The sequence below is a fragment of the Peromyscus maniculatus genome, chromosome 21 (genome assembly GCF_049852395.1).
Source record: "Peromyscus maniculatus bairdii isolate BWxNUB_F1_BW_parent chromosome 21, HU_Pman_BW_mat_3.1, whole genome shotgun sequence".
NCBI classification, from domain to species: Eukaryota; Metazoa; Chordata; class Mammalia; order Rodentia; family Cricetidae; genus Peromyscus; species Peromyscus maniculatus.
In genome coordinates, this window is record NC_134872.1 from 55,249,405 (window position 1) to 55,321,493 (window position 72,089).

At 36.8% G+C, this 72,089-nt stretch overlaps 1 protein-coding gene and 1 pseudogene across 2 annotated transcripts; both read left to right on the plus strand.

Annotated features, from left to right (window-relative positions):
- The first annotated feature begins 17,825 nt into the window (after positions 1 to 17,825).
- On the plus strand, positions 17,826 to 44,530 carry LOC121824657 (cysteine-rich secretory protein 1-like). Of its 2 annotated transcripts, none has more exons than XM_076557884.1 (8): positions 17,826 to 18,035; positions 29,517 to 29,590; positions 31,992 to 32,108; positions 33,189 to 33,276; positions 35,495 to 35,640; positions 37,180 to 37,274; positions 40,043 to 40,131; positions 40,975 to 43,324. In XM_076557884.1, the coding sequence occupies exons 2-8, from the start codon at positions 29,519 to 29,521 to the stop codon at positions 40,986 to 40,988; spliced, it is 621 nt and encodes a 206-aa protein (XP_076413999.1). In that variant the 5' UTR covers positions 17,826 to 18,035; positions 29,517 to 29,518; the 3' UTR covers positions 40,989 to 43,324. The 2 variants fall into 2 exon arrangements, with proteins under 2 accessions (XP_076413999.1, XP_076413998.1); XM_076557883.1 differs by lacking the exon at positions 40,975 to 43,324 and adding an exon at positions 43,757 to 44,530 and having other exon boundaries at positions 17,828 to 18,035.
- Positions 44,531 to 52,804: 8,274 nt separating this feature from the next.
- On the plus strand, positions 52,805 to 54,427 carry LOC102925298 (phosphoglycerate kinase 2-like; annotated as a pseudogene).
- Positions 54,428 to 72,089: the final 17,662 nt, after the last annotated feature.

The following is a 72,089-nucleotide window of genomic DNA, read 5'->3' on the forward strand; positions in this document are numbered from 1 at the left end:
GCCAAATGTATGGAAACACATGAACTATGAAACAATGGCTGAGGGGCCCCCAACTGGATCAGGTCCTCTGAATGGGTGAGAGAGTTGATTAGCTTGATCTGTTTGGGAGGCATCTAGGCAGTGGGACTGGGTCCTGCGCTCACTGCATGAGTTGGCTATTTGAAACCTGGGGCTTATGCAGGGTTGCTTGCCTAGGCCTGAGAGGAGGGGACTGGACCTGCCTGGACTGAGTCTACCAGGTTGATCTCAGTCCTCGGGGGAGGCTTTGCCCTGGAGGAGGTGAGAATGGAGGTGTGTTGGAGGGGGAGGGGTGCGGGAGGCTGGAGAACATGGGAATCTGTGGCTGATATGTAGATCTGAATTGTATTGTAAAATAATAAAATAAAATAAAATAAAAAATCATTTTCATCACTATAGAACTCTCAAGCAGCAGTATAGTAGAGAGAATAAACAGCTTTCTGAAGGCAAAGATTTAGGTACTAGGAGGCAAAAACTCATTTCCCATCTGGAATAAAGTCTAGGGAGTAGTTTCAATTAAATTTAAAGACCTGTGAATCTTACATGCCTTCCTCCTCATGAAAAAAGACAACTTTTGGTTCATACCCAAAGAAAAACTGAGCCAGGGTGTGCATCCAGATATTACATTGCCTGTGAATAGTTAATTCTTCTTCTTTGAATTTATTTAGTTATTTGTTAGTGTATGTTTTTGTACATAGTTATGGGTTTTGTAGAGACATTTTCCTGCAAAAATATCATCTTGCATTGATCACATTGATTCCCAATATCCTTGTCCTTTTCCCTATGTTATAATCAAGTTCATTCTTCCAGAATGTCTCATAACTTCTATTTTCATTCTCCAATATCTACATGATTTTATGAATATATAAGAATTTAGAGTCTACAAAAGAGAAACCATGTAGGATTTCTTTGAGTTTTAGTCATTTAATTTAACATGAATGATCTCCAGTTATATCTACTTTTCTATAAATAGCATAATTTCATTTATCTTTATGGCTGAATGAAATACCACTGAGCATACATGACATGTTTGTTTTTTTTTTAATTCCACTCATCTGTTGATGAACATCTAGGCTGTTTCTACAGCTTTTCTATTATTAATAATGTGTAAGTATTTCTGTGGTATGTTGATATGGAGTTCTTCAGGCAAGTATCCTGACACATATAATAGTTCATTTTACATTTTAATTTTTCAGAACTTCTGAACTGATTTTTCTAGTGACTGGATCAATTTATATCCTTCCAAGTAGTATACATTTACAGATATATTTATGTTGTATCTATGGTGTATCCTATATTTTCCCCTATGGATTTATTCTGTTTTCCAACACATGTGCTGTACTCTGCTGTATCAACTCCACTCCAGCCCATAAGACTCGATAACAACTGTGTCATCATGCCAAATAGTATAGCTCTAATGTACAATTTTCAAATAAATGTATATTTGTCAGAGAGTTATAATTTATTTTTCTCCTGTTTTTACTGATGTCTGCTTTTAGCAGGATAATTATTTGGTTGTTCACAGGTAACATATTGAAGACACAGATCAATGCTAACTCTATGCTATATCACCACTGACAGACACTTGGTAGCTGGGTTGTTTCTGGAGATCCTAAAAATGTATGTTCTCATCTGCATAACTATTATCTTATCTTTTCCTATATGCATCTCTGCTGCTACTGTGGATTATGATTGCAAGATGCAGGGTTAGGCCCAAGGATTAATGTCCAAGTAACTATTAACTTCCACAGGGTCAGCACATATGAAAGGTAAAGGCTCATGTGAAATTTTAAGAAGATAGAATAAATGGTAGAAGTAATGGATTTAGCTTGGCATTATGAAAGTCAGCCTCAGGCTCTATTGCCTTCTTGGTTCCTGTGGCTGCCTTCCACAGTCTCCCAGAAAAGTGTAGTGAACACAACTAAAATGTCACAAAAAGATTCATCAGTGAGGCCAGTGGCAGGAATGCATATTTAAGATAACCTATCCTTCTAGTTCCAGTGAAGCCACTTTCATTTCATGATTGAGAATTGACCCTTGTGTGAATAGCATGCAGACCTTCACATGATTGCCAAATCTTTTACTCCAAAATGCAGAGAGCTAGGTGGGATAGAAGCTAAACCATGATCACATGTTTTAACCCAATCATATCTATAAGCAGTGAATATATTTACTTCTTTTCATCTGAATGTTTATCAAGTATGGAAGAACATGCATATGTCACTCATATTCCTCTATGAAAAAATACCCCACATTGTCAACCTTTGACTGATATATCTGCTCAATTTGAAGCTGGCATATTTGTTCATGGATTCTAGGTATTTTTATAAAAGAGTCGCTCTGTGCTTATTCTTGAACTTTTTGGCCACAAGAGCATTGACAATGAAGAAGGAAACTTTGAAATTTTTTGTGTGTGAACTCACAAACTTGGAATCTTAATTGATGTTTAGCTTAGATGAAAGAATAAATAGTCCTTTCTGAGAGAATAGTAAATTGAGTGGCAATGCACATTAAAAATAAACCTTCCTCCCCAAATGGAGACTGATTTTTTCCATATCGCTTTTATTAGACTATGTAACAACTGAGCAGTATGAAAGCTAGGAATTCACTAGGCCCTACAGATGGGCTGCAACATCATTTATCACAGTCTTCAGTTTATGTATTGTCCACATTAGAAGCATGTGGGCTCCACTATGGTTACATTGTTCCAACTAAGATTATTCATCATGGAGATCCTACTCTTTTGATCTGTAGGTTTGTCCCTTTACATGTTCCAACAGTGCATAGATTCCATGGTTTTGAGGGTAGGCCAACACATAGCTCTGTTCCTGGCCTGGGTGGTTGCTGGTTTGGTCAGCTTTGTTAGCTCTCCCCTCAACATCACTACCTAGACAAACTCTCTCCAGCACTGCCTGGGCTAGCTCACCAAATGCAGCCTGCAGGGATAGTCCTCCTGCTCTCAGGCCCTCAGATCCAGGTCCCTTTTACTCACATCACCAGGGCCACAAGGATATCTAGGAGGAGCCCCAATGAGAGCCCATTTTTGGTGGTGTAGAAGAAGCCAGAGGCCTCCAGCCAGACTGAGGATTCATTGCAGTGAACAGTTGTAAGTAAACATAACAGACTAAAGAGTAAATTGTGTGTCTTGAAGGACCATACTACAGCTTGCATTACAAGATTCTTCTTCTATTTTTATTTTTGTTTTGTTTCTTTGTGTTTTGGCTATTTTTAAATTTGGATTTGACTTGTGGGCAGAAGGTAGATGTAAGGATATGTGGAGGTATGTGGGATTGGAATACATGATGTGAAATCCACAAAGAATAAATAAAAATGAAAAATGAAAAAAAAAGACTATTCATGACATTAAATGTTTTTAGCAAAGAACAATAATATATCCATAATATTTTAATTGGGGGGAAAGCAATGGAAACACAAGAAAAGGTTGAATCAATAAGATTACAGAGTAGTAGCAAATAAAAATCTTATAGACTTTCCAAACATTTTTAAATCATGAGAACTGTGACTCTCAGGTGATTCTATTATGTTTTCTTTGAAAGCAGACTAAAATTTCAAAATGTAAATTGAAAAACTATGCATTTGGTTAATATTCTGCAAATTAAATTTCAATCCAAACACCTTTCTTTACTTCAAACGTCAAAGTGCCTTTAATACTCACAGAACATGGCACATTGTAGATCACTATGTAGATATATTTTCTATATTCCTTTATTTTAATTTTTCTGACAATACAGTTAGACTGGAGTGGTACTGTGGTGTTTCCAAGCATGCAGAAGGAAAGCATGTCCAGAACTAAGGAATCATGTGTGAACAGCAGTCATTGTCGTCTTCCTTGTTTGAACAGGTGCCCTGTTCTTTGTAACAAGCCAAACAGAAAAAAAAATCCTTATAAAGATTAAAACCATCTATAAATTAACCATGTCCTGGGGGGGGGTTCAAACCTCTCCTTATTGTTCAGGTAGCTCCTCACTCAAACTTCTGAGTAATCTTTCTTAAAAATCCATTCTGTATGAACTTCACATTAGGTTCAGAGGTTACAGTAAGGTATAGGCAATTATCCCAGGATGTCACATGAGTAAGAAACACAGAAAAAGATGAATGGATGACATTTCATTGTGAAAAAATACAGTTACCCTGTGACCTAAAAGGAATTATAATGTACAGCCCATAATTAGATCACAACAGATTTCCTAATGTTCTTGCTATTAGAATCTTTCTGCCCCTCTATGCTATGATGTCCCCTGAGTTGCATAAGTAGAATCTGTGATGTACATATCTTGATCCACAATATCTTGATCCCTGTAGTTAATCCTGCTGTGGTGATATGTGATGATCTCCATTTGCTGTAATAACTTATCCACGGGTCTAAGGATACAATTTAGAATGCCGTAAGGAATGGTGCTAGTCTAACAATGTAGAGGTAGAAGATTCTTTTCTAAGGTCCACAACCACACTAGCCCTAAAAAGTAGTCTGGCTTTCTAGTACCATGCATGATATCCCTCCAGTTGAGAGACCTTAAGTCAAGTTAGAGAACTGTTGGCCACCACAAACTCATGAGTACTACTTTTCGGACCTTTATGGATATTTTGCCATGCTGAGAATTGTTTGTGGTTCATAGATGGTGTTGCAGCAGGGTAGGACTACTGATTACTTAATCTCCCTCAGAAGCTTGTACAGTATTGTCTGGTACTATGGAAGCTACACTGCAGGAAGGAGGCTTTCACATTTACACCAACTCAGATTATCTGAGTCATGTGTGTTCTAATATCTTCAACACTACTGTCTCACATTCAGTCCCTGAGAGACAACCAAAGAACACTCTAACTGTCTATATTTGGGAGTTATCTGGACTAACCTGATGTACAAATCATTGAAAAGACTTTTTATTACTTGTACTAGATCTTTTTAAGTCTATGCTTGTTTGAGGTAGTATTGTTAGACAGAGAAGCATAATTTCATTTAAAACACACACACACACACACACACACACACACACACACACACACACGCACACACACACACACACACACACACAGAGGGGGTGGGGGGGTGGGGGGGTGGGATGTTCTGTATGCAAACGTGTTGCTCTGATTGGTCAATAAATAAAATACTGTTTGGCCAGTGGCTAGGCAGGAAGTATAGGCGGGACTAACAGAGAGAAGAAAAGAAAGACCAGGAATGCAGAAGGAGTCACTGCCAGCTGTCACCAGGACAAGCAGCATGTAAAGATGCCAGTAAGCCATGAGCCACGTGGCAAGGTATAGATTTATAGAAATGGATTAATTTAAGATATTAGAACAGATAGTAAGAAGCCTGCCATGGCCAAACTTTTTATAAGCAATATAAGTCTCTGTGTTTACTTCATTGGGTCTGAGCGGCTGTGGAACTGGCAGGTGACAAAGATTTGTCTGGACTGTGGGAAAGGCTGGAAAACTCTAGCTATGAGAGAGAGAGAGAGAAACTGAGAATATAATATATGCATATAAATACACTTATAAGGACGGCACATAATTCTAGTTAAATTTTTCCTGCCTTGGTGCTGTGTCAGTAAACCTTTGTGTCATTTGTCTGTCATTCTGTCTCCTTCAGTATTGACCTCCCCCAGCACCAGTTAGAGCCAACATTTCTGTTTTTGTTTCCTGTTTCTTATCTCCTGTATCCTGCTGATCCCCTCTCAAACCCACATTTGTCCTGACCTATGTGATTCCAGGTACTTGGAAACTGAGATGCTTGTGGTCTAATTATAAGTTAAAAACATCAGTCATCCTCAAATTGTGAGACTTTCTTCAAAGTACTACTAAAATGTGTGGATAATCCACACAACACTAAAACTCCAGAGAAATACAGAATTCGGAGAAACATATGCAGGCAACAAGAAACTAAGATAGGATTCTAGGATCTACTTCTGGAAGATGTAAAAGATATGTGGAAAAATTGATACTGATGAAATACAAATGAAATGTAAAATCCTTTAAACTCTGATGTTGGATCCTGATTCTTAAAGACATGCCAAGCTAAAATGAGGTCCTCTAACCAATCAAGCTGACAGAGAAAGAGAAGCACGTGGGATTGTGATGTAATGTGTTGGCCAAATTCCTGTAAATCTAAGGATACTCTAGAATGAAAATGATATTAGAAATGAACTTTAAATGAAACTAAGAACAGTTTCCTTAGTTCAATATATTTCATTTTGTCTACCAAATACCATGTAATTCTTTCTCAGATTTTCCCCCATATGTTTCAACTCCTCAGTTGCATTTCTGTTTTATTATGGCATATTTCTCACAGACATTTCATATTATGACCATAAATTTTTATGAGAATTACATGTGTCAAGTATCAAGATTCTTTAATAATGTCAAGGATAATAATTTCAATAAATATTTGTTGGCATTTAGAAGACACTGATGAAGCAAGCAATATTCAAGTAAATACTCACAAATATAGTAAAAAAAAACGAAAAGAAAACATAAAATTCCATGTCATCAAAATGTGAGAAGCACAGAGAGACAAGATAACATTGGAAACAATATGAAAGACATATAAAATGCAGAAATATTGAGTAATAGACCTTTAATGGAGTCAACAACTATGACCTAAAGTGCTAGACAAAAAGAGTGCAAAGAGGCACAAATCTCCTTCCTCATGCCCGGTTTTAATGAAGAAGAAAGGAAAATCTCCAGGAACACTGACAAAATAGATAATTGATTCAACAGGTGGATGCTGGGAAATTGCTGGATTCTACTGCTGGGGACAGCATATAAGATGCCTGATGTGCAGCCAGCAGAGATTGGAGAGAAGGGAACCCGAGATTGTGGACCATCAACCCTCCATGTGTTCCCCTCCACATCCTCTGCTTAGCATGCCTCTAGAGGGCCAAGGCAGAAATGCCTATGTGTCCCAAGGTCATGCTTTATGGCATGCACATGTCATGCCCTCCTCCATATAAATACTTCTTGTAATAGTAGACTTTTTCTTTTATCTGATCTTCATGTTCTATGTTCCTAGATCAATAGTTATTTCTGTGATACAGGAAAGGAGTGAAATAAATTTCACAGGAAATACAGAAGATGATTACCCTGGCTGGGGTTAAGGAAGTTATTCAGTTCATGGGAAAGAGCCTGCAGCCTGGGGAAGCTTTTCAGGCTTGGATAAACTGTACTAAATGTGTGGTCAACTATAGCACATGGTATGATGTGTATCAACACACTGGACTCAAACTTGCCATGATGAATAATTCAGTCTGAGGATATTCCAAGGGCATTGTGTAAAACTTGAGACCCTAAGGGGTATTGGCTAAAACCTGTGGATGGAATAATATATAGGTGGGATTACAAACTAAAAGTGTGGGAATCTAGAATAGGAGGAAAATATTGGCCTCTACCAAGAAAGGGAAATGACAACTTTAATCCAGATATTTTTGATTCCTCCTGAAGGAGTGTGGAGACAATGCGGCAATTGATGGAGTGATTGCTACAAGTTTTTGTTTCTTTTGTTTGTTTGTTTTGTTTGTTTTTTGAGGCAAAGTTTCTCTGTGTAGCTTTGTGCCTTTCCTGGAACTCACTTGGTAACCCAGGCTGGCTTTGAACTCCCAGAGATCCGAGTGGCTCTGCTTCCCAAGTGCTGGGATTAAAGGCATGAGCCACCACTGCCTGGCTGCTACAAGTTTTATTGGGTTCCTAGGTTAATAAGGGCTGTCAGGAAAGGTAATCTTCCTTTCATGGAAGCTGTAAATATTGGATTAGGTCTTTCTTGGAATTGTTGGGATATAAAAGGACAGAACTTGCTGACTTGCAGGGACAGATGTCTTGTCTGTAGTCATTGTGTCCCACCAGTCATGAGGCTTGGTGTTTGCAGAGGGCTGAGGAGGAACTTAGGTGGCTGCAGGGGACTTGATGTCGGAGCAGGCTGGGTGAGAAGGAAATGACTGTCTGATACATTGACTGCTGTTCTTATTTTTACCTCTTTTTGGTGAAATTGAATGTTGCTAGCCTCTGGGTCAAGTGCTCAGAAGATTGTATAATCATTGATAATAAAAACAGATTATGCCTGCTTTGGTGTTAAGTCTGGGATAGTTCCTGTGTTTAGTAAAAGATGATGAAGAATATATTGGTGATTTTCTAAGAATAACCTTTGAAATCATGAGGACATTTTGTATTGGGTGATTCCCCTTTTCTTTTTGTTCTCCCTTGCTTATGATAATAAAAGACTGAGGTTACCATTGCAAAAGTAAAAGCTAGGGAAGCTAAAGAAGTTGTAGCAAGAAGCTACTTAGCAACTGCAAAAGCATGAAGTCACCTGTCAGCTTGCACAAGCACTGTCTGAGTCATTACTGTGCCTTCCAGGTATCCCATTCTTTGGACCCCTGGAACTGCTGAGGCTGGTCCCCAGCATTCTATTAAAGACTATGGAGCATGAAAGCAAGTTCCATGGAAAGATGACATATTTATAAAGTTAAAATTGCAGTGGCTAGTGATACATGAGAGTCTAAGTCTATGAAATATATGGGGAAAAGGAGGGACTTTGAGCAAACTTGAAAAATGAATCTGGTCAGGAAAGAAGTAATATAGAGCAACATACCATATTGAGGACTAGAAACATCATTTCAAATGCATTTCCTCATCTGCCCATGATACAAGAATGAGGCCACATTTTGCCTAAAGTAAGTAAGTAGGGAGCAGAGACCTTAATTACAATTCACACTTTGCTGACCAAGAACAAATAAAAATAAATGCCATCATTCTGGAAAGTATAGGTAATGAGCGTATAAAGATCCTATGTTATCCAGAAAGTTTTCTACATCCGGGGTAGTTATTGGTGTCTATGAAGTAAGAGAAAGGAAAAAAATTTACAGATCTCAGTTACTACATGTTGACTCAAATTTTAGTCACAAATGACAAGGGTAAGGGAGGTTGTTATTTAAAAGACAGCATTAGAAACTCTTTGGAAGTGTTTAAAGAAAGGAAGAAATGGTATAAAAATGTAAAATGTACTAGTTCTTTGCTAATAACAACTCTCCATTGCCATTGAGCCAGATAACAATTTGAAGCAAATTACATACTTAAAAAAAAAAGAAGGCCGGGCGTTGGTGGCGCACGCCTTTAATCCCAGCACTCGGGAGGCAGAGCCAGGCGGATCTCTGTGAGTTCGAGGCCAGCCTGGGCTACCAAGTGAGCTCCAGGAAAGGCGCAAAGCTACACAGAGAAACCCTGTCTCGAAAAACCAAAAAAAAAAAAAAAAAAAAAAAAAGAATATGGAGGTGCTTCCTTTCTTCGCCCAGCTTCATCATTTCCTCTTTCTGTCCAGCTGTATCACTTCCTGTCTGTCTGACCAGACCTCCAGACCTCTATGGTTAACTAGCACTGGGATTAAAGGCATGTACCACCACAACTGGCTATGTTCCCAGTGTGGCCTTCAACTCACAGAGATCCACATGGATCTCTGCCTCCCAAATGCTAGGATTGAAGCTTTGTGCTTCCACTGCCTAGATTCTATGTTCAAGATAGTGGTTGGCTTTTTTCTCTGATCCCCAGATAAGCTTGATTGGGGTGCACAAATAAAATATCACCACACATAACTTCTCTGGGTCTGTGGATTGTAGCATGATTGTCATTGACCTAACAGCTAATATTCACTTATAAGTGCAAATAATCTGTGTTTGATTTCTGGGTCTGGGTTAGCTCACTCAGGATGATTCTATTTCTATCCATTTGACACCAAATTTCATAATTTTTTTAAAGAGCAAATAATCCATTGTGTAAATGTAATGTTTATCCATTCTTCAGTTGAGGGGCATTTGGGTTGTTTCTAATTTCTGGCTATAATGAATAAAGCTACTATGAACATAGTTCACTGAATGTCTCTGTGGAGGGAAGGAGCCTCCTTTGGGCATCTGACCAGGAATATGATAGCTGGATCTTGAGGTAGATTGAGTCCCATTTTTCCAAGGAAACACCATATTGATTTTTATAGTGGTTGTACCAGTTTACACTCCTTGCAGAAATGGAGGAGGAATCTGCTTACTCTTATAAGTGCATATAATCCATGTTTGATTTCTGGGTCTGTGTTAGCTCACTCAGAATGATTCTTTATATTTCTATCCATTTGACACCAAATTTCATGATTTCATTTTTTAACATGGTATAAATGTAATGTTTACTCATTCTTCAGTTGAGGGAAAGTTGGGTTGTTTCTAATTTCTGGCTATAATGAATAAAGCTACTATGAACATAGTTGACTGAACATCTCTGTGGAGGGATGGAGCCTCCTTTTGGCATCTGACTAGGAATATGATAGCTGGATCTTGAGGTAGATTGAGTCCCATTTTTCCAAGGAAACACCATATTGATTTTTATAGTGGTTGTACCAGTTTATATTCCTTCCAGAAGTGGAGGAGGGATCTGCTTACTCCATATCCTCACCAGCATGTATTTCATGTTAACTATTTAACATGTATAAGATGGGATCTCAAAGCAGTTTTGACTTGCATTTCTCTGATGACTAAAGCTATTGAACTTCTCTTTAAGTATTTCTCAGCCATTTTGTTTTCCTCTATTGAGAAAATCTGTTTAGATCTGTACCTCATTTTTAATTGGGTTATTTGGCTATTTGAAAGCAAGTTTATTTAGTTGTTGATATATTTTGGATGTATTTCCTCTCTCAGACTCGGAGTTGCAGTAAATATTTTTCTGTTTTGTAGGCTGACACATTTTCCAAATGATGGTGTCCTTTACAGAAATCTTTCAGTTTTGTGAAGTACCATCTATTAATTATTTATCTTAATGCCTGTACTATAGTTGTTCTGTTCAGGAAGTCTTCTCCTGTGTTTCTCCTGTGAGTCCAAGGGTATTCCCTACTTTCTCTTCTATCAGGTTCAGTGTATCTGATTTTGTGTTGAGGTCTTTGATCCTTTTGGAGTTGAGTTTTCTGCAAGTTGATAGATATGGATCTATTTGCATTCCTCAGCTTGTAGGCATAAAGTTTACTGAAATTTATTGTAATTGCAGTCTTTTTAGTGTGTATTTCTGGTTTCTTATTCAAAACTCAGGTGTCCATAGCTTTATGGATTTATGTCTGTGTCTTCAAAGAAATTCAGTTTATCAGAATGTGAGGACTTCTTCCTTTCTAATTGTATTCCATTGATATCCTCAGTTGCCATAACGCTCCAACTAGGACTTCTAGTATTACATTGAATAGGCATGGAAAGGGTATACAACCTTGTCTCGATCCTGATTTTAGCTGAATTGCTTTGATTTATGTCCATTTAAGTAGATGTTGGCTTTCAGCTCGCTGTAAACTACTTTTACTATATTGAGTTGTGTCCCTTGTATCCCTTATCTCTCCATGACTTTTATCATACACAGGTTTTGGATTTTGTCAGTCTTTTTCTGCATCTCATGAAATGATTGTGTGTTCTTTCCCTTTCAGTTTGTTTATATAGTGGGTTACATTTCTGATTTTTGTATATTGAACCATCCCTGCATTTCTGGGATTATGTCTATTTGAGCATGGTTCAAGTGCCCCATACTTAGTGACTGCCCAAAGTTATGAGATATGGTTCATCAAGGAATTAGAATAGGCTCTGGATGGAGGTGTTACAGCAAGACTGAGGCTATGACAATTTTATCAAGTGAAATCAGACTTTTTATACCTTTCTCAGAAACAGATATAGTGGCAACTGCTAAGATTAATACAGCTGTAGTTGCCAGGATACAATGATGTTTCCATGCTATGCACGGTACACAAGATTAATGTCTAAGATTAATTGATGTCAGCTTTTATGCTTCTATGACTTCTATGAAACATACAGAAAAACACAAAGTGGCCTGAATGCTTCACTGCCTGAGGGAGTGCTCTGATTTCAGGTACTGAAAAACTCGCAATGCCCTTAGGAGCTGCTGACTCTAACTTGGAAATGTTCTCAAGGCAGGTAGGTCATGCCAACTCCATGGTTCAAGGCACATGATGACTGATCTTTTTTATGTGTTCTTGGAATTGGTTTGAAGTATTTTATAGAGCATATTTGCATCTATGTTCATAAAGGAAATTGGTTTGCAATTATCTTTCATTATTTATTCTTTGTGTGGTTTTGGTATGAGGGTCACTGTCAACTTTCTTTTTTAAAATTTATTTAAAAATGTTTCTTTCATTTTACATACCAACCACAGTTTCTCCTCCCTCCTCTTCTCCCACTCTATTCCACCTCCCCTCATTCACTCCTCATAGGGGGTAAGGTAAGGCTTCCTTTGGTGATTCAACACAGGCTGCCATACCAAGTTGGAGCAGAACCAGGTCCCTCCCCACTGCATCAAGGCTGAGGAAAGTATCCTAGCATAGAAAATGGACTCTGAAAAGCTACTTCATGTACCATGGATAAGACCTGGTTCCACTGTCAGGGGCCCTACCATCATATCAAGCCACACAACTGTCACTCACATTCAGAGGGCTTAGTTCTGTACCATGCAGGATCCCCAGCAGTCAGTCCAGAGTCCATGAGCTCCCACTACCTCAGGTCAGCTGTCTGGTTTTCTCCACCATGATTTGGAACCCCCTTGCTCCTACAATCTCCCCTTGTTCTCTTCAACTGAATTCCAGGAGTTTGGCCCAGTGCTTGGCTATGGGTATCTGAATCTGCTTCCATCAGTTACTAGATGGAGGTTTTATTTTGACACTTAAAGAGTAGTCACCAATATGATAACAGGGAAAAACTAGTTCAGGTATCCTCTCCACTGTTTGTTAGGATTCTTAGCTGGAGTCATCATTGTGGGTTCCTGGGCATTTTCCTAGCACCAGGTTTCTCCCTAACCCCATAATGGCTCCCTCTGTCAAGGTATCTCTTACATTGGTCTTCCCTCTCCATCCCTCCTCCAACTCAGCCATTTTGATCCCACATGTTCCAAACCACTCCCTGTATCCTTGTCCCAATTTACCCAAGAGATCTTAACTATTTCCCATCCTGGGGTGATCCATGTATGTCCCTCTTAGGGTGTTCCTTTTTACCTAGCTTCTCTGGGGTTGTGGATTGTAGTCAGGTTACCTGGCTTTGTGTCTAATATCCACTTCTGACTGAATGCATAACATGTTTGCCTTTCTGGGTCTGGGTTACCTCATTCATGATGATTTTTTTTTCTAGCTCCATACATTTGCCTACAAATGTTATGATGTCATTGTTTTTTACTGCTAAGTAATATTCTATTGTGTAAATGTTCCAAATTTTTATTATCCATTCTTTGGTTAGTTGAGGGGTATCTAGGTTGTTTCCAGTTCTAGCTATTATGAAAAATGCTGTAATGAACATAGTTTTCCAAGTGTCCTTGCAGTATGGTTGAAAATCTTTAGTGTATATTCCTAAGAGTTGTATTACTGGTACTTGAGGTAGGTTGATTGCCAACTTTCTAAGTAACCACCATACTGATTTCTAGAGTGGCTGTATAAGATACAATTCCACCAGCAGTGGAGGAGTAGCCTCCTTACTCAACATACTCTACAACTTAGGCATAAGATGGTATCTCAGAATCATTTTGATTTGCATTTCTCTCATTGTAGATTGAAGTTTTACTGCGTCCCACAGCTGTATTGTCCCAAGTAAATACACAGAGACTTATATTAATTACAAATTGTTTGGTCTATGGCTCAGGCTTATCATTAACTAGCTCTTACAACTTAATCCAACTCTTTTCTATTAATCTGTGTTTTGCCACATTGCTTTGTGTTGTTACCTATGTTCCATTACATCTTGTTCCATGGCAGTGCTCAGTGTATCTACAGACCCTGCCTTTTTCTCCTTGTCTGTTTGCTTGGATTCCCTGCATGGCTCTAGTCTGCCTTGCCATAGGCCATAGCAGCTTCTTTTTTAACCAGTGGTAGCAACACATATTGACAGACTACAGAAAGACCATCTCACAGAACTTCTTCTTTTCCATCAAATCAAAAAGGAAAATTTTCACTTTAATATGGTAAAATTACATATAACAAAAGAGTTATCAAGCAGGAATTACAGTTACAATATCTAAAGTCTATTTGAATTTGGCAAAATTAAAGAAAATATTCTGACTATCATATTTTTGTGAGTCTAAAGTTTTATATCTAATTTACCTTTTATCATAACTAAAGAAATCTTTAATTATAACTACCTAGTCTTCAACTCCATCAAAGACCCGAGAATAATATATTACCTAAGTAAACAGGAAGTACATTGTAAGGAACTCCTGAAAAATGAAATAAAGGACAGGCAGCTGTCTGCCTAGACACTCGCCCAATGTTCTTTGGAACATTCGGGCATCCATCATCAGCCTGTAGTTCTAAAGTATCTGGCAGACTTTTCAGTGGAGCAGGAAATTTGAAGGACTGTTCTGCCTAATGGCAAAGTTGATCAGTTGCTTTTCTCTGTGTCCTGCAGAATGTCTGACACTTACTTCTGTGAAGCAGGAACCTGAAAGACCATCTCACCTTGTTTTGTAAAAGTTCATTGATCATCTTCATATGGGTCCTGCATGTCCTGTTTATCAAGCAGTCCAGGCAAGAGCAGTTCCTTGTCCAAATGGCTAGCTTTTTCCACATTGTAAGCAAACTCTATAATGGGTTTCTTCAATGTCCATCATCCTTTCTGAAGTAACTGGTGCTGCCAGAAAAAGACATGTCTCACTGTTTAGAAATGTCTAAGTTCTTAAAACATTTTAAATGCCATATTCTGTGGGTCTTTAAAGAGTTTGAAGATTGGCTACCTAATTAAAATATAGCATTGTAAATCTAGAAAATTTAACTAATAAGACTATAAGTTTGATTATGATGACTAATTATTAATCCAAATTTCTTAATTATAAATTACAATTTTAAATGAATTGCATAAACATAATATCTTAAACAAGAGCAGAAATATACATACAGTAAAACAAAATTGAACTGAAATTTGTATCAATAAACCAAATCCATATCAATGAAATGTATTTTGAGTTTAACAGTTGAGTGGATACAGCTGCACTTCCTTCTTTAGTTTTTTACTTAAAAATAAAATCATTTGTATAGTGGTTTTAGGATTCACTGACTTGTTACCATCTGACTCAAAATATTGATGGTCTGAGATGGTCTGGGAAGGAAATAAGATGAATAAATTTATTGAAAAAGTAATATAATACCTACGCACTTGAAAGTATTAATATTTATGAAATTGCTGAACAGAATGTTCAAACTAGACCATGAAGATGTAGAAGAAGATCAAGTTTGGGAAAGTACAAAAAAACCCACAAATGAGTTTGGGAACATTTTCTGCTAATTTTGTAGTGAATATATTAATGCCTTTACAAATATAAAATGCAAATTTGAAAACTGTGAATCAAGAAAAAGATATGATTTCACATTATGAGTTAATCATTAGATTATAAAAATGAGAATGATAAGAATGTTGCAGAGTATATAAACGTATAAGTTGGATATATAAAAGTTTTAAAATACATTATAGAATAATATAAGAATTTTTGTTTTGCTTTTTTTCTTTTTCTTTTTTTAAATTTTATAATTAATTTAATTTTATTTATCAGCCTAATTATCCCTGTCCTCCCTCCCCCTGCCGCCCTTCCTCCAAACCATCCCCCGTTCCCACATCCTTCAAGGTAAGGACTCCCCTGGGTATTCAGCTAAGCCCGGTAGATTCAATCCACACAGGTCCAGTCCCCTTGTCCCTTTTCCTAGGCTGAGCAAAGTGTCCCAGCATAGGTCCTAGGTTCAAAAAAGCCAGCTCATTCACTAAGGACAGGTTCCTGTCCTACTGCCTGGGGGCCTTCTAAATAGTTTAAGCTAATCAACTGTCTCACTTATCCAGAGGGCCTGCTCCAGTTCCAAGGGGGCTCCTCAGCTATTGGTTCATAGTTTATGTATTTCCACTAGTTTGGCTATTTGTCCCTGTGTTTTTTCCAATCATGGTCTCAATATCTCTTGCTCATATATTCCCTCTTTCCTCTCATCAGTTGGACTCCTGGAGCTCCACCTGCGGCTTGGCCATGGATCTCTGCATCTGTTTCCATCAGTCAATGGATTAGAGTTCTATCATGATAGTTACAGTGTTCAGCCATCCCATCACCAGAGTAGGTCAGTTCAGGCTTTCTCTCTACCATTGCCAGTAGTCTATTGTGGAGGTATCTTTGTAGATTCCTGGGGGACCTCTCTAGCACTTTGCTTCTTCCTATTCCTATGGGGTCTTCACTTATCATGGTATCTCTTTCCAAATCTGTACAAATGGAAAAAAGAAAGCATCTTCAACAAATGGTGCTGGCATAGCTGGATGTCAACATGTAGAAGGCTGCAAATAGATCCATATCTGTCACCATGCACAAAGTTTAAGCCCAAGTGGATCAAAGACCTCAACAGAAATCCAGTTACTCTGAACTGATAGAAGAGAAAGTAGGAAGTAGTCTTGAATGCATTGGCATAGGAGATCACTTCCTAAATATAACGCCAGTAGCACAGACACTGAGAGAAACAATCAATCAATGGGACCTCTTGAAATTGAGAAGCTTTTGTAGAGGAAAGGACACAGTCAACAAGACAAAACAACAACCTACAGAATTGGAAAAGATCTTCACCAACTCCAACTCTGACAGAGGGCTGATATCCAGAATATTTAAAGAACTCAAGAAATTAGACATCAAATGCCCAACAATCCAATTAAGAAATGGGCTATAGAGCTAAGAAGAAAATTCTCAACAGAGGAAGTGCAAATGGCTGAAAGGCATTTAAGGAATTTCTCAGCATCCCTAATCATCAGGGAAATGAAAATCAAAATGACTCTGAGATACCACCTTACACCCGTCAGAATGGCTAAGATAAAAAAAAAAAAAACTGAAGACAGCTTATGCTGGAGAGGATGTGGAGCAAGGGGAACACTCCTACATTGTTGGTGGGAATGCAAACTTGTACAGCCACTTTGGAAATCAACATGGCACTTTCTTAGATAACTGAGTATCAATCTCCCCCTAGACCCAGCTATACCACTCTTGGGCATATACTCAAGGAATGCTCAATCATAGTATAAGGGCATTTGCTCAGCTATGTTCATAGCAGCATTGTTTGTAATAGCCAGGACCTGTAAATCACCTAGATGTCCTTCAACTGTAGAATTGATAAATAAAATATGGTACATATATACAATGGAATACTACTCAGCAGAGAAAAACAATGACATCATGAGGTTGCAGGCAAATGGATACATCTAGAAAAAAATCATCCTGAGTGAGGTAACCCAGACTCAGAAAGACAAACATGGTATATACTCACTCATAGGTGGGTACAAGATGTAAAGCAAAAGATGACTAGACTGCTACTCACAACTCCAGGGAGGCTACCTAGTAAAGAGGACCCTAAGAAAGACACAGGGATCACCCAACAACAGAGAAATGGATGAGATCTACATGAGCAAACTGGACATGAGGGAGGGTAATGAAGGACAAGGGTCGGGGAAAGATAGCTTAGCAGAGTGGGAGACCCAGCTGGATCAAGGAAGGAGAGGGAGAACAAGGAAATAGATACCTTGCTTTGCTTATTATATGTTAAGAATTAGCTTTTTAGATTCCATTTGTCTGGCAATGGTGACCATGAGGAAACATTAAAGGCCTCTCCTCCCCCGCCTAGTTAATCTTTGTCTACTTGCTCCAGGAACTGTGATCATTGAATTTTATGATTATGACTTTTTAAGGACATTTTGATTCATCTTGGGAAAACAGTCACGTATTCGATATTTTTGAAATGCAAATATAGATGATGTAATCATTGTTGTAGGACATAAAAATAAACTCTGTGGCTCTAGGAAGAGAGAGATATATATTCTCTTCTATACACTGCCTCCCAAGCTCAGTATCAAATAAAATATTCCTAGAGGCTCAGAAAAGTTTCAAACTGCTGTCCAGCACAAGTTCTTTACATCGCCTGCTCCATCCATCCTTCTCCAGGCCTGATCACTGCTGCAGCTGGTGCCCAGCATAAGTGGTGCCTGAACAGGAGACCTGAAGTAGGATAAGTATTAATAAGGTGTTTCTGGTGTAGCGAGAATCCCACAAGGGTGCTGCAGACCACCTGTCAAAGAGGTGTGCTGGGTGAGAGTGGTTAATAAGAAAGAATTAATAAATATCCCCTGGTCATCAACTAGGGCCGGGGAGAGTATATAAGAGAAAAGAAAAAAATAAATATAATGGAACAGGTGGAGTCTAAGGAAAGGAGGCTTTTGTTAATGCTTTAAACATACTTGAAAAAGAAAGGAATAAAAGTTAATGACAATCAAGTTTGTGAGTGTTTACAGTTTGTGCATGAGCTTAGTCCTTGGTTTCCTGATCAAGGTTCCCTAGATATTGATAATTGGGATGAAGTAGGAGAAGATATTAGATTGTGGAATGAATCCAATGGGCCACAAGGCATGTCTGTAGATGCTTCAGCTTATTGGTCATTAATAAAAGCAGGCTTTGGTAACTATGGAAGTTGGGATTTACCTAAATGTAAAAAATCTACAGAAACCTCTCCTCAAAATAAATCAATTGCTCCTCTTTTATTTAACGATCCATTAGGAAAAAAGTTTAGTAATGAGGACGAAAGAGATAAGAAGAATGAGGAGTCTCTTCAAACAGAAAGTGATCAAGAGGAAGAGGAAATTAAAAGTTTTAAGGAGATTTGGCCACCTCAGTATCTCCTTTTCAAGAGAAATCTATAGAGGCCAAAAATCAAAAATGAGCCTGTAGGTTTTCCTGTAGCAATTAGAAAAGCTGACATATCAGGGGAACCTTTGCTTAAGTGTTATCCAGTAATGTTTGATACAAATGATCACGAAATGCCTGTGTTGGAGCTCCTTATGCAATTTTACATAGTGAATCCATTGGTTCTTTATATGTTTTTGAGAATAACAATGGTTCATTTAAGATAATTTATAAATATTGCGTTCTTACTAATTGTACTCCTTCCTTATTATTATGATGATTATTAAAAAATTTTCTATTAACTTTACATACCAACAACAGATTCCCCCCTCTTCCCTCTCCCCACCCCCCAGGTTTTCCCCTTTACCCACGCCCCAATCCCACCTCCTCCATGTCAAGGTCTCCCATGGGGAGTCACCAGAGCCTGGTACATTCAGTTGAGACCGGTCCCAGTTGTATTACTTCTAATGGAACAGATGAAGCTTTGGTTATATTAGGTCAACCACATTATGTTTTACTTCATGTTAATAATGCTGGAGATTGGTATGCTAATCCTGGTTTACAGGTTATGAATAATGTTGTACATTCTTTGTGCAGAGGTAAATGTTGTGTGGGAACTTTAATTTTAGGAGTTACTGCATTAATTGCTATTGTAGCTAGTTTTGTTTTTTCTACTGCTGTTTTCATTAAACAAATTCATGCAGTTCAACATGTAAATCAATTATCAAAAAAAAATGTTTCTATTGCCCTTGTGATTCAGGAACACATGGATAGAGGTATCAGGAAAGACTTAATGCTTTGGAAGAAGCAATGCTTCATATAGGAAATCAAAGTCAAAATATTAAGGTTAGATTATCAATAGAATGTCACTGACAGTTCCACTGGATTTGTGTTACTCCTTTATCATACAATGTTCAGAACATTCCTGGGACAGGATTCAAGCTCACCTAAAGAGAGTTTGGGATTATTCAAACTTTTCTTAGGCTCTTCGTAATCTACCTGAAAAATTTTTGGCTATATGTGGAGTTCATATTGATTCTTCTAAAGTGGAAGAAGTCTCAATTTCTTTCCTTAAGGCTATAAGGGAATATATAGGTTCCACTATTGTTTGGCCATTTTTTTTATTAATTTGGGATATTTAATTTTTATCATCTTCCTTATTGTTTTTCTTTTTCCAGTCATCTTACCACAACCACCATGAGGCATCAGAACACTGTCAGTGAAATTTCAAATGGATCAACTGAAAAATAAAAATGGGGAAGATGGTGGCTCCACTCACCGTTTAGCTGAATAGAATGTATGACTGTTGTGTGGCTAAGGAGACTGTGTGACAAAGTTCCAATTCTCATAACTTAGCTAAGGAGACTTGTAGGACTGTTGTTTGGCTAAGGAAACTGTGTGACAAAGTCCAGTTTCTGGTTGAGTGGATACAGCCCCACTTCCTCCTTTAGTTTTATTACTTAAAAAATAAAATCATCTGTGTAGTGGTTTTAGGATTCACTGACTTGTTACTTTTTGTCCTCAAAATATTGGTGGTCTGAGGTGGTCTGGGAAAGGAAATAAGATGTATAAAGATTATTGAAAAAAGCAATATAAAACCTATGCATGTGAAAGTATTAATATTGATGAAATGGCTGAACAGTATGTTTTAACAAAACTGTGGAGATGGAAGTGAAGACCAAAATTGGGAAAGTACAAACAACCCACAAATGACTTTGAGAACATTTTCTGACTATTTAGAAATGAATATATTAGTGCTTTTATAGATTTAAAATGAAAATTTGAAAACTAAGAATCAAGAAAAAAATAAATAATTTCACATTATGAGTTAATCATCAGAAGATTATAAAAATAAGAAAGACAGGAATGTTGTAGAAATTACATAGATGTACAAATTAGGATGTATATAAAGGTTTAAGAAAGATTATAGTATAATTTGATAAGAATTTTTGGTTTGCTTATTATAAGTTAAGATTTAGCCTTTTAGATTCTAATTGTTTGGCAACAGTGAGCATGAGAAAACATTCAAGGCCTCTCCTCCCTTGCCTAGTCAAACTTTGTCTACCTCTCCAGGAACTGTGATCATTGAATTTTATGATTATATCTTTTAAAGAAAGTTTTGGTTCATTTTGGTTAAATTGTCATGTATTAGATATTTTTTGAAATACAAATCTATAATGGCCTAATCATTGTTATAGGATATAAAAATAAGCTCTGTGGCTCTGGGGTAGAGATATACATATATTCTCTTTTATACACTGCCTCCTGAACACAGAATCAAATAAAATATCCCTAGAGGCTCTAAAAAAATTCAAGCTGTTGTCTGCTGCAACTTCTTTATATTGCCTGCTGCATCCACTCTTCTCTAGTCTGATCTCTGCTGGAGCTTGTCCCCAGCAGGGCATGGATAAGCCTTACTCATACCACAGCAGTTTTGAACAATTTGAACAGTTGGTGCTTTTTCAAAGTTGGAATTATACTAGTCTAGTGAAGTGATGGTAAATTCTCCTCTAAGACCCATGACCTAACTAGCCCTTATTGAGGGGTCTTTAAGTACAATTAGATGTTGGTTACAGCCAGCACTAATAGTACCACTACTGAACCTTTGAGGATGTCTTACCATGATTGTCATTACTGTGGTTTATAGGAATAACAGCTGATTAGGACTACGGATTGCTATTCTCCACTGGCATCTTGCACAGCAACTTCTGGAAGGAAGATTTCAGATGAGAGCCAGTGAGACAGAGCCCTGTATCTGAAATATGTGGTGTCTTCAGAAACAGGGAATTACCTTTAACTTCTGGGCTGCAACAAAGGGCAACAGCAAGATGTCTATATTGTTTTAAGAGTCACTTTGGCCAGGTGGTGGTGTAGCTGGAGAATTTCTCTCCAGCTCCCGTCAAGTCTCGCCAGTCCCGGATCCCACTTATAAAATAAACATACAGACTCATATTATTTAAACTGCTTGGCCATTAGCTTAGGCCTACCAATGTCTAGCTCTTACTCTTATACTAAGCCCAGTTCTGTTAATCTATATGTTGCCACGTGTTCCGTGGCTTTACCTGTTGCCTCTACATGCTGCTCCCTGAACTGGCAGCTGGTGTCTCCTCCTCCCTGCCTTTCTCTCTTTTTGCTATCTCCTCTCTGCTAGTCCCACCTAAACTTCCTGTCTGGCTACTGGCCAATCAGTGTGAGCGATATCCACAGCATGGTGGTAGTGCCTTTAATCCCAGCACTTAGGAGGCAGAGCCAGGTGTATCTCTGTGAGTCCAAGGCCAGCCTGGGCTACAGAGTGAGTTCCAGGAAAAGTGCAAAGCTACAGAGAGAAACCCTGTCTCAAAAAACCAAAAAAAAAAAAAAAAAGAGTCACTTGGACTCCCCTAACCAAAAACTCAACAGAATTTTCTAATGCCAAGTACTAGAGATTTGTTAAATAGTCTAAAGCTCTTAGAGAGAGTATTGTTAGCCTCACTGGCATAATTGTTTTATATACATATATGTATATATATACACACATATATATGTATGTTTGTGTGTGTATGAGTATATATCCATATGCATGTATATATACACATATGCTTGCTTATATGTATTATGTGTAATTTTAGAAAAAAACAAAATGATGATTCTTTATAGTTTTTTCAAACATTCTTACTATTATTTGTCCCTCCTCCCTTTTGTTGTTCTAGACTGGCCTGCTTCTCCCTCTTTTTTTCCTCATTTTCTCTTGACTTACATATTCAATAATTCAATATGCATTATTGAAAACATGTATGTGCTCAACTTTGGATATGATAAAGTGTGAGTCATGTATAAGATAAATGTCTTAACCATTCAACATTACCTTTGTGATATGTTATTTTGTAACACTGCAAATGTCATCGTATGGTAGATTCTATTTGTGTATCCCAAGGGGACTGTGCATCACAGCAGGAAGAAGGATTCTGAGAAGACTGTGTCCTCAACTGTTGTATGTGTTGACCAACAGTCTTGACTTCTGGCTGTGATCAAGTGATTTCCTTGAGTCAACATGTGCTACCTTCCCAGGAAGTCTCATCATCCCGGGGAAGACATATTTACACACTGATATTTATTGTGGCTTATTATAGTTTTAAAAATATCTTTTCTCATCATAGATGAGAAAAATATTCATATGGCATGATTTAGTCCTTCAGGTATGTATTTCTAAATGAACATATGAGCTATGCTTATATGGTTTTATTAAAAAGCCAGCTGATTGGAGCTTATCTATCCCAAAAGCAGCATTTGTTTTCTTCGGTGACTTTTATGTTCTTCCTGGCAGTTTTAAAACTAACCCCAGAAGAACTTAAAGCCATAAAAATTAAGATCAAAGATTAACAAACAATTTACAAAATGTACAAAACTATGGATCTTTATTTTCTCTAAATAGTTAAAAACAGTCATCTATGCACTAAAAATACAGAAAAAGAAATATCATTTGTACTGTGGTTTTCTCTACAGATTTGCAAACTGAGAGAAAATGATAGAAGGTGATTTAGTGCTATGGGCACTTAAGCCTATCTTGTATGTTGATTCAGTTAATGTTCATCAAGTGAAACAGCTTATTTCTCAATCTGGCTAATGAGCATAATTTGATGGATTAAAGAACTGTAACTATAAAAATGATTTCTTCATTATTTAGATTACATATTTAACCCAATACATGAAATTCCTCTGACTAACTGTAACTCAATGATTCTTAATGAGTAAATGAGAAATGTGGTTAAACTGTGGAAGAAAGTCCCCTGAATATTTATATTTTAAGAAAAATGATATTATTCTCAGATTATACATGTTAGATTGCCCCTCTGGACACGTCTTAGCTTCTGAGTAACAAAATTGTGAAATAATTCCTGTCATTTAATTATCTATTTAATTTAGTAGCGCGATTGTCTTTTGTTGCAATTATGTCTGAGTATACCAGATATTTATTGTATTGCCACAGAATCTCTGCTTAAATATGTTTACTAAATGTATAATATTTTGATTAAGGGAAAAGCAACTTGAATTTGGAACAACTATCAAAGGCAATGGTGTAGTACAGAAGAAGTTTAGAGAGTATGCTCTAAAACACAGACATAAATAATAAGTTCTGATGTCTTAGGCCATACAAAGGGATTACCATGATGGCTTGCTACAGATAACTGGGAGATACAAACTACAAGTTGAAAGCACGAAGTCATAATGATAAAGACAAAATTGCTAACTACCTTGATTTTATCATCTCACATGGTACACATGAATTGAGTTATCATACATTATTTCATATACTTGTAAATCTAGAAGACATTTTTAAGGGATTGTCTAGAACATTAAACATTTTGATTGGCGTAAACTAGACTTCAACTAAATGCATATTGTTCTCTAGATTTTTGAAATTCCTTGTACAGATTCATTTCCTTCATTATAGCTTTTTGCTGAATTATGATTCCTAAACAACCACGTACTCAGTTACAAGTTTTATTATGACATGAATGCAAATACATATAGTATAGAAAAAGAGTAAGTTTACCTATATAACTTTCCAACTAAAAATAAGCTGTAAGCTGTAGACTCTCTGGGGTCTGCAATTAGAAATATGGGTTATGAAAAATTAACATTTGCTGTAATACATGTCAAAGAAGAAAAGGTCAGAAAAATAGTAAGAAATGAGTAAAAAAATTGACAAACAACAGCCAAATTGAAAATCTAATGTCACTTTGATGCTTGAATACATGTATGTTATTTCATGAGCCACAGCATCCTTATATATCATAGCATATTTAATGATCATTAAGTGTTAAATTTAAGAAAATTCATAAAGCAGGAATCATAAGCTACCAGATGTTTGCCTTCCAAGCCATTTTCATCCACTTCTCATAGATACTTCTCACAGAACAAGTTACTCCTTATTTGTTAGTAACATCAACTTATTCTCGCATAATTCATAGATGTAAAAGGAATTCAGGTAAAAGGAAAAGAAGCATTCAACACAGAAAAAGAAAGACCTTGAAAATACCTGCTACATAGCAATGGATGATATGTACTCTATCATCTTATCTGAAGTAAACTAAACAGTATTCCCCACATATTCATTAAAGTGGACATCATTATAAAAATTTCATCAATGTTCATGAGAACTGAAATCTCAAGCTTATGACAATTTTGCACACCATTAGGGAGCCATCAGGGTGAGGATGGAAACTGTTATCATCACACTCTTGACACATTTTTTCATAAAAAGCTGGAGGAGGAAAGAGCATATCTGAAGGTAATGTGATTCAGGAATGTTACTTAATTCCTTATAGCTCATATTTCATTAGTATATCTATTTTTATTTATTTATTTGTTTATTTTTTTTTAGACAGTGTGTCTCTGTTTGTAGCTCTGGCTGTCCTGGAACTTGCTCTGTAGACCTGGCTGGCCTCAAACTCACAGAGATCCACCTGCCTCTGCCTCCCAAGTGCTTGGATTATAGGTGTGTGCCATCACCACTCAGTTCTCACTTCTATATTTAAAACCTACATATGAAGAGGTGATGAAAGACAGTTAAGCAACCTGTTACCCTTTAATTTCTTATGGTCAAGTCCACCCTGAGCTTTAAAGATAGTCTTAAACAGTTTCTAATAGGTAAACCTATTATTAAATACAATTCAAACATGTGTTGAGTGGATTCTCTTCTTTAATATGCCTTTTCCTCATAAATCAGTGAAGTTAAAGATAAATAAGAAAATGAGAAGAGATTATTGAATTATGCATGGCATATTACAATGTATATGACAACATGATCCTCCAGAAATGCCTTTCAGTGCTCTGTATGTACTACTAGTTATTGCATAATTTATTCTTGCTTATTTACCAAAAACTTTTCTTAACATCATTGCATAGGAAACTTGTTGTTAGTCTATCCTGCTTCATTTTTATGTTGTGGAAACAAGCTTAGAAATCACAAAAATTTGTGTGGATTCTCATACTCAAATGACAGTAATTGGTTATGTTGCTCAATATCGTGTTCAACTTCATTCGACCAGAAAATAAAAGCTAAAACTAGGGACCTTAAAAATACCAGAGGGCTCTGAGGTTCTTTGCCAATATACTCTGTAAAGCACTATCACATTGAATTTACAAAGGTAAAGGACACAATTATTTTCTAAATCAATATGGTCCAACAATTATTTATGGATGCTTTGGATTTTTGTGAAGACATCTTGAATTCTCTAGAGATCATGAAAAGTACAATCTAATACTTATTCTCAATTGAATTTTTTTAATTGTGCATATATATGTATATATTTGCTTCTGTGTAGAGGTATCTGCATGTGAATAAAGTGTTCAGGGAGACTAGAAGGTGTCAAGTCCCTGGAGCTGGAGTTACAAGCAGTAGTGAGACAAATGACATGGGTGGAAGTGAACTCAATGTTGTCTGTAAGAGCATAAGTTACTCTTAACCACTGAGTCGCCTCTGCAGCCCCCTTAAAAGAGAGAAAGAAATACAGCTCTGATAAGATGAAAATGAGTTGGTTAGGGGCGTCTACTGACAAATATATAGATACCTTATAACACTAGATGAGTACTAAAGAGCTAGTAAAATTCTCTAATAATTTGTTTCTGATAGCCATATACAGAGTCCCCATATGATGTCGAAATTTCAGTTAGATGACCAGCTATAAAAATCTGCCATGACAGATCTTGTATCATACCTTGTTAACCAAGATGTGTTTGCACAACCAGATTGTGTCAAAGCAGGAAATAGGTAGAGTTCATATAGACAGTTCCAACTCTTGTCTGTCACCACCTTTCTTATTCCAGCAGAACAAACACTTCATTCTGCTTGGATACCAGCAGTGAGTAGCACTCTTTTATTTTAAAATGAATCTCCTGATGCCTGTGCATTTATAACTCAGCAGCAGCAAAATGTTATAGTTAGCAATTGCACATCTGGACTGCTGTCAGTACCTACTTATAATTATATTGAGAACAATTGTTTTTATTTAATCTCTAAAGTTAAGTATACATGATTTAAGTAGCTTATTTGTTATCTGGGAATGCTTTTTTACAGAGATGTTGGGATGAATTTCTTTATTCTAAAATAATGTCTATGACTTCTCAAAGTAGTTATATTAGAAGTATCTTTACTAGAACTATGATTTGTGACTGCAGGGTTATTTCTATGCACTAATGAAAATATTATTAGATTATGGATAAGAGGGTAGCCTTGCTAATGATTTTAAATTGTCCAACTCAATGTTATGGCTCAAAACTTGAAATAAATATGTAATTGGTGATCATCAAAATATATAACTAGCCACAAAAATACACTTAACACAATCAGAAAACAAAACATTTCATTTTTCTGATCATAGGTGAATATACTCATATAGCTTGTAGGTTCTTTACATGTATAAATTGTGCATATATCCTATATGTCAAAGCAGTATCCCTCATAGATAATTGCATTTGGGGCAGACAGGAAATGATTCTGGAGAATCATAGAATATTATGATACTACTTAATATCAATAGAAAGGGAATTATATGACCTTGGAGAAGATAATAATTCCAAAGTACATTTATTGATGCTTTTGTTCATGTGTCTAAATGATGTACTTGACTGTTGATATCTGAACCTACAAAGCCTTTCAATCTGGCTAAACTTCTGATGTTGGATCAAAACAAGTCAAAGATACGATAAATGTCAAACTGGGAGCTATTTGATAATAGACTGCTTTGTGGTAAATCTCAACCCTTGAGTGAGACAACTCATTTTGCAAAGAGAGGGGTAAGATGCAAAAGTGAGTGTCAGAAATTTCAAATATTGTAGATCAGGTACAGCTCAGAATTTCAGTGCCACTGCTTAGCAAATTTAAGGAAGCAGGGGTATTTATTCTTGAAAAATACAAAAAGAATGCTTTTCAAGTATTGACAACACTGTTGTTCTCACAAGATGTTTGTCCAGATTGTGTCCATAATGACTTCTAGCTGTTCTGTAGTATTTATGTTCTGTGCTGACTGCTATAGCTCAGATAAACATGACAAAGCAAACTGAGTGATGATTGAATATGACATTGGAATTTAGAAAACATTATAGTAGATACTCAGGAGAATGTGACTAGTTCTCATGTGATTCTTCCAGTAATGCACTCAACCCAGGCACCTCTGCTGGAATTTGATTGACATATTTCCTTGTGTATATAACCTAAATCACCAGAGCCTCTGGCTCTCAGAACTGAAGGCTTTGATGCCAGAGCCAGTACTTAGATTTGGATGTTGAGTTGGATATTGAGTCACAGTATCTAACTGCTAGATTTGTATGAGTTTTAAATGAAGCAAAAAAAGAGAGTCACATAACAAATGTCACTAAACATAGTCTATGCTATTTTGTGTGCCTAAATTGAAGCAAATGTTTCTTTGAAAAGTTTCATGAAAATTATTTATTTATGCATTGCATCATCTATATAGGCCTTTATTTATTGTAGAGTAATGAAAACTTCTTACTGGTTAGGAGATATCATTAAAAAACAAGCTGTAGATGCTGGCAGTTTGTCTCAGTAGAAAATGCACTTGCTATGCAGGCATGGGCACAGGAATTTAAAGTCACCAGAACCCATGTAAAAGCCAGGTGGGTGTGGCTGCATGCTAATAACTTCAGTGCAGGCAGAAGGTAGAGAAAGAGAATACCCAGAGCAAGCTGTATAGCCAGATTAACTAAAACGGTGGGTTTGGGGCTCCCTGACACATCCTGGATCAACTTGTAAGGTAGGGAGCAATTGAAGACACTTAGTGTCTGCCTCAGGTCTCCGCATGAATATATATGTGTGTGTGTGTGTGTGTGTGTGTGTGTGTGTGTGTGTGTGTGTGTGTGTGTGTATACACACATATACATATATATGTATATATACATACACACACACACATATATATATATATATATATATATATCAGCACACATTCAAATGTGTATGTGTGCGTACACATGCATGTGTGAGTTTTACTTAATACCCTTCATAAGAGAATGTGTTCTAAATTATTTAAATGGTTTCCCTATTGTTGGGCATGTCATTAATTTTTCATATATTTACCATTATATGTAAAATATGATAATGAAGGTCTAAGATTTTCAAGGTTCCATCTTGATATTATGGACCAGAATTAATATGCTGGACACATGAGCCAAGTTAAGGATATTGATGTAAAAATGTGACCGAGTTGTGTGGTAATGCACAGCAATATCTCAGCACTTGAGACTCTGAGGCAAAGTTGTAAGTTTGAAGCTAGACTGGGCTACATAGTGGAATCTTGTCTCAAAAAGAAAAGAAAACCTTTTAATGAATGAAAAACAAACAAACATCATATAATAGAGGAGGCAGAATTTAAAATATCCAACAAGTGTTTAATTGTATCATAGTCACGCCCTGCCATGATAATAGCTGGGTGCTTTTGCTGCTCTTGAATGGACAAATGAAGAATTTCTAAATTTCTAGACTCTGAAGAAAAGACCTCCTTGGATTAGAGTTTGATGGGGGTGGGGGTGGGGGGAGACACTATTCACCCAGAGCACTCATAGGTGCATGCTTTGGAGAGCTTCACTTAGGCATTTTGATTATTCTATATTGCACCAGTTGACAGCAGGCTTCTTGAGTTGATTTTATTATCATTTTGATGATATAAATGGTGTGCCCTCCTTGCTATACTGCTAGTAAATCTAGGAAATAGGTCTCATTACTTCCCCCATACGTTCTGCGTTATTCAGAACTCCATGTACTAAACATTTAAGTGTAGATCTTTTTTCTATTCTTTGTTTTCTAGACATGACATTATTCCTGTTGTTGTTCCTGGCTGCTGTATTGCACTCATCACTTCTTCTTCGAGATGAAAATGAGGTATGGGTAAGGTTTAGTTTCTTGTCAGAAAAATTTAGGCAACTATGAAGGCTAGGAAGCTATAGTATCACTCTTCAAAACTGTAAAAGGCCAGAGTGTGGAGTAAGTCACTTTGATCCTCAGCAATACACACACACACACACACACACACACACACACACACACACCCCAAAGAGTGGTTAAGTACATCTACTATGCAAACAGTAAGTATGTACATGAGCCAAATATTTATTAAAATATCTTCTTATGCTTAGACAATCCCAGATGAGGCTCAGTCACCTTCTTTAATGACAGAATGTATAGTACCTGCAAAAATCCCTCCCCTTAGTTAGAAAGCTACTAAAAATTAGACGCATTGGGCATTGCTGTAGCCTTCATTCTCCTCTTTGGCCTCTGCATTGAAGACTACTAGAGTTCCTCAAGAGTAGGGAGTGCCAACAACTAGTTAAACCTGTTTTGGAATGTAAATTATATGTCTTTTGTTACCATAATCATATTAGTAATCTGGAGACTATTATCTTTGTGTTCTTTCAAGTTGTGTGCATTCCCAGTTTCTTTCCTAAAAAGATTGTGTTATATGGCACTTTTGAACTAGTCTCCTTTCCTTCATCATTTCCCCCTCTCTTTTCTCTTTGGTCTATTGATAATTCTTTCTAAATTTTCAAGATCCAAATAACAGAGAGATTCAAGCCATGTTTTATGAATGAATGTTTCTTTGAGAGTTACCATGGAGAACTAATGCATCGCCCGGTGTCATTTATTGTTCTTATTCTTGGTTCTACTCTGTGGTGTTGTAATTATTAGGGCACATTCCAATCCAAAATAAACCATTCAACATTTTATTCTCACATTTCAGTGTTTCTAGTATGTTTTTCTGTAAATCTCTACAACTTCCTGTTAAGAAAATATAAGCACACTCTTGTCTCATGGAATTTTTAGCTACCACAGAAGGTTGGATAACAAGCAGAGAATATTAATTCCTCTCTTAAAAGCCATATATTTTGTCTTTAGAAATAAAACATATTTAGGTAGAGTTTTCAGGTTAAAATGAAACATCTGAGTTTGGTAGTTTGGAGAGATGGCTTGGTGGATAAGAGCATTTACTGCTCTTGAAGAGGACCCTTTGGTTTTCAGCATTCACCAAAGGTGGCTTACATCCACATGTAACACACACTCCAGGGAATCTGAAACTCTCTTAAGTCTTCCACTGGCACTGCACTCATTACATAAACACATATTGAACTCAAACATATACACTTAATTTTAAAAATGTTTTAGAAAATGATACCATTCCCTTAATAAATAAACATCTGGGGATATTGTTACTTTACATTAAAATAAAATGTGAGGATTTTCAAGAAATGACTTTAACATGTACATCCTTTCTGCCTTAGAAATCACTGGCTGTGAGAGATCTTTTCACATACGGCTCTCATTAGTGCCTTCAGAACATAAAACTTTAGGAAGAGATGGACATGTCGCAGCTACTGGCAATGCAGTGTTATTAGATCTATGGGTGCATTGTCTACAGAGACTTGAGGGAAGTAAGACTGCAGGAAGGAGAAACAACTGATCTTTGCACTAAATGTATAAGATTCAGTCCATCAATAGTTATGCTTTAACATCTTGCTCTACACTATAAAACAGTACATTATGGAGTATGTTTGTATCAGCAAGTGGCTCTTATATCTCTGCCAATTCACATAATATCACTCCATCCACCTGTCCTGCATAAATGAAATATGTAAAATCAAATATCAGCATCTGAGTTAACTTGGCAGGCTTATTGCAGTCCAGTGAAGTACAAAGTCAGTAATGCTCAACTATTTTCGAGAACCCATTGACTCCAAATTGACTTGAATATTCTATTAGATAAACCTGTCTTTGGAGTGATCACAAAACCCTGTTCCATATAAAATTCTCTAATGCACGCATATACTGGCTCTAAGCCTACACATTATCTCACAAACTTTCAAACTCCTGGTCAGATGGCTATTGCCTCTTAAGGTTTATAATAAATTATGTCTTCCCCCTTAGCACTTCCTTTCTACAGACTAACTGAGTATAAATGACTTAAGGTTCTATACTGTACATGGCTATCATTATAGATCCCACTTAAATCAAAATTGACATTTGTAGCCTCAGAAGAGTTTTTACTTTGACATGCCCTAAATTCATTCTGTTCTCAAATATTTTATTTAAACTGTTTCTAATGAAAAGGCATAGATTTTCTTAAATGTATTATCAAGGCTTAATGACTAACATTGTCCTGAGTACTTTAAAAATGGCTTTCATTAACTTTAGACAACTTATTCACCTCTTTATGCAATCTTTTTTTTTTACCCCTTCTTTATGCAATCTTAACATACACTAACATGACTTTAATTTTATTTCCATTCAGAATATGAATTTTGAGGATTTGACAACAACTAGAGTGTCAGTCCAAGAAGAGATTGTAAACAAGCACAACCAACTGAGAAGACTGGTTTCTCCACCTAGTAGTGACCTGTTAAAGATGGTGAGGGCTCACAACAGGACAGTGCATTTGGAGAACTGTGTTTGGAGCCTGAGGATAGCATCTGGCTTCTGCTTTGTGCTTTAAGAGGGTCTGACTCTATTCTAGCTTCTCTTTTTAAAAAAGTATTCATTGTTTGTTTATGTGCATGTGCATGGGTGTGTGCCCATTATATCAGAGTTTGTTCTCTACCTCTATGTCTTTAGCTGTGCAATGATCAGAGTAGAATTTATTAAATTTCTTTTATAACAGTGACTCATTGGTATTATGGAGCTATATCAATTATAGTGACTGAACTAAAATCAAATCTTTTGAGTTTGGTCTCCAGTGAAATGTCACTATGTTATTTTGGCTGACTCTTCTCTCTCCTAATCTAGGATCAGAACATTTCTCCTTTAAGGTCTAGTGAACTTTCAACTAAATAGTCTACTCTCTGGATCCAGAACCAACATCCTTGTGTCTCTTAAGTTCATTTAATGAGGGAAAAAATAAAACTAGGATATGAGGCAAATTCTTACAGCTGAAAAAATAGTCTTAGTACTTTGACATGGTTACTGCTACTAGCTCTACAGCAATTACTCAGCCTTTAAGGGTTCCTGTTGTGATTTCACTAAGTCATTAGATCATTAAAGGTTTAGCATTTTTGGTGGCCTTGGGAAGACAGACTACTTGTATTTATTTGGTACAGGAGAGGCCATATACAAGTAGGAGTAACTTTGGACATAGGTTATGAAACTAGTAAGAAGACCATGTGGAGGGTAAAGAGATGACAGAAGGCATGGGAAGTGGAAGGAAAGAGAACGAACATGTGTGACATCAAGTGGAGGCTGTGGGTGAGAGGGCATGCAAGGGAGGATAGGCAGGATCAGGAAGATGGGGGTGGAAAATATGCAAAAATAAACTTATTTATAAATACCACCATGAATGCTGAAAATATACATGCTAACATAAAAATTTAGACATATACCATATTATATATTGATTATGATGAAAATCAGAAAGTACCTACAGAAATTTTGCAAAGATCATGTGACTCTGAGGTTTGAGTTATTCTACGGCTATCTTTTTTCCTTTTCCTTTTAGCAATGGAGCAATAATGCCCGAGTGAATGCACAGAGATGGGCAAACCAATGCAGTTATGTACACAGTCCTCCAGAAGCCAGGACCACTAGTATGTAAACTCAAATTTACTTACAAATGAATGGAGAGTCACATATTGTGCTAACAAAACGTTGTAAATAAACACGTATTCTGATACTTCCTTTTTTAAAAGTTAAATATCTCTGGGGCAGAGATGGCTCTGAAAGGCTCCACTTTGTGCTTATTGGATGTTTTATATTTTTCACAAACTGTCTTTCCTGATGCCAGCTTTGTGCCTTCTCTGCTTCGAAGATTAGAAACCGATGTCTTGATGAAAATAATTACAAATTAAGGCCTTATAAAGGAAATTTGAAATTCGAATCTCCTTTTTATTTTATCCTATCATGGTTTAATTTATGTGTTTGTGTATCTCTGCATATTTATGCATGTGTGCATGTATGAAAAATGCTTCTAGAGGGCAGAAGAAGGCACCAGCCATCTAGAGCTTACAGGTTACAGGTGGTTGTTACAGTGCTGTTGTCACAGGTGGTGGTAAGCTACACTGTATGGACATTAGGAGTTGGATTCAAGTCTGCTGAAATAGCAAGGTATATTCCTACATGCTCAGACATTTCTTCAGGACTCTGAAATTAGAATTTCTATCTTTAACCACATATCTTAATGATATGGCTTGTTGTGCTTCTAAGCTATCTTTTTAATTATAAAAGATATGTTTAATTTGATCAACTAATTCTTCATTTTTCTCAAGAAATATCAAAATCTTGGCATTCACATATACTATTTCCTTCATTATTTTTGATGGGGAGGAGACAGGTCTCACTGTATATCCCAGGATATCATTAAATTTCTGATCTCCAACCTCAGCTTCCTAAGTACTGGAATTTGTGTGAAAGCCACCAATGTGTGTGCACCCTGCTCTTCCTTCATTTTTGTGTGTTCACCTTACTAGTGCCTGAAAGGACATATTATGTTAAATTAAAAATAAACTATGAAACAATATTTACATAAGAAAGTGTAAAAATAATAACAAAATTAATAAATGGGCCATGTGATAAAATATTTCTTGAAATATTAAAAATGATCACCTTTGGCCCAATTTGAACCTAATAAATTAATAAACTCTTTTAAAAGTTTTACTTCTTAGATATTTCTAATTCAATAACATAATGAATAAAATTTAATTTAAAAGGCTGCAATATTCAGTTAAAGTGTAAAGTAATTTTTTAATTACAGAGCTTGATTTAAAAAATACTGTTATTTTGGGGGGTTAAAAGATGCTTTTTTCCCATTCTCTGAAGAAAATCTGGCCCATGAAGTTTTTATTTTCTAGTTAAGACATGACTGTAACACACATTGCTAAATGGTCTTATTAATAAAAAAAAAAAAAAAAAAAAAAAAAAAAAGAAAAAAAAACGGAGCCAGGTTTTGGGATGAAAGCTAAAAGAGCAGAGAGCAAGCCAGCCATGTCTTACCCCTAGGAAATCCTCAGCCAAAGAGAGGACTATTTCCTGTATACTCATGACTATATACCTTTCTGAGCCCTGCCATCCCACTTCTTCTCTCTACCCAACTATATCACTTCCTCTTCCCACCCAGTACTATCACTTCCTGTCTGTCTGTATAAACCTCCAGATTTCTATGGTTAACTAGTGTTGGGTTTAAAGACATGTGCCACCACAATGGGATTAAAGGCATGTGCCACCACAATGGGTTTCCAGTGTGGCCTTGAACTCACAGAGATCGGGATGACTCTCTGCCTCCTGAATGCTAGGATTAAAGGCACTGGCTACCAATGCCTGGCCTCTATGTTTAACATAGTGGCTAGTTTTTCCCCTGATCCACAGATAAGCTTTATTTATTAGAGCACAAATGAAATATCACCACACATGACCTATTAACTTTGAAAATATAATCCATTCTGTTTTGTTTGCTTTGTAATTGTACTTTTTAAAGAATAACTGTAAAGAAGGCGTACACACACACATACACATGTGCAGACAGGTATGCAGGATTTCATGGGTGGATGAATTAGTTTGAGGAGAGATGCTACTGAAGAAAAGACTTCTCAATCTACTTAGTGGTCATGGTGTTTAGCGCACACATGTTGAATACCTATGGCGCCTTTTTAGCTAAAGGTTCATCACATCTGAGTCATGTTTCTTAAGCAATATTCAAAAGAAACTGTGAGCAATGTCTTTAAAAAGCAGGAATTCTGTGTGCATGCATGTGTGTGTGTCCTCCTTTTTTCTTTATTGCTGTCTTTTTGAGTGTTCTGTCTTTTTCCTTAGACATATTATGTGGTGAGAATATCTTCCTGGCAAGTTACCCAGCATCATGGTCTCGTGCAATCCAAAGCTGGTACGATGAAGCCAAAGATTTCAGGTTTGGTTCAGGCCCAAATCCACCTAGTGCATTAGTTGGACATTATACTCAGGTAAGAAAAATTACTGTCTCTGTAAATACTAGGCAAAGAAATATTTGTAATTACATGACTGATTTCAATGAAGAATTTTTCGGTGCAGAGTTTTTATTTTCTTTTTGAGACATGGTCTCACTATGTAGTTCAGACTGGCTTTGAACTTGCTGTCTTCCTATCACATTCTCCCAATTTCAGGGAGTATAGAGAGAGTGCACACCAACCATACACCTTGTGGAAGATCTTGAGTGGTTGGTTGTACATTGGTCTTGACACTCATTGGCTATTTGAGCTGCCATCTTTCAATGGTTTATCTAATCTTTGTAAGGGAACATATTTATATTTTTTCTAATGATAATTTCTTGACTCAAGTAGCCAAACAAGGGTGATGGCCTATATTCTAAGGCACCTTCACAGACTTTAACAAGTCTGTGCATCTGTATGGCTCCTGACTGAAAAGAGGAAAGATATTCCCTGGACTTTTATTACCAGAAACCCTGACATCTAGCTTCCTACTGGATCTACAGGCCAGTCCTCAGGCACTTTCCTATCAAATGTACTTTTAGCAAGAATAATAAGATTGTGGCTCAATACTGTCCACTGCCAAAGAGGGCCTTCCAAACCTAGGAAGAAGGTGATGTGGGGATGCTGCTTGGCTTGGTAGAGAGGAGATGAAGATGTGGTACAGGCACAAAGCAACTCCAAATCACTGTCCTGATCAGATCCTGCAGTCCGAGAAACTTGAGCTGAAACACGGTTTCAGAAGAAACCAGGATATCCAAGGCCATAGCTCCACACAGAAGCACCTAAAACATACAACTTCTAGGAAATATGCTGAGTGTCAGCCTTCCACCAGGCTGAACCAGCAAGGCTTGCTGCCACTTATGATCCCTGCCCACACAGAAAAGAAGATACTCATGATCATGGCTTAGTATCAAACTGAAAAGTCTCTTCTGTGATGCTGGGAGGAAGTTCTGGTTCATCTTCCAAGGCCAGGGCTATATGGACATAGGACATGTGATTTTGCAAAAAAAACTTCAGAGTAGTCACCATCAACATCTTGGTCAGTTTGATGTCTGACCAGGAATTGACCTGATATCCAGGTTACCCTCTAGCTGTTTATGGTCACATGCCTGTAGAGTTGGAAGCAGTGTCCGAGAAGTTCTACATCACACCAGGATCCTCCTGGTGTCCATAGATTCTTTGATGCCTTTCATTTTGATGTGAAGCTCTTTGGCTTCAGCCCAGCCTTCTGCATCCTCCTCATCTTGGAAACTGTCAAAGATGACAAAGAAGAAGAAAGCTTCTCTGAGATGGGGCTGAAGCCACACTCAGCCTTCATAAACTCCACTGAGTGCTTCCTGAAAGTTCTGCCGGACTAGCTGACCAACAGCAGCCCCTTCGGGAGGTTCTCACATCTGTAGTTTGATTCAATCACTTAACTATGTCTATAAGGCATATAGAAACAAAGTTTACTAGTGGTGTTTTTAATTTCATATTTGTTTTTCTGCATTATTTTCCTCTCTGACCTGTGCCCTGTCTTCTCTGGGTGTATAGGTTGTTTGGAATTCATCTAACCAAATTGCATGTGGAGTTGCTAAGTGCTCTGGGGAATTAATGCAGTTCATATATGTTTGTCACTATTGTCCTCCGTAAGTATCCACTTCAAAGTTCATTTTCAACAACATCAAATGAAACTTGACATTTTAAAATTATCATGGTATAAAAACAAATTAAAGATATAATTTACAGAGAGAGGAAAATAAAAACTTCTAAATATTCCCTAGAGTTGAAATTTATTTACTAAATCTTTGAAATGTCTGTCTCATTAGTTCCATGAATTGCACTTGGAAATGTTTTCCCTATCTTTAAAAATGATTTCCCTTCCCTCCTCCATTGCTGTTTTCTGGACTAATGCTGACCTCATGAGGACCCAAGTATAAGGACTGTGAATTCCTATTGTCTGTTCATGCTATGTTTGTAGGCTAAAAAGCAAACTTTTCATAGTAGACCAGGAGTGAACATGAGTGAATGACACAGGTTAGTGATTGTGGGGCTTCTAATTAATTGATCCTACCCCTGATTATATAGGTTTTTATATCTATTTTTAAAATTTAATTGTTGAGGTGTGGTAGTGGTTCACACCTTTAATCCTAGGATTTGGGAGGCAGAGTCGGGCAATCTCTGTGAGTTTGGGGCCTGCCAGGGCAACACAGAGAACCCCTGTCTCAAAAACCCAAAAAAGGGTTTTTTTTTGGCAAACTTCATATAGGAGTACTGTATTTCCATCATGTCCACACTTCCCTCTACTCGAAACCTTCCTACCGCATACTTCCTCACAAATTCATGATCTCAGCTTTGTTATTGTACATGCACAAAGCCTAACATGGACAAACATAGATGCAGATATAATTAAAGTATTTTTAAATACAAAATAAGTTAACAGATTATGAATATACATTCATTTTTCATGGAAACTTTTTTAAGAGCTCAAACACAGCATAGAAGGGAAGTGAATTTCTGGCTTTAAAATCAAGACCTAGAGAATGAGTTTTTCAGAATTTTTTAGTAAATTCTAAGGAGAAAGATTTAAGATTTTAGCCTCTTAACTATTTGAAATATATTGAGGACCTCTCAATGTGCCTTTGAAGTTCAAGACTTAGTAAATTCTTACAGGTATAACATAGCAACATAGGACTGTAAGATGACTAAGTGGTTAAGAATTTTTGCTGTTCTTGCAGAGGATCCAAGTTTGTTTCCCAACAACCACATCAAGTAGGTCATAACTATATTTAATTTAGGACTAAGGGCCTTTTCTGGCCTTTGTGGGTGTGTGTCTGTTCACATGCATAAATAAAGCAACAAAAATTAAGCTTGGAAAAATAGCAACCAGGCTAGTCATTGTTATGATTTTGCAGAAAGAAAAAACTAATGGTTATTTTCTCCCTTGCCAGTTTACATAGCATCTTCTAATACTATGAGAGCTAATCTTCAGGAAAGAGGCTTCCAGGTCAATTCCAGCACTATTTCTCCAACTCCTGTGTCTGAAGTTGATGATGTTTTTAACAATAGGCTCTTATCTTTGACTTCAGGGAGGCAACCAAGGGTGATAACAAAAGGTTATATTGCCCTGGATAAGGAGCTATGGGTAATCTATGGGTGTTGTGAAATAATCAGTTTTCTTTAGAGAGGAGACTCCCGATAGGTTATTCAGTCCCAGTTTATCAACCTTAAACATTTGTGAAGATGAAAGTCATCAAATCCTGTAGAACTGGAGTTACAGACAGTTGCAAGCCACCTTTAGTGGATGATGGGAACCAAGCCCAAGTCTTCTAAAAGAGGAATATGTACTCTTAAGTGCTAATACATCTCTCCAGCTCTATTATCCTTTTAATACAAGAAACTTATACAAGAGGATGAGGGTCTTCAGTTCAAGTCTTTTAAATGATTCATTTCTAATGTTTGTGGGTTATATAGTAGTATCCTCAAAGAATTTTCAAGCATGTTTCTGTTGGCATTAAGTAATACAAAGAAGGAAGCCACTGGACTCCATCCAGCTGCCTGGTCAAGTAGGCATCTGGAGCCTGGCACCTAGAAGTGTCAGAGGAGTAATAAAGAGGAGCAAGTTTTGGACTTTTTCATTCTTAACATTGCTCATACACCTATAGCTGTGTTCTGCATATAGATGAGAGGTTCTGTTGCAAGCCCTTGGGCATTGCACACATACCCCTGCCACCCTTAGTGCAATGGAGAATGTGACTTTTCTAATGTCCTGTGATTATCAGAGAATTCATGCTCCTACTTAGGTACAGCTTGGCAATTTCAGAATACTGCACACTTTTGATGGTTTTACAAAGTTTTTTTTCACATTAATATTCTCTTTTTGATAAGCATAGAAATCTCAAACCCACATGCTACCTTCAGAATTCCCCAAATATTCCTAAACATTAGGTCTTTAACAATGATACACTTAAATACCTAAAACTCACTACATCATCAACTGGACTTCCTCCACACTACAGGAATCACAGCATATACCTGTATGTAACTTTCTCTATAGGAAATATCTTTTATACCTAAGCAGCATTCCTGTCTTACTTATTGTTCAGGTTTATTAACAAATGCAGAGAGTGTTTCAACATTAAAACTTTTCTAAATTTTAGACTCTTATTTGCTCTATTTCTGAGATGATGGTTGGGGAAAGAGTGAATGGATTAATTATCCCATTATTTCACATCTCTATCTGAATACTCTTAGGAAATGTCAGGTTTTTGTATGGCATAGCTAGAGCTTTTAATAGGAATATATATATATATATATATATATAAACATATTTGATAATATATATAGGTGATATAATCGAACTTTAGAGTGTACAGAGAAAAATTAAAAGTATTTGAATTTTTCATTTCAATTTCAGTGGTAATATTTTAAGAAGGCAATATATCCCCTACACAATAGGACAACCATGTGCCCTTTGTCCTGATCATTGTGACGATGGACTATGCAGTAAGTTTTATTAACATACTAATATAATAATATAAAATGTCAATTTGTTTTAAGATTTAATGGCTTGGCCTTATTTTCAAGAGACAAAAATGTACTTAATATCATTTTTGGAATTACAGATTTTCCTTTGTTTAGGATGTATGTACTTTTGACAAGAAAAACATGATACTTGGGCTGGAGAGATGGCTCAGAGGTTAAGCGAACTGGCTGTGCTTCCAGAGGTCCTGAGTTCAATTCCCAGCAATCACATGGTGGCTCCCACCCATCTGCAATGAGATCTGGTGCCCTCTTCTGGCCTGCAGGGATATGTGCAGACAAAATTCTACATATGTAATAAATAAATAAATCCAAAAAAAAAAAAAAAAGAAAGGAAAAAACATGATACTTTATGTTGTCTAAGGCAACACCTAAAATCAGTGCATACTTGTAACTATATTGGTATTATTGCTATTGGAGTCTACCAAAATATCCCTATGGCTATAGTTCACTAAAATTTAAAGTAAATTTTCTTATCCTCAATGACAGTAGGATCTTAAGATTGACATTTTAAGAAGAGAAAGCAATACAAATCTAAGTGGTTGAGATAGTAGTACACAAGTCAGCCCAGAGAACTAAGAAATATATTACAATTCTTTACCCACCAAGGAGCTTAACACAGTAAATTCTCAAGCTCCTCCAGAGCATCATTTGAATTTTTTATTACATTTTTATTTATTTGTGAATGGGTATTTGTGTCTCTCTGTATATGTACAGAGACATGAATGTGTGAAATCGCTTCTGTGTGTAATAGTGTGTTGATGTTGGACAACTTGTGTGAATTGGTTCTCTCTTTCCATGATAAAGGTGTGAGAGATTGACCTCCAATGGCTGAGTGGCAAGTACTATTACCTGTATCCATCTCACTGGCCCTAGATTGTAATTTGAATCTTCTTCCATTTAGTTATCAGTTACATGATTTGCTGTTTTTTAGCAATTTTTGTGCATTTTTAGAGTCTAAATCAAATCTATACACATTGTAAGTTCTTTAAAAATTTTAGTGTTTCATCACAGGGAGTGAAATGAATGTCATAGCAGCTTGCTTTTAAACAAAGAATTAACAAAGTTTAAACACAAAGAATAAATATAATCCCAACATTCTGAAGGCAGAGGAAGGAGCATCAGGAGTTCAAATCCAGTTTGAAATATTGATTAAACTGCAGGTTAGCCTATGCTACATAAAGAAACTGTAACAGCAATTAGGTATCTATAAAAATGGAAAATAATATCAAAATTAATATGGAAAATTCTGATGCCAATTCGCTGGGACTTTTGTGCACTCTCCAGGGAATTACAGAATTCTTTATTGTGTGTTTGTATGGATAAAGTTCAAAGTACTGATGATATTAAGATTATAAGCTAAAAAATTGAGAGCCAAATATTCACAGCTCTGCTGAGTGTGCTTTTTACGGAGTCTGTCCTAGCAGCAACAAACAACAAATTACAAGACTTTAAACAGAAATAGAAAAAAAATGATCTTTGTTCTTATTTTTGTAGTTTTTAAATTTACTTATTTGTGGTTTAAACTGTTTTCAGTTTTGAAACAGGGTCTCATTACGTAACCAAAGCTAACCCAAAATTCACTATGTAGTCTAGTCTGATCCCAATCATCTGGATCTTCCTGTAATCATCACCCATCAGCTACAGAAATTGTATCATGCAAAGAAAGAGCCAGCTAGGAGATATAGATATAGAACTAGTTATTTTTGTGTTACTGTTGCAAAAGTTATGAAAATGGTTTGCAGAGAGAAAAGGTAGAAAAATAATACTTTTTTGTTAACTGTGCTTATTCAGTGATGATGACAATGTACATGTACACAGACAAGTGTAAAGGGCAAAAAGGCCCTGTGCACACAGATAAGCACCAGGGAAGTCAGGAAAGTTAAACATATATCTTATATCTTCAGTGTAATGAGATGCATATCTGCTCTTTCTGGAATGTCAGGAATTACAAGGTTTTACATCCTGGTGATCCTTTGCTGTCTGATGAGACAGGCTCCATCGTATCTCCCAGAATTTGTCTCACTTATCCTAGACCCTTTACCTGTAAATCTTCAGCAGTGATGTTAGGTCATAAAACCCATTCTTATGAGTGATGTCACCTGTGCTTTTCAGCAGCCTAAGTGACTTTTATGTCATGTTAGGGCCTGGACAATTTTGCAGGTGTTATGTTTACTTCAATCATCTTCCTAGGCCCTGAATCTTAGACACTACCTCTGAGTGAATGGTACCCATTCTTATGAAAGAAGACAGATGTACTTTGTAAAGAATCTCAATGTAAATATGTCTTCAACTGCTGTTTGCTTGGGACTGAGTAAATTGCTATCAAAAAAAAATTTTTTTTTCCAAAATTGTGCTGGACTTAAACATGGCCAATGTAAAAAGATCTCAGCCATACTCTAGAAGTTCTGACCCAGCACTGTTACCATAAAATCAGGCTGACTTTCATTTTTATCTCTTCATGGATCATGATTTTTTCCCTTGCCAGCTGTAAAGCCTGCAGAGAACCACCACACAAAGTAAAAGAGGACTAGCCATGTGCCTGTAGTGGTGCTTCTCTGGAGGTGGAATTAGCAGAGGTACGTGATTTGATGGGCTAGATTCTAGTCTAGGCTACACAATGAGACTCTGTCTCAATAAACAATAACTAAAGTACAAAGGAATAAACAAGTTATTTTGAGTGATTTCATAATTATGAGTTTCCAATTCTCTGAGACTGGGTGAGCTGAATGGAGGTCCATGAGCTGTCGATATACATCAAAGACATGACAAAAACTGTTGGTTCATGAATTTCAAAAGAGTTTTCTTGAGTTTGTGTTCACTGCTGGACATTTGAATATAAATATTTAATAATCAGAAGAAAATTCTCTACTACCTACTTTTCCAAAACTCTGTTTTCATAAAATTAGCTCCCCTGGTATGAAAAACATAATCAAAATCTAAGGCAATCATGGAGAACAGAATATTTTGAAATGATTAAATGGCCAGTATTTTCACATAAAGAGGCTGGCTATTAGGCACAGTAGCTATAAGAACATATTAATGAAACTTGATTTGTTGAGAATATAGAGTTTAAATATTAGCCATATTCAAATTAAGAAAGTACTTGCATAATGACATTTTAAATAGTGGGGTTCTTTTTAAATATTTATCTTTATTTTATGTTTATAAGTGTTGGTGTGCATGTATGTATTTATGCACATACATTTGAACCCAATGACCATGGAGGACAGGAGAGAGCACTGGGTCCTATGGTACTGAAATTACAGGTGGTCTTCAACCATGATGTGGATTCTGAAAATAAAAACCAGGTTCTCTGCAAGAAGAGCAAGGACTCTTAATCAAGGAGCCATCTTTCTAGCCTCTATATAGTTTAGTTCCTCAAAGAATCACTGAAGTTAATTTTTTCAAGCCTTTTGTGAGTGAAGAAATTCATTAATTCATCTCAATAACATCTCATAAAGCTCTAATTTAAAGGACATTCATTCATTTGCTCAACCCCCTTCTCGCAATTCATATGTTTTATTTTGTCACTGTTAACAGAGGAAAATAATAACAAAGTAATGAATATCTTTGTTCTTTTTTTTAGCAAACATGAATACTTGAATATTCAGTAAATGTGAATATGAATTCTAACTGTGCAGAATTGAAGGCTTCTCTAACCTGTGACTATCCAATGGTTAAACAAGAGTGAAAAGCTTCATGCAACTGTGAAGGCAAAATTCATTAAATTTCTAGTACAAATGAACAGGGTCATGTGAAGAAAGAGCACCTACTCTACTCAGGCTGGTCACATTCCACCAGGAATTTAGAGACATAGATATATTGAAATGATTCCAAACAGTAAACATTCCATTCTTCTGTATTATCCCACTTAGCAGAAATAATTTACATCCAAAGTTTTAAAATAACATATTCAATAATACCTTTGGACCTTGACCTCAGAATTCTGTGACACATTAATGGAGTTGAGTCAAGCCCAAAGTTATATTGTTTGTCTGTATGACTAAGGTCACTGAAATTCTAACCAGAAAGTAAGAATCAGGTTCCCCGAGCACAATGGAGTAAAGGAACAGCATATACTTCCACTGTAATTGTCAGTCATCTTTCCTATCTCTACCTAGCTAATATATCTGAAAACAATCCACATTAGCTTTCTTTGATTTCTTCCCACCATTCTCTATTCTTCACATGCGCCAGAATTAGTAGTTCAAATTCTAAATTTCAATTTACATTTTCGTTGTTGGATTTTTCAAGCACCTTATAAAAATGTAACTTAATGAACAAAATTAACATGTCCAGGTGATTGTGTTGACCTTGATTGTTTTAAAAAATTTAAATAAATCTTACATTTGCATATTAATCCTCTCCTAGTATTTGTTTGAATTTCTGTTTGGAGTTTGTTTATTCTAGTATGGTATTAAAATATTTATGATACCATTTACTTAATTTTTATTTACATTAGGGTTCTTAGCCTTCACAGGAGTTTGCACTAATCAGTAAACACTTCAATTAATAAGCAATAGTGGAGCCAAGTTTGATAAATATTTCTGACCCTACCCTGGCATATCTAACATTCAGGCCTAGCCCAGATCAAATATCCACTATCCCCGCACAGACTGGTGAGTCAGTGGACCTTAGATCACCTCTATAATCTGAATGTTAAGACATTCTGTGCACTGGGATAACTCTGAGGCACCCTAGAATCTAACATCAGACATACACTCAATGAAAGAAATCCTCATTCCCTGCTCTCATTGCTAAAACACAATAGTTACAGCACAGCAGTGTGACTGTATCCCACCAAATACACTACATTGATAGAAATATTTTACATTGAGAAATATCATCAGGACACAAAATCTTTAAAACATCACAAAATTTTATCAAGGAATTTGAAGAGTTTAAAGAAGACATAAACAAACATGTCAAATAACATAAAGAAAATAGCGCTTGAATGATATATATATATATATATATATATATATATATATATACATATATATATATGTATATATATATATCCAAATGATGAAGACAATTCAGAATTTGGTAACTATATTCAGGAAGAGAAAGAAATATGAAAAGGAACTTCAGCTGAAATGAAGGTGGAATTGAAAAGGTAACCAAAGATCAGGGGAAAGACAGGTAGAATGGATGGAGTAGATAACAGAATATCAGGACTTAAAGAACTTTAAGTCTAAAGAACTGGGCCATTCAAGCAAAGAATATAAAACATAAGTAGGCACATACAGAAAAGCACAGTGTAAAACTGTGGTGTACTGTGGAAGCACTATATCTTGGACTTTTAGGCATAGAAAAGAGAGAATATTTTATTCTCCTTCAGCTATTCAGAAAGTTTTGCTGGGAACCATAGTCTAGGTTGACATCATGGTCTTTTAGAATGTGAAATACCTTGTTCTAGGCTCTTCTGCTTTTTACAGTTTCCATTCAGAAATCAGCTGCTAATCTGATGAGCCTTCTTTTATATTTACCTGTGTATATATTTTGCAGTTCTTGGGATCCTCACGTGGTTCTATTTATTTAGTGTTTTAAATATATTATTTTATGAATGTCTCTTTTCTAGTCTTGTCTATTTGGAGTTCTGTGTGCTTCTCAGCCTGTTTGAGTATGTCTACCCTCAGTTTAGGGAAAGATTTCTATGATCTTGTTAGAAATATGGTCTAGGCCATTGAACTGGATTATTCTTCTTTTCCTCACCCTCCACCTGACCAAGTACCTCCTATGTGCTCTACATTTGCTCGCTCAATTAATAAATAAATAAAATACCTTCAGAACAGGCTCTTTTTTATATAGATTACCTTATACTTAAGACATAGGAAACTTTATACTGAATGTATGTTTAGGTTACTGTGATGAACTAAATCTCCTGATTTTCTGAAACTTGAGTCACCCCTTATTGTGTCTATATTTTAAATAAGTCTTTTAGTAAAACATCAACAGTTGGTTAATAATAATGATAATAAAAAGTTATATAAAACTTTTTATCATGTGCTACTGGAAATAAAGACATATATTAACACAAACCTAATAATAAGAGGTGAATTTAATACCCCACTTTTTCTAAAAGAAAAGTCATGTAGAAAAAAAGGAAACATCATATTAAATGGCATCAAATATCAAGTAGACCTATTGGATTTCTGTAGAATATTTTACTAAACAAAAAATATTCACATATTATATTTAGCTTCTCTACAATGGACAACAGCTTGGGACACAAAACAAATTTTAACAGATTCAAACAAACTGAAATAACTTCATGTATTTTACATAACACATGAATTATAATCATAAATTCAACAGCAAGCAATGCTCTAATAATTATATAAACTCATGGACATTAAATTGCACAATATTGTGCTATTCCTAATGATATTCTGCTACACTCATAGATTGATTCCAATGATTATCAGAGAGGATTCATCCAGCAACTGACAGAAACAGAGGCAGACTAACAGCCAACATTAGGGTGATATCACGGACTCCTGTGGGAGAGGGGGAGGAAAGATTGTAGTAGCCAGAGGCGTCAAGGACACCACAAGAAAACCCACAACATCCATTAACCTGGGCTCATAAGGGCTCACAGAAACTGAACTGCCAACCCTTATAAATGCTCAGCACATATGTTACAGTTGTGTAGTTTGGTCTTCTTGTGGGATTCCTAACAGTGGGAGCAGTGCCTGCCTCTGACTCTTTTGACTGCTTTTCTGACCATTTTCCTCCTATCAGATCACCTTATCCTGCCTTAATACAAAGGGAGGTGTCTAGACTTACTGCAACTTGATATACCATGTTTCTTTGATATCCATGAGAAATCTGCCTTATTCTAGAGAGAAATAGAGGAGTAGTAGATATTGGGATAGAATAGATGGGGGAAGGACTGGGAGGAAATGAAGAAGGAGAAACTGTGGTCAGGATGTAAAAATTAATAATAAAAAACTGATAATGGAAACTTCACCAACAAACTACATCTACAAAGCTGGTATTACCTAAAGCATAAACCAGGTAAAGAAACAACATCAAAAGGAGGAGGAGGAAAAGGAGAAAGAGAAAGAAAAGAAGAGTGAGGGAGGGAGAATGCAAAAGAAAAGGAGAATAATATTAATGATATTGATGATTATCATAATTCTGGCCAATATCCCTAATAAACATAGAAGGAAATAACCTCAATAATTAGTTGTAAGCTGCATATAGTCATATAAAAAAATCATCCACCTGGATCAAGTTGGCTTTATATAGGAGATGCAAGGGTGGTTCAATACATAAGCCAATAAACACAATAAATCATATAAATGACAAAATATATAATCTGTTCAATAGATGCAGAAAAGGCCTTTGATAAAATCCACCATTGTTATGGGATAAACCTTTTGTATATTATGAAGATACGTTGCACTCATTTTTAATAAAAAGCTGACTGCCCAATGGCTCAGCAGGATTTTGGGGGGCAGAGAGTATACTGGGGAGAAGAAAAGCAGGGTCTGAGGAATCATGAGGTGTTTCGATGAGATGCAGAGTGAGCAGGATGGGGAGTATGAGTATGAGGTAAATGAACCTCAGAGCAGCATCTAGAATAATAAAAATGGGTTAATTTAAGTTATAATAGCTTACTAAAAATAAGCCTAAGCTATCGACTGAGCATTTACAATTAAAAATAAGTCTCTACATGGTTATTTGGCAACTGGCTGGTGAAACAGAAAAGTCTGCCTACATATGGAACTGAAAGTGGGGCACCTAAGTCCACATAAGACCTGAAAAAAGCTTTTTAAGGAAGGTCCTAAACACACAAAAAAATAGAGCCAAACATGGCTCCCTTGTCTCATGTCTCTCAAGCAAACTGAAGTACAGTGATATATCTTCCAGCTGCTGCCTTCTGGCTTGAGCTGCCAGTGTAAGTGCTGCCAGAGAGAGCTCCAGCAGTACACTATGAACTAAAATGTATAGTGAATTTTAGTTTTGCTCATGCAGACAGAAAAGATTATAGATATGCATTAAAGACAAATTCAGATGGGAAAAAAGTTCTAAGTGATTTACAGTGTGTTTAAAAATGTACATAGGCTTGGGAGAGAAAAGAGAAATGGTATAGACAGTCATAAAAATAGTTTAAAGATAAAGTATTCAAAGAAAGAATAAAGTAAAATGAAGGAAAAAGCCATGCAAAGATAGAAAATAAACAGGGAGTCTGAATCTTATATGCTATTGTGCTGTCTTTAACATTTATTTTGACTACTGATAAAGAAGCAATAGCTACAAAGAGACTTTTGATTATGAAAGCTGCCAAATTAAAACAACCTATATATTTAAAAAATATCCTGACTTCAAAATGGAAGTCAGAGATATGTTGCTTTGAGAAAGAGGTTATGCTTTTATTTCCACAAGAAATGAAAGGCTGTGGATTCATTCCAGTTTGCTATGGATCAGGGTAGATAGGGGCAGATTCTCCTGAAAATCCTCATTCCATACATAAAGAAACAAACCTAGAAAAGCTATAAAACAGGTAACGTATATTTTACCTGCTCAAACAAAAACAAAAAACCAGCTTTGGCTAACTTGTGTACAACACACAGTCTATACTGCATTAATACAGACATGTATATTACCTTTAAAAGTTCATGTATTATCAGAACAAGAGAACCAGACACCAATGAAAACAGATGGCCCAGGTGATCTAGCAACTCAAAATGCCTCTTACAGTCTTCTCAGAATTCTGCATCTCAAACAGCCTCAAAGCTGCTTGCTGAGATGGTCCAATCTCACAAATTACTCTAGTCAAAATTTAACAATTATCCTGATTTTCTCAAGTTTTTTCCAAAGATATCACCACCCACAAATAACAGAAGGCAGTCTAAAAAATGATGCCCACATTCTGAAGAGATGGGGTATGGGTGGGTTTTGGCTATTCAATGGATTATGGATGTTTGTCATTGTTTATGGGGGTTAGTTACAAGTTGTTATTGGTTGTACTCACAGAAAATGCCAAACAAAAGAGTTAAATTCATAGATCTCATTCTAGAGGATATAAGGTGCGTATGATATAGGAATGATAGGAAAAATGGTAAATTATTGAATATACTTCATTCAAAAAACAAATATTATTCTCAAAATATTTTACATTGGTATAGATTTTGGTTTATTGATAGAAATATAATGTTATTTTTGCTATACTATAATTTGCTATAATTAAAAATACAGGTGAGTAGTAAGTCATTTATAATAATCAAAATTGTTATCATATTAGAATTTTTCAAGGTTAAACAGATATATTTAGATAGATGGTCTTCAAATGCTTCAAAGATCTACAGAATATGGAATTCAGGATCTTTAATAAACTAAGGCTATTCATGACAGTGAGACATGTCTACTCCAGACAGCACCAATTTACTTCAAAAGGGAATTACAGGCATCAAAGAACCTATATATGGATTTTACTTTCTTTATGGCAAAACTATCCATTTGGGAAAAGAAAACTTGCGTCAATTGCTGACAGTGTACATTTCAAACTGGATCAACGAGATATACAAAAGAGTGATTGCCAAGTTTTGCTGAGACATGGTTAGGACAGTCCTTCAAAATTCCCTGCATCTCAAAACTGTCTGTCAGATTACTAGGTCTATAGGACAAAGTTGGATGCCTCAATGTTACATGAGAACCTAGAGTGTCTGTCCAAGTAGCCAATTGTTTCTATCATCTCTTAATTTTGGAAGTTACTTTCTCTGAACTTTCTGTTTACTCAGAAATGTTATTATTTCCTTCTCAGGTCTTTGATGGGGTTGAAGAATAGATAGATACAGTTGCAGTTCTCCATAATCATGGTAGTACAGTTGCAGTTCTCCATAATCATGGTAGAAAGAAAATTATGTATGAAACTCTGGACTCTTCAGAAGACAGGTGATGGAGTATTTTCTCTATTTTGCCAAACACAAAAGGACTGGATATTGTAACTATAATTCTTAATTGATAACTGTTTTGTGGTATATAATTTTACTCTGTTAAAGTAAAACTCTTCCTTTTTAATTAGACAAAACAAGGGAAGTGCTGTCGAATAATCTTTCTGTAGACTGTGAAAATGTTTTGCTCTCATTGTTAATAAAAAGCTGACTGGCCAATGGCTAGACAGCATTTTTGGGGCAGAGAGAATGCTGGGGAAAAGAAGAACAGAGTCTGAGGAGTCATGAGGAAATGCCATGAGACACAGAGCAGGCCCGATGGGAAGTATGTACATGAGGTAAACAAGCCTCAGGGCAGCACATAGACTAATAAAAATAGGTCATTTAAGTTATAAGAACTAGTTAAAAAATTAGTCTAAGCTATTGGTTGAGCATTTCTAATTAATAATGTCTCTCTGTTATTATTTGGGACCTGACTGGTACAACAGAAAAGTCCACCTACACAAAATGGCTTCATGGTAAAAGTCCTAGGAAAAGTTGGATGGGAGGGAGCATACCTCAACATAATAAAGATTGTATATGACAAACCCACAAACAACATTTTCCTAAATGGAGCAAAACTCAGTTATTTAGTTACATCAGGAATAAAATAGGGTTGTCCTCTATCCTCACAGTTTTACAACATAGTGCTTGAAGCAGTTATAGTGATATTTTATTTGTACTGAAATGTGATTTGTATGTTAACAAATAAAGTTGCCCAGGGATCAGAGCTATTAGCAAGTCATAGTGAAAGCTGGGCAATGGTGGTGCATGCCTTTAATCCCAGCACTTGGTAGGCAGAGCTAGGTAGATCTCTGTGTGGTCAAGGATACAGCCAGCATTGGAGACACATGCCTTTAATCTCATACCAACCATAGAAGACCTGGAGGTCTGTACAGACAGGCAGTGACTAGGAGGTCATGTGGTTGGGTTTACAACCAATGAGAAAGCAGAACAGAAACTCTATAAAAAAAAAAAAGACAGACACAGGAAGTAGGTCTCTTTCGGGGAGGTAGGACCACTGCAATAATGAAGGGTAAGGTTTTTAGCTCTTAGCTATTGCTCTGACCTCTTGGCTTTTATCTCTGTATTGGCTCTGTGTTTCTTATTTAATAAGACAGTTCGTTACATCTACAAGTGGTAGATAGAACAATAAGACAAAAGAAATAAGTTAAAAAGATACAGATAGGAAAAGAACTCAAATTATTACTATTTTTGATGATATTATATTATACATAATATGAGATAAATTCCAGCACAAAAATTTAGAAACTGAGAAAGAAATCACGGGCAGAGGGAACACCCTCATTCACAATAGCCTCGAAAGCAAAGGAAATTCTAGGAGAAAACTAAGGAAGTTGAAAGACCTTGACAATGGGAGCTTTAGATCTCTAGAAGAGAAGGGGCAAGACACTTGTCTATGGAAAGATCCATCCCACATACACATTCACGGATTTGTAGAATTAATTTTGTGAAACTGATCAACTTACTTAAAGTGATTTACAGAATTAAAGCAATCCTATATGACAGTCATCATAGAAACAGAAAAACGAACATCAAAAAATACATGTGGCAACTCCAAAGACCCCAGACAGAGCCCAAGAAATCCTGAATGAAAAGAGCAACCTGGAGAGATATAATACTAGTTTCACCATTCAACCAAACTTATAAATATGTTTGTGAATTTTTTTTACTCATTTTTGTTCTTGTTAGAAAGTTCCAACTCAAGAAGTACTTGATTTCTAAATTATACAAGAAGTAAACCAAAGAAAGTAGGATAAAAGAAAAGGGACAATATCATAACTCCTGAATTCTGAAAGTGATGTGATGTTCTCTTTGCTAGTATCCTGTGCTAGTATCCTGCAGGAGGCAGCAAAAATTCTTTCACCGAAGTCTAAAATTAAATAAATAATTTAAGAACCCTATACTAAGAAAAATCATGAACCCCACAAAAAGCAACAATATATCACAATGCCTAACACCAAACTCAGCACAAATATTCATTACAGACAGAAGACATATCTTATGCTGCCTTGAATTAAAGAAAATTGCTTTCAAATTACATCATTTGCATTGCTGATGATTTTATTCAGTAATATAAGTGGAGATTGGATTTGGGGAAGAGTTATGTAATTTTTTTGGTTGGTTGTGCTTATTAAATTCTTAAGAACAAAGCAGATTTGAAAGATGATGTAGAAACAAGAACCAGGAGGAAAAAAAACTGACCCTCTTTCACTTTTTACTTTGAAAGCTTTTTAATTTCCCAACTTTAGCGATCATCTCTGAGTTTCACTGTTTAGTATTCTAGGATGACAATTTGAGTCTGTATCAGGCAAAACTTTCCAAATCAAGATAGACAGGGTCAAGACCAATCACAGAGCTGGATTTCCTCTCAAAGCCTGTCACTGGCTGTTGTGCCGGAGACATAGAATAGAACATACAGATAGGAAAAGAGCTTAAATTATTACTATTTTTGATGGTATTATATTATACATAATGTACTATAAATTCCAGCAGAAAAAATTAGAAACAGAGAAAGAAATCTTGGGAAAAGGGAACACCCTCATTCACAATAGCCTCAAAAGCAAAGGGAATTCTAGGAGAAAACTAAAAAAGATTTTGGGTCAAGACTCAAGAGTTAAAAATCTCCACCAAGCAGCAATAAAAAGGTTGTTCAAAATACCATCAAGATGCCTCTTTCTAGTAAGTTGACTCTGGGCAATGTAGAGGTTAAGAGGAAAAGAGTCATCATAAGAGAAGACTTGAACGTTCCCATAAAGAACAACCAAATCACCAACGATCAGCGAATCAAGGCTGTCATCCCAAGCATCAAGCGTTGTCTGGAAAAGGGAGACAAGTTAGTAGGTCTCATGGGTCACCATGGCTGGTCTGACAGTGCCCCTATGCCAGACAAATATTCCTTAGAGCCTATTGCTGCTGAGCTCAAATCAAGGCTTGGTAAGGATGTTATATTCCTGAAGGATGTGTGGACTCAAAAGTAGAGAAACATTGTGACAACCCAGATAATAGGTCTGTAATCCTTTTGGAGAACCTGCAATTCCACATGGAGCAAGAAGGCAAGGGTCAAGATCCTTCTGAAAGAATGATTATCATTGAGCCAGATGAAGTAGAAGCCTTCAGAGCATCACTGTCAAAACTCAGTGATATCTATGTTGAAGATGCTTTTGGCACCACACACCAGGCCCACAGTCCTGTGGTGGGAGCAAAGGCATCTGGGTTCCTCATGAAAAAAAGGAACTAGAATACTTTGCCAAAGTCTTAGAACACACAGAGAAATCCTTCCTGGCTATCCTTGGTGGAGCCAAAGTAAAAGACACAATCCAACTCATCAAAAACATGTTAGACAAAGTCAGCTTTATGATTATTGGAGGTGGGATGGCTTACACCTTCCCAAAGGAACTCAAGAAAATGGAGATTGGTGCTTTGTAGCTGGAGAGCTTCTCTCCAGGTCCCACCAAGCCCCTGCAGTCCCACAACCCACATATAAAATAATCACTCAGAAACTTATATTACCTATAAACTATATGGCCGTGGCAGGCTTCTTGTTATCTACTTCTTCTATCTTAAATTAACCCATTTCTATTAATCTATAGGTTGCCACGTGGCTCATGGCTTACTGGTACCTTACATCTTGCTTGTCATGGCAGCAGCTGGCAGGTCTCTCTGCCTCAGCCTTCCTGTTCCCTCAATTCTCCTCTCTGTTAGTCCCACCTATACTTCCTGCTGGCTACTGGCCAGTGTCTTATTTATTAACCAATCAGAGCAAAACATTTGCCATATAGAACATACCAGAGTAGTGCTTCCTTGTTTGAAGAAGAGAGCCAAAATTGTCAAAGAAATCATGGCTGAAGCAGAAAACAATCCTGTAAAGAAACTCTTTCCTGTTGACTTTGTAACTGCTGGCAAGTTTCATGAGCATGCAAAAGTTGGACAAGCCACTCTAGAGTCTGGCATACCATCTGGCTGGGTGGGTTTGAACTACAGTCCTGAGAGCATTAAAAACAGTGCTCAAATTGTGACCCAGGCAAAGCTTATTATTTGGAATGGACATATGGGGGTATTTGAATGGGATGCCTTTGCTAAGGGAACCAAAGGCCTCATGAATGAAGTTTTAAAAGCCACCTCCAAGGATTGTGTCATCATTATAGGGGGTGGAGATAATGCTACTTGCTGTGCCAAATGGGACACAGAAAACAAGATCAGCCATGTGAGCATTGGAGGTAGGGAAATTCTCTATCTAGCTGCTGAAAGGTAAAGCCCTTCCTGAGGTAGAGGCCCTGAGCAACATGTAATTGTGAAAGTGATCTTGCTTCCTGTTTCAAGTATGGAGTGCTGAATCGAACTTTGTGCTTTTACATCTGAAGTTAACTTTGGTTAATACCTAATCTGTATCAATACCTAGGTAATGAGCAAGCAGTGTGCCCATGAGCACATCTTGTTAATTCTGTCATGCATTTGTTACTCTCTTCAAGATCTCATGAGGATTTGCCACTGTGTTTCATAGGGAGGAAACATTCTCACGTCACTTATTAAAGTAGTGAGATGAATCAGTTGAATGTGTTGTCTTTACTTTAGTTCAACTTGATTGTTTCTCACTTAGTGTGGGAAATAACATAGAATCTATTATAGGGAAAGGAGGGGTTAAAAGTTGTCTAAGTGTTAAATGGTAAAATGACCAATATTAACAGAATGTCATTATGCAAATGTGACTGCTAATTAGATCTCTATTAACAGTTTTTTCTAAGTAAGAAAAAGAAGTACTTAGTAATCCCAATAATTTTCTTTTAAAAAATGAAAAAGTAATAATCACTGATATCCCCATTAAGCTAAAAATAAAATTCAGGGCATGGGTAAAAGTTTACTTGAGAAAGCAAACAATATTTAGTAATATATGACTAGTGAATTCTTACAATTGGTTTCTGAAATGAAAATATACATATTTCAGTATTTAGAAAGATTTTAAATCTCATTTTAAAAGTGACAAATCATGTAAGAAACAAAAATACTTATTGGTTAGTTTTTTTTTCTTTTTCTTTTTCTTCTTCTAAATCTGGATACAAAGAATAGGAAGCTTTTTTCCAGTTTTAACTGTGCAAACCTGATAAAGCTCTTGGAGGCAGAACTGGGAAGTGTGAAAGTCTAAATACTGTTTCCATATCTCTCCCTCATAGTTTTATCACAGGAATTAATTCTCTAGCAGATCCATATCGTCCATTCTGGCACTGCTTCCCAGGATATTTTCAGTGGTGGACTCCTACTCTTAGAATGTGTTGTCTCTTTGCTGTTGTCTCTTGCTTCAATTCCGAGGCTCCTTATCTCAACTGTCTCCCACATCTAAGCTGTGTGTTTGCATTGTCCCCCTTTGTAGAGCAGAGATCAACATCCATGTTCTTACAATCTCTAGAAAACCTCACAATCCATTGTTTTTGTTTTTGTTTTTGTTTTTGTTTTAATTTTCACCCAGACACCTTGGAGATTAAGGATAACCCTGAAGGTCACTGACCTTCATTTGTTAACAGTAACATGCCAGCTAAGCCTTTTCATTTTTACAATCCTCTTTAAGCTGATGTAGTACCTACTTTTCAGGAGTGGCTCTGTGCAACATTTATTGGCCTCCTGAAATTCATTTAGCCCCCTTTTAAGATACCTTAAAATTTGTGAGCCTGAATGTAGCCATTATGAGACCATTAGTTCTGCTCCTTGTGAGTTGCCTGTTTTCTTCTTTATGGTTCTTAGTTGTTCTTTTGCAGAGCTGCAAGCTTAAGTCGTACTGGGATCAAGAAAAATGGGCCTTGGCAGTTCGTGTTCTTGGAGTTGTGTCCATGCCAGTGGATGCCCACATGCTCCAGAAGAGAATTTGACATCGCTGCTGTCATTGTTGCTATTATAGCAGTGGCAGCCACTGCTGCTACTGTTTCTGGGATTACCATTTCACAATTGGTTACTACAGCTAGCTAGCACAGTGGACACCCTGGCAGCAAAAGTAGCTGCTACAGTTAGTTAATTTTTAGTTAATCTTTCATTCTATTGAGCATGATAAATTTAATTCAATAGTTATAAACTTTTGATTGGCTTTGAAAGTTATAAATTTATAAACTCAAGTTCCATTTGCTTTAGGGATACCATCTTACAAGGACTCCAATTTGCAGTAAGGCTTGTTAAAGAAGGGAATGGCTCAGTTGCCTTTAGCCTACTGGCTATGGGTGGGTTAGGACTTCTGTTTGTCTTTTCAGTGTCAAACACACAGATTGCAGGCCCAGGACCACTTTGAGATCTTTGGCAGCAGTTAACTATGCAGCTCACACATAATTGAGCCTTTATGATAATGAGTATTCAGAGATGGGTAATACCTGGGGGACATTCACCAACCTAAGACAGAGTGCCTGTGTGGCCTGGGCAGGTGTCTCTATGACAGGTAAGGTGACCTGCTGACATCCCATGCAACCTAAGTCAGAAGCTCATTTTTTAGTAAAAGGGGAGACATGTAGGTCCCTGGGCCCCATTTTGGGTAACTGTTGCTTTGTTTGCTGACCTTGACCTTGATATCCTCATGATGCTAATTCCCTGCTGGGTTCGATGCTCCTGAATGCTTAAGGGAAGTTTCTTGTCTGTGTATCCTGCATATTGGGCGTTAACAGTTTAGATGCAAGATTGTAAAACATCTGTAGTGAACTTCTGCCCCCTGGGGTTCTCCCATTGTGCTGTAAGCTCGTATTTAAGACCTCCTCCCTCCTTCAATAAATGGCACTTGGCATTAAAAAATTAATTTTCAATTCATAACAATTTTTTAATATCCTAAACTGGATAGTTGCATATTGTATTATGGGGGATGTGTACTTACAGAATATAACCAGAGATTTGAAATCTGAAAGAATGTTTTTCCTTCAAGTGTTGCTCACAATAAATTTCATGAGTGGATGAGTGGCATTACTTCACACAAGTGATAAGCATCATATTAGTCCAAAATGTAGCTGACCATTTAAACATTATATGTCCACAGTCTCTATTAAACCACGTTTCCTATCATGGTCCTTAAGGCATGGACTAAGTCAGTTTTCCCATTTGGAAACACATTATTAATACACTCAGATGTTTATATCCTTTTTTATTTCTTGCTTAACACCTAAGCCCTCCTCCACACCTTCCTTTATTCTTCTTCAGTAGCAATCTAAAACATTTGGCTATGTTAATTTCATTGGGTCATCTTTTTCTGTGTTTTTCCCCCTTTTAAGTTGTTTTAACTTGACAGACTAATTATGCTGGCCAGACTTCCTCTTGCCATGACACAGATCAGCCAGACTTCCCTTTGCCATGACACAGATCAGAAAAAAAAAATGGAAAAGGAAGAGGGGTGTATGTAGGCACACAGTTTTGGAGGCTTTGATCTAGTCAGCTTGTAATGGCAGAGTGAAAGTGAGTAACCTTGGTAAAGGTGTGGGCTCTTTCCCTTCCCTTTGCTTTGTGCACTTTTGATGTGCTGGATACTGTTTTGTTTTATTATTATTTAGAAGCCTGTTTGTTTTCTCGTGAGTGACAAAAAAGGAGTGGATCCAGATAATGGGGAACTGGGAGGAGTAGAGGCGAGGAAAACCTTAATCAGGGTAAATTATGTGAGGAAAAAAATATATTTTCAACCAAAGAAAAAAATTAAAACAAAAATTAAATACCATCTATGAAAATTTAATGAGTACCTATTTGGAAAGAAAAAGAAGGAATTCCTGTTTTGGCAGGTCCTTCTTCCACTTTTCCTTCTGCCTGATGTCTGTGCTGCTCATAGCCAGGGCAGGTGCTGAGGTTGGCAGACTCTTCTCTAAGTTATTCCATATTCTGTAAAATTGCTTTTCAGCTTGTATCTTGCCATTGATGGCACTTTTGACAAGCATTCCTATCTAACAACACCCACGGGGCACAGACTTTAGTATCCTTTTCCTATAATAAGAAAAAGTCTCACCTCATAAGTTTGCCAAAGCATTTTGGGAATGTGTGAATACATGGGTTTTTAAACCATATCAGGAGAACCAAGTCCAAGAACCTACCAGAGCTGACCCAGGAATAGTGGAGAACCCTCACCTGGATGAAGATAAAACCTAACACTACAGTGGGGGTGGCTCTCACCCTGTATGTGCATCAAGGAACTCAAGAGGCAGAGGATTCTTGACTCTACTATGGGTTTCAGCTTAGTCTCCAGTATTGATATGACCTCCGTGGGTTGGTCACATGTCTGTCCCTGCAGACACAACTCTATGACTAGAATCCTCAATATGACTCAAGGATGAAGCCAGTTTCAACCCTATGGCCTTGCAGCATAACAACACCAATACTCAGTTATGGTGATATTTTATTTGTGCTGAAATGTGATTTTATTTGTATGTTAATAAAGTTGCCTGGGGATCAGAGCTTTAGCTTTTAAGCAAGCCATTTAGCAGAATTCCATTTGTGGTGGCACACACTCTTAGTCCAATCACATGGCAGGTAGAGTTTCTGCATAGTCAAGGACACAGCCAAGTGGTGGCCCTAACCTTGTTATAGTTTTCCTTGTTAATAATTTCAGAAAAGAAACTCACTAAAGAGGTGTAAGTGTATAAATTTGAAAGACATTATAAGATAGTTCTGTTAGCAATATAAATTAGGATAGAAAGTGAATCAGATACATTTTGGGTTTACCAGACTAGGATAGATAAGGGAATATTTTCTCTGAGTTTCTCAAATGCAAATGGACTGGACATTGTTTAGTTATTTATTGCTTGTATATATTATATATAGTTATTGTACTTATTTTATATAGTTTTTCTTATATTAGTTGTAACTTTTTTCCTTTTTTATTAGAATAGAAGGGGGAAATATGGTGATATTTTATTTGTGCTGAAATGTAATTTTATTTGTATGTTAATAAATAAAGTTGTCTAGAGATCAGAGGTCATAGACATTAAGCAGAAGTCTGAAAGTGGTAGCACATGCCCTTAATCTGATCACATGGCAGGCAGAGTCTCTGTGTGTTCAAGGACACAGCTAGCATGGTGACACATGCCTTTAATCCCAATACCAACATAGAGACATGGAGGTCTGTACAGGCATGCAGTGATGAGGAAATCATGTGGTTGGGTTTAGAGCCAATGAGAAGGCAGAACAGAAAGGTAATAAAAAGACAGGACACAGGAAGAAGGTCTCTATCACGGGGGAAGTATGGCAGTGAGTGGTAATATAAGGTGATCTTAGCTTTTGGCTACTGCTCTGATCTCTGGACTTTTAACTCTTTATTTGTCTCTGTGTTTCTTATTTAATAAGACCATTTAGAATTTCATCTACACACTTTCATTAACTATGTGGAGGTGGTAGTGGCCTTTAATCCCAGCACTCTGAAGGCAAAGGTAAGTGGGTCTCTGTGAGTTCAAGTTCAGACTTCAAAGTCAGGTCTACGAAGTCAGTTCCAGGACAGCCAGAGAAACCCTGTCTGGAAAAACAGCATAGAAGAAAACAAACAAAAAAATGCGGAGGAATTATTGACCTTAGTAAGTACTGCATTGATTTCCAGACCACATTAACTAGGAGCCACCTTGTATCCTGTTCACTTTGCCCATTATCATGTTCTCATTCAAGACCTATGTACTATTTAGTTAAATATCCAAATACAAGGAGAATGAAGACTAAATAAGTACAATAAACTAAGCTAATTAGTCTCTCTGCCTTGAGGCACCAAAAAGGTGTTCTCAACAAGTTTCGGATGAAGCAGGCAGCTGGAAATTAGCATCACTTCAGAACTCATGGCCTAACCTTTCTTTCCTTAAATAGCTCATCATGCTGTGGTGAACCCCAACCATAAAGTTATTTTTCTTGCTTCTTCATAACTATAATTTTACTGCTATTAAAAATCATAATGTAAATATCTGAATGAAGGATATCTGATATGCAAACCCTATGTAAGGGTCATTCAAACCCCAAGGAGTTTGACCAATAGGTTGGGAACCACTGTCTTAAAAGTACTTACCATTTCATGGCAGGATTACCAGTAAAATTGTCATGGGCCTCCCACTCTTTTTTACTATAGTCTGATCACACTTGAATAGAAATTCTTTAGGCATCCGACTATGGACATTGTGATTACAAATAGAAACTATCATGTGGGTTTTTTTCTTTTATGTTATTTTTTATAATTTCACACACGTATATGATACATTTTTATTACACTCAGATCTCAGATTCTCTTTTTCCATCCATCTCCCAAGAATTATAAAATTCACTTCCCAATACATTCTCCTGCTTCATGTCTCATGTTGTTTTTGAGCTTACTAGATTTCACCAGGGTTACACACATGATCATGTGTATGAAGTGATCCCTGGAGCAAAGGCAATCACCAATGGCTAAGCCACTCAAGACAATAACTCCCAATGCTCCAGCAGCTATCAACTGCCAATGCCTTCCTAGAGAGCACCTAGTCCCTATGAGACCCTCCTCCATCTATGACTAAATGCTTACAATCTCAGTGTTGTCCAGGTCTTGTAAAGGCAACCATATGTCCCTTTCTTCCTGTTGAAAAGAAGAGTAAGTGTGAGCTGTATCTGTGGTGATATCTTATTTGTGTGTTAATAAATAAAGCTTGCTAGAGATCAGGGGGAAAAGGCCAGCCATTTTAAGTAAACAAAGAAATCAGGCAGCAGACACCCTTTATCCCTTAGCAGGCAGGATCTCTGTGTATTCAGGCCACACTATAGAACACAGCCAAGCTTGGTGACACACACCTTTAACCCCAGTACCAACCATAGAGACAAAGTGTACACATTACATAAAAATGCATGGTAATAGGGAGTTCCCATGGCTGTTTTTGCACATGAGATGTTACAGACAGAAGCAAGCAGTTTTCAGAGTCTGTGGCCTAGTAAGCCTTGTTTCATAAGTTTTCTCTATTAGAGAATTGCTTATCTGGTAGTTTGACCTTATGAACATAAATTGTCATCTACTGTAATATGCCATGGACCATGGCAGAGCTGGATGTTCATGTATATTCAAGTCATTTAAGAATTTAGGAAATTCAGATAAGAGATTGGTAAAGTACTTATTCTTGAAGACAGGCCTTTGTAAATAGAACAGCATTTACTAGTATACTTCAAATTTGCTGGCCACCCCACCACCAAAAACAACTTCTTCTGAAGGTCTGGTAGGGATATTTCCCCCTAAATCTTCACTGTTCATACCAAATAGAGCACTTAAAAGAAAGCTTTTAAAGTGTTGAGGTCTTCCTCAGAGAATGGATCTCCTTGAAACTCTTATCACAGAAGTCCTCAAAGCAAATGAAAGATTCATAGTCTGGTACTGCTTCCATTGGAGCTATTTTAATGGTGGACACTTGCTGTTTGATTTGTTATCATCTATACCTTACACCCAATTCTTATCTGTCATGATGTAGTGATTTTTAAGTTTGTTCTTTTTTTTTTTTTTAATTTGGTAGGACAGAGTATCAACTACTAAGCCTTATTATACAGTAGAAGACAGCAAAATCTACTTTCAATTTTATAATTTAAACTGTAGTTTCAAACACATTTTAGAATTCTAAATATAGACATTCACATATTGTTTTAGGACAGGAAAGAAGAGAAAATAAAGTCAAAGAGTATAAATCTGATAATGCTGACTTTTCTGGAATAAATTGAAGAGCAAACATGGTTTTTTGGTTTTTTTTTTTTTTTTTTTTGGTTTTTTTTTTTGGTTTTTCGAGACAGGGTTTCTCTGTGTAGCTCTGCGCCTTTCCTGGGACTCACTTGGTAGCCCAGGCTGGCCTCGAACTCACAGAGATCTGCCTGCCTCTGCCTCCCAAGTGCTGGGATTAAAGGCGTGCGCCACCACCGCCCGGCTACATGTTTTATTAAATTACACCAGGTACTTCCCATTCTGTAGTGTAACTCACACTGTCTAAACTACACAAATCCTTTGCCTTTTACCTAAATACAACCCAGCCTCACCACCTTCCAGTTCAATAACAGCAAGCTAGTCTGAGTCACTTTTTGTAATAAAGTTCTTTGTTTTCCTGTCTTCCTCAAGGGCATGAGCCACATGAGTTTTCTCACATGAAAATATTTTGTTACTTGTTCCTGTATCCATTCTTTGTTGCCTAACACTAAAGTGCAATATTTAGTAAAATTCTGAACTACTGGGTTTTGTCTTGTCATTGTAGTATTTTCTGCTTTTACTTTTAATTCTTTTTGAGTTGGTAATCAAGGAGCACTAGTTAAACTTTTTCATATGTGAACAAGTTCCCAAAAACATTTTAGAAGCTATCAATAAATCTTTATTTGTGCTTAAGGTTTCAGGAGCTTCAGTCCAGTTCTGTTACAATGGCAGGGTGAACTGCATCCCTCCACTGAAGGGAAGAAGCAGAGGGAAAGATTTGGGATTTTTCTCCCACTTCTTCTCTATTCATTCCTCACACTACTACTGATGCCATGGTCTAGGTACTACTCAAAGACACTCCTCATTGTAAAGACCTGTTTTGCAACACAGTCTTTCCCCTGAGGGCCTCTATTTTGCAAGTACTAATTATCTTCGTTTACAAATTAATACATAGGCCAAGTGATGCTCTACCTTCATGTGAATATTAAAACCATTTCTGCTCATACCACCCATGAGGAAGAGAATGACAAGGAACATATTCTCCAGTAAAATGATACCAATTTTTTTTTAATGTATTTATTATGTACACAGAAGAGGGTACCAGATCTTATTACAGATGGTTGTGAGCCACCATGTGGGTGCTGGGAATTGAACTTGGGACCTCTGGAAGAATAGTCAGTGCTCTTAACCACTGAGCCATCTCTCCAGCCCCGATACCTAGTTTTAAACTTATTAAAAATAAACTGGAACAGTCCATACACATGAAAGCTTTCAAAATATGTCAGGAAAACAAAGGCAAAGACTTTCAGATCTGCTCTTGCCATGAAGAAGAAACAGCATTGAGATGTAGGTGGTATCAGCCCATGTTTATGTCAAGAGACAGAAATGCAAAGAACTGATTCTTTTAGGGACTCTAGCTCACCTTATTTCCACTATTAATATGACATATTACACTTGTTGTATCATACACTCACCCACTAGTCTATCCAGATTTGACCCTCTATCTTACCTCTGGAGTTGAGCAGATCTTTGGGGCCAGGTCAACCCTTTAGCACTTGACTTAGCAACATCAAGACCTACAAAAATTTAGATATGTTTTCAGGAATATAGTTAGCTCTAGAAGTGTTCATAAAATCAGATTTTGTTATTTTGACATTTATGTAATAGAATGCAGTCTGGGAAGAGTTTAACTTAGTAGAAAGGGAACAGGGAACCCACCCCATAGCATAGCCTACCTGAACTGTGACCCCTCTGCCCAGTCTTTTGTTCTTCTAAATGCCTTTCATTTCTATGGCTCCAAGTTTGTGTATCTCACTTTGTCTCAATTCTGATGCATGGTTCAGTGCACTGACTTTGTGAATTGATTCTAGGGTGGAATACGTTTCTATCTGGAATCATTAATATCTCATCTAAATAGACAATGGATCTCTTTTGGCAACATTTATTAGCCATAAGAATCAAGGGCACCAAGCACTTTGAATCACTTTAATTCTGCTTGCAGCTTCCTTAGCTTTGTTTTGTCCATAAGGGTGTGTGTGTGTGTGTGTGTGTGTGTGTGTGTGTGTGTGTGTGTGTGTGTGTGTTGATAGAATACACATGAGAAAGAGAGAAAAGGACACCAGTGGAATTCAGGTTTATCTGGTACATGAGCTACTCTCACCAAATGTGAAGTTGAACTATAGGCCTTGTGTACATCCTGCTTCACAAATGAGTCTGTCAGATACACTAAACCTATAAGCTGAAGATGATACCCCAAGGTTGCAGAGAAACCTCAGGTGACTCTCCAGGCAGCTGTCTGTATATGTCAACTCACATTTTTTTTGGAAGTCACTTGTTTGCACTTCCTGTCTTATTAGATAATATTATTTCCTTCTTGGTTTCCTGAAGGAGCTGAAGATTAGATAGTTATAGTTATAGTGAGTTGAAGATTAGATAGTAATAGTTATAGTCTTCCTTTTTAGGAATTCCAGAAAAGAAACTTACTAAAGAGGTGTAAGTGTGTAAATTTGAAAGACATTATAAGATAGTTTTCTGTTAGTAATATAAGTTAGGATAGAAAGTGATTCAGACACATTACTTACCAAAATAGGATACATAATGGAATATTTTCTGAGTTTCTCAAATGCAAATGGACTAGACATTGTTTAGTTATTTATTGCTTGTATATATTGTATATAGTTATTGTACTTATTGTATACAGTTTTTCTTATATTAGTTATAACTTTTTTCCTTTTTTCTTTGTATTAGAATAAAAGGGGGAATGTTGTGATATTTTAATTTTGATGAAATGTGATTTTATTTGTATATTAATAAATTAAGTTTGCCTAGAGATCAGAGGTCACATAGTGAGGTCACATAGCCATTAACAGGAGTCAGGTAGTGGTAGCATATGCCCTTAATCCAGTCCCAAGGAAGGCAGAGTGTCTGTGTGGTCATGGATACAGCCAAGAATGGTGACATGAGCCTTTAATCCTAGTACCAACCATAGAAACCTGGAGGCCTATATAGACAGGCAGTGACAAGGAAGTCAGGTGACTGGGCTTAGAGCCAATGAGAAGGCAGAACAGGAAGGCAATAAAAACACAAGTTAGATGGGAAGAAACTCAATCTGTGAAAGTAACAGCAGCAAGGTTGTAAGATAAGGTAGTCATGGCTCTTCGCTAGTTCTCTGATCTCTTTGGCTATTACCTCTGTATTTGGCTCTGTGCTTCTTAGTTAATAAGACTGTTTAGAAATTTGTCTACAGGATAGCCTTGGGAGAGCCTGGGTGCAAACTTACCAGCCCCTCTGTCTCTACTAAAGGGCTTTTTAAAGGAATGCCAAAGGGTGGAGCAAAAGACCTCCCCCCAGCAAAGAAAAGTGAAAACCATTCCAGACACCTAGTGACCATGCACCTGATCCAGCCATCCCCTAATGCAGCCCTGCTGTATAAAGAAAGCTCAGATCTCACTTGAAAACCTTTGTGGGCTCCCACAGGTCCCTCCTCTTAATCTTTTAAAGTGCCTTTCAGGATCCATCGGATAGACTGAGGTCTCTGTTAGGTCATTCTCTATAATTATTTCTTCTATTACCCATCATGGAGATATGCTTGAATGCTTTCCATCAAGCATACTCTGTTTTAGGATGGAAGCTATCAAGAGAATAGTTGCCTGTTTTTGGCTCTCAGCCCCTGTCAGGAGGGAGTACTGAGCTTAACTTTGCTCTGGCCCAGGTTCCTATTGAGCTTACAACTTCCACAGTGATCTCCATAGCTGTGACACCTCCCAGAACAAGAGTAGAGGATGACAGAGATTGCATATCTTTTCTGGAATGTGTCTTAAGATGTCTGTATCAATTTTAGGTGTGCCAAGTCATTTTTAAATCAATAAATTCTTGATGCAAACTGCACTCAATAAACTATATCCAACTTAAAGACTCCCTTAGCTTTTTTCAAACTCTTGTTCATTAACCTTAATATAATTCTGGTATAGACATCACCATACATATTTACAATTCTTAATTGAACTATTATCACTATACATATTTACACTTTTTGCAAACATATATTAAACATTTATACTTACATTCAATATTTACACCTCACAAACTCACATTGAACATATACTTATTTATACTTCTTACAAGCCTGTATTCATAAGAAACTCTATAAGACTTCCTTAGAAAATATCTAGGAGAGATTTCATAGAAGAACTGTAAAAACTCTTAGCAGAACTGACTTATATTAGAAAGAACCTCATATAAGAACTTAGAAGATATACTTTTTACAAGCATATATTCTTAAGGAAACTATATAGGACTACCTTAGCAAATATTCTTCTTAGAACACTTAGAAAGACTCACACAATATCCTTATGCCTAAAGCTTATTCTACCCTAATATAAACTTACATTCTATATGACTACTTTTGTAAAACTATTAGAAAGACTCTCTGAACAAGACAGGAAGTATGCAAATCATTTCTAAAGTTCAGAGTTTAAGTCAGCTTTGACACCATTGGGAAAGTGCTTCTGACAGTTGGAAACAAGAGCCTAATTCTGCAGCGGATTTTTCTTAATTCTGGGATTTAATGAGTGTTGTTGTTAAACAGTACTTTATGCATTCCAGATCTTTTATAAAAACTCTATTAAGAGCTATCTCAATTTACAGCAAACTCAAAAAGGAAGAAAAGAGATGAGAAGAAAACCTCCTAAAGAGCATTCTGTTTCTGAACTGCTTAGCAGGCAACTCAACAATTTCTCATCAGAAGAAGATAATTGTCTAAGATGGAGTGGGGCTCCAGACCTACAGCTTTCAGCAGGTTCCTTTGTATACCAAAAAAGAATGTTGAAACTTCACTCAAAACTTCTCAGCAGTCTAGAAGCCTCCTTATTCTTCTACCATCCCCAGACTGCAAGATGGAACTTCAATGTCAGGAAAATTGCTTTAGCTGCTTTTTAATCCAGTTCCTCTAAAGAAATGGCATTGGAGCTGATATTCCTCTGTTCTACACTCATCACCAAACTCTCAGACAATTTCCCCCTTCTTATTTTTTAAAGCTGTATTTGTCATGAGTTCCTTTAATAATTCTGATGTTTCACATAGATTTTTATTAGCCCAACACATCTGGCAAGATTATTTGTCTACCAAATCTGTTACTATTCAAAGGAGTCAAGAACATAGATGTTGCTTCATGAACCACATTCTTCATTAGCTTACTCTGAGAAAGAACATTTTCATGATTTAGTATTTTCACTTCATTCACTAGCTTCTCACAAATCTCAGTGTATTCACTAAGCAAGCATTCTGATTTAGCATTATTTTTATAGGGAACTTTCAAGTGAGGAAACTCTATTTTGTAAGATGGCTAGATTTTTTGAAGCTTGATCCCCTCTATAAAGCAGTCATTCCTTTTTGAGTGCCTGCTTCATTGTCCTCTTATTAGATTTGCAAAGGAATCAGTCATTGCAGGTTATTTGTTCAAGAGACAAAGATTTTTTTATTTGCCCATAAGTTTCTTCATATCTAAAATAATGTTCTGTGTATGGACTGCTTTCTCTTGCTTTTTAAAGGATTTAAAAGTCGTTTGTTGATAAACAGTATTAGCATTTAGTTATCTCCTGTAAGGCAAGCTTTTGATCACTTGTTTGATTTTGGGGAGGTAAACCCAAGCTTTGTAGCATCAGTTGGGAAAAAAAGCAATGTTTTAAGCTGAGCACATGAAAGTTTCTGTCCCAATCTGCCTGCCCTTTCTCCATACTGACTTCGCTATGCTGTCTTGCTTCTATGCACTGTGTTTCCCAGGATCCATAGCATCATTATGTTTCAGACCACCTTTACCTTAATTCCTTTTGGGTCTGAGCAACTTCCATTTCTGCCTATATGCTTTGTCAAATTTCGGCTTTCACCATGGGAGGTTTGAACCAAGCTTTTTGCTTTTTCACCACTGGAGACTTAAGAGATTTTTGTTCTCCATTAGCTGCCCTTGCTAGGTATTTCTCTTTCATCTGATCCTTTCTCCAGATCAGAATAGCCCCTGCCTCATTAGCATGCATTGAGGTGGCCATCCCTGATACCAAAATTCCATCAGGGCCTTTTCCTTTGCCTCAGACAGTCAGTGTAAATACTCAAAACAAAGCTTTCCTTCAGCCCCTAGTTTGGTTTCTTTCTCCTTCACAGACCTCTCCTAATTTGGTTTCTTTCTATGTTGACTGCTTCTGAAGGTAGGGGCTTCTATCTCAATTGGCCCTCAGTTTTTCCCAGCACAGCACTGCTTCTCTTGAAGCTGCCCGATCACTGTAGAAATCTTAGTATCCCCAGAATGCACTCAAACTTAGAGGTGCTGGCTCTCTGGCCCCTTACTAATTGCTTCTTGGTTGTTGGTTAGAAGCAAAATTCCATGCTAACAGAGAGGGTTTGCGTTGCTTCAGGGAATCTTTGTGCTAGAACAATTATGAGTGACCTTTTCATTCTGACAGATGCTCACCCAGAACCAAAGTCCCTGATGCCACAGCTCCACTGCAGCCAAAAGGCTCAGCTTTACCTTTTCCTCCTCATCTGCAGCCCCTCCTATCAAGGGAGGCAGCTCCCTTGGCTCTTTGCAGCTCTCAGCCTGCACTCTCTCAAGCACTTATTTTTAAGTTCTATCTAAACCCCAGGGGATTCTGACTGCTGCTTCTTCTGGCTTGAAAGAAAGACAGAGCATAGCACAGAGGTTTGTTGTTTTTTCTTAGTGAATCACAGGTGATTTTCCCATAGATGTCATTAACAGATTAATCTAATTTGGCCCGTACAGAAGAGAAATCTCTGGGAAGCAAAGACCTGAAAGGATTTTTTAGTTTTTTAGGCAGAGAGAGATTGCTAAGTTTTTCCCAAAACTTACATTCTCTAAACTTTGGCTTTCATGGCCAAGAGGAAACTAATTCTTCATCCACGTTTGCCTCAGGGGAAATCTCTTTCTCCTACTGCTTGGACTTAGCATTTTAGCTGTTCCCAGGCCAAAAGCTTCCACAAAAATCTTTTCTGCCCATTTTTTCTTTTGCTTTGATCTTTCCCAAGGGTTTTATATTCATAGCCCCATAGCTAGAAAATTAAGTACCTAGTTTCTGTCTTGTAGATTATCTTATTCCTAAATATTTTTTCTTAAGCTACATTACTACACTCTACCTTCCTTAATTTTTCATAGATAAAATTTCAAGAGAGAGAAAGAGGGAGAGAGAGGGAGAGAGAGAGGGAGAGGGAGAGGGAGAGAGAGAGAGAGAGAGAGAGAGAGAGAGAGAGAGAGAGAGAGAGAGAGAGAGAGAGAGAGAGAGGAAAGAAACCTAGATAGACTTATTCAGGGATCTTTCAGCCTGTCATTCATCCTCCCTATAATAAAAGTCCCCACCTTTACATCTACTACAAAGCCTAACCAATCCAAATGCTTTCTGTGGGGCTTTCTCCCTAAGCTTTCACCAAGTCCCTGTTCCCTGGGTGAGTGCCATTTCAGGAAGACCAGCTCCCTCTTATTCCCTTAGGGTACTCTTGAGCTGAAATAAATGAGGAATTTGTAGATAAAAGTATATAGAGAAAGGACAGAAATGACAGGATAGCCTCAGGAGTGCCTGGGTCCAAACCCACCTGCCCCTGCTGTCTCTACTAAAGTGCTTTTAAAGGAATTCCAAGGGGTGGAGCGAAAAACCTCCCCCCAGCATGGCCAAGTACAGACCATTCCAGATGCCTGGTGACCATGCACCTGGTCTAACCATCCCTTAATGCAGCCCTGCTGTGAAAAGCAAGCTCAAATCTCACTAGGAAGTTTTTGTGGGCTCCCAAAATGGTGGAACAACTACCATGTAGTTAAATAGAAAGTATGACTGTTGTTTGGCTAAGGAGACTGCATGACAAAATTCCAGTTCTCGTAACTTAAAGAGACTGTAGGACTGTTGTTTGTCTAGAAACTATGTGACAAAGTCCGGTTTCTGGTTGAGTGGACACAGCTCCACTTCCTCCTTTAGATTTTTACTTAATAAATAAAATCATTTGTGTATTGGTTTTAGGATTCACTGACTTGTTCCCTTTTGCCCTCAAAATAGTGATGGTCTGAGATGGTCTTGGAAAGGAAATCAGATGAATAAATTTATTCAAAAACGTAATAAAAAAAACTACACATTTGAAAGTAGTAATAATAATGAAATGGCTGAACATAATATTCTAATTAGGCCACAGAAATAGAGATGAAAATCAAGATAGGAAAAGTACAAAAACTCACAAATAAGTTTGGGAACATTTTCTGATTTTTGTAGTGAAGATATTAATTGTTTTATAGATATAAAATGCAAAGTTGAAAAGTAAGAATCAAGAAAAAGGATATGATTTCATGTTATGAGTTAATCATTAGAAGATTATAAAAAAAGGAAAGATAGGAATGCAGCAGAAATAATATGGATATATAAATTAGGATATATATATAGGTTTAAATAGATTTTAATATAATTTGATAATTTTTTTGTCTTTTTATAAGTTAGGAATTAGCCTTTTAGATTCGAATAGTCTGACAAGGGCGACACAAAGGAAAGATAAAAGGCCTCTCCTCCCCCGCCTCGTTAAACTCTGTCTACTAGCTTCAGGAACTTTGATCATTGAATTTTATGATTATGACTTTTTAAGGACATTTTGGTTCATGCTGGGAAAATAGTCACATATTCGATATTTTTTGAAATGCAAATATAGACTGATGTAATCATTGTTGTAGGATATAAAAATAAACCCTGTGGCCCTTGGAAGAGAGAGGTTTACATATATTCTCTCCTATACACTGCCTCCCAAGTACAGTATCAAATAAAATATTCCTAGAGGCTCAGAAAAGTTTCAAACTGCTGTCCAGCACAAGTTCTTTACATCGCCTTTCTCCAGTCCTGATTACTGCTGCAGCTGGTCCCCAACATAAGTGGTGCCTGAACAGGCAACCTGAAGTACGATAAGTATTAAAAAGGTGTTTCTGGTGTAGAGAGAATCCCACAAGGGTGATGCAGACCCCCTGTCAAAGAGGTGGGCTGGGTGAGAGTGGCTAATAAGAAGGAATTAATAAAGATCTCCTGATCATTGAATATGCCTGTGGAGAGTATATAAGAGAAAAGAAGTATAAATATAATGGGACAAGTGGAGTCTAAAGAAAGGAGATTTTTTTTTGTTGATAATTTTAAAACATGCTTTGAAAAAGAAAGGAATAAAAGTCAATGAAAAACAAGTTTGTGAGTGTTTACAGTTTGTGCATAAGCTTAGTCCTTGGTTTCCTGATCAAGGCTCCCTAGATACTGATAATTGTGATAAAGTAAGAGAAGATATTAGATTTTGGTATGAATCCAATGGGCCACAAGGCATGTCTGTAGATGCTTCAGCTTATTGGTCATTAATAAAAGTAGGCTTTGGTGACTATGGAAGCTGAGATTTCCCTAAATGTAAAAAAATCTACAGAAAACTCTCCTTAAAATAAATCAATTACTCCTCTCTTTTTAAAGATCCATTAAGAAAGGAGGTTAGTAATGAGGAGAAAAGAGATAAGAAGAATGAAGAGTCTTTTCAAACAGAAAGTGATGGAGAGGAAGAGGAAATCAAAAGTTTTAAGGAGGATTGGCCACCTCAGTATCTCCTTTTCAAAAGAAATCTATAATGAGCCCCAAAATCGAAAATGAGCCTGTAGGTTTTCCTGCAGCAGTTAGAGAAGGTGGAGGAGCAGGGGACCTTTGCTTAGGTGTTATCCAGTAATGTTTAATACAAATGATCAAGAGATGCCTGTGTTAGAGCTCCTTGTGCAATTTTACATAGTGAATCCATTGGTTCTTTATACATTTTTGAGACTAACAATTGTTCATTTAAAATACTTTGTAAGTATTGTGTTCTTTCCAATTGTATTGCTTCTAATGTAACACATGAGGCTTTTGTTATATTACACCAACCACCTTATGTTTTAATTCCTGTTAATATTACTGGAGATTGATATGCTAATCCTGGTTAATAGGTTATGAATAATGTAGTATATGCTTTCTGCAGAGGTAAATGTTTTGTGGGAACTTTAATGTTAGGAGTTACTGCATTAATTGCTATTGCAGCTAGTTTTGTTTCTTTTACTGTTGCTTTGGTTAAACAAATTCATGCAGCTCAACATGTGCATCAATTATCAAAGAATGTTTCTATTGCCCTTATGATGTTCAGGAACATATGGATAGAGGTATGCAGGGAAGACTTAATGCTTTGGAAGAAGCAGTGCTTCATATAAGAAACCAAATTGAAAATATAAAGGTTAAATTATCAATAGAATGTCAGTCAAATTCCACTGTATTTGTGTTACTCCTTTATCATAAAATGCTTCAAATCATTCTTGAGGTAGAATTCAA

Bases quoted from the DNA above. Each gene is read 5' to 3' on its own strand.
- LOC121824657 (XM_076557883.1), top strand. From the start codon at position 29,519: ATGACATTATTCCTGTTGTTGTTCCTGGCTGCTGTATTGCACTCATCA. The intron at 29,591-31,991 runs GTATGGGTAAGG...ATTTCCATTCAG, and splicing joins TTCTTCGAGATGAAAATGAG to AATATGAATTTTGAGGATTT. The intron at 37,275-40,042 runs GTAAGTATCCAC...TTTCAATTTCAG, and splicing joins GTTTGTCACTATTGTCCTCC to TGGTAATATTTTAAGAAGGC.